Below are 72089 nucleotides of genomic sequence, written 5' to 3' on the forward strand. Positions count from 1 at the left end.
ACAAATGGGGAGACTTTTGATTCATCATAACCAAACCCACAAAAACCTTCATCAGGCAGAGAAATTGGACAGAAATGCACCCTTACCAGTAGTTAAAGTGCATTTCATGTTGCAAATATTTAGCATTTAAGAACCTCAAATTAATAGCCAAAGCTAATAAAATTATGACAATAAAAAACAAAAAAGTATTTTTTTCCAAGGAGAACTTGTAAAAATCTGCACATCAGATGTCCTAATAGAGGTTCTGGCTGCAGGTATGCAACCACTAACTTAGAGTTTAAAGCACAAGATAAAATAAACCTCCTTAAAATCAGCCATTAAAGCTTGATTATAGATTGTCGCTAATTACTAAGACAAAGTGAAACAAAGTAGAAACAAAGGCTTCTAACTTGCCCAGCCACCTCTAAGTTCATGGCAAGATAAAGCTTGCTTGACTAAACAGTGTCACTCATGTTCTAGTCGCTTCAAATTTAGGTAAGAAATTTTTTTGGATTACCTGATGGCATCTGCAATCTCAAACCTAACCATGTGGAAAAATCCATTTCATAAGGCAACAGTTTGAGTGTTTTGAAATAAATTACATTATAGAAAATGTTACACCACCAAATTATTAATCAGTGTTGTTCTATGTATATTTTGACCAATAAAATTTTCAAAAAAACATACAATAAACATATGAAAAAAACAAACACTTGTAAAAATGTTTTTTTTTTTTTTTTTTTTAAGTAGTCTTTCAAAAAGTAAAAAAAAAAAAACCCCAGAAATCATAAGGCTAACATAACATACATGTCACAAGTTGTATGCAAACGTCATCGGTACAAAAAGCAATACACAAGAAAGCCAGTCCATTACCCCTCTATCTCACTTTCCTGTTTTTTATCTACCTCCACGGCATGATCTTTCCTCTTGTGCTTCTTTCTGAGTTAGTCCTTCTCAGCTCACTTTCCCACCTCCCCTCTATTCTGTACATCCTTTCCCTTTCCTCTCTTCTTCGACGCTCCCTCTCTCTCCTCTCCCTTATCCTATACCTCTGTTGCCTCACTTCAAGTGGTAAAAGTCGGGGTAGCCTGCTCAGTTTCTCCTCCCTTAAGAGCCCAAAGGCTCTTAGCGTGGTCAGATAATGTGAGGGAAGTTTTCTAAAGATTCGGCTTGCTAATCGAAGTACTAGTAAGTTTGCCAGGTCTGCCAAAACCCCAAGGGGTCGATGAACAAAGCGCTTGAGCCAAATGTAACACCCAGACTTGCTCTTGGGCTGGCAGTAGGTTGGCAGGCTCCTGGCAGGCACAGGAATTCGTGAGCGCCTGCCACCATAGTTGCGGCCTGCTTTTGGAAACATGTCAAACAAGCTTCGTTCGGCCAAACCACCTGCAAGGGACTGGCAAAGAGCAAAGAGTGGCTTTGGTAAACGAAAAAGCAAGCGCACCCAGAGGCGGGTGAACTTTCGTGGAACATTTTGCAAGAACATGCGTGCTGGTCGTACTATCAGCACCAATGTTATGTAGAGGGAGAAGAAGACTGAGGGTGAGCTGAGAAAGAAGATAGAGATAAAGGCAACCGGAATGTAATAAAGGCCCAGGCGTAGTGCAAGACATAGGTTAAAAAGGCCAGATGCCCAATGCACAAGTAATAGGAATGCTGAGAGAGAAAGAGAGCAAAATGATCGTAGAAAGAGATAGGAGAAAAAGAGAGCTAAAAAGGCCAGTTCGGCTGACAAAAGAAGAGAAGCAAGTGATGGAAAAGGAGGTGATCGACGCAGGGAGAGAAGAAAGACAGAAAGCAAAAAAAAGGTGGGAAATGACGGCTGAACAGCTGCAGACAGGGAAAGAACAAGGCTGACGGCATGGGAAAACAGAGAAGGAAGAGATGTCTGAGACACTGGGGGGCTGGGTGGAAGAAAGAGGGGAGAAGGTTCGAGTTCTTCTAGAGTGTCAGGAAAGTAGAATTCAGACAGCTCGTCTAATTCTGAAAGCTCAAGCGAAGACGCAGGGATAAGCTCTGACGGACAACCATCCGCAACGCCTCTGCCCTCTTCTCTGGTTTCTATTTCTGTGTCACTGCTTGCAATATCGTCTTCATCCCATTGCTGTATGTCTACTTGTCTCTGCTCCTTACACATCCCCTCTGACCATTCTTTGTTTTCTCCCTCTGGCATGTGGAAATTCATACTGTGCTTATCTATATTTTTCTCTTTTGCATGCTTTAGCGGCATCACTTCATCTTGAATCTCTCTTAAAGCAGCATGCTTAGCTAAAGAATGCAAACAGTTTTCTTCAACATCCTTCCCTTTACTCAAACTCTCCCATCCTTCATTTCCACTTTTAACTGACTTTTTAGTCCATACCTGCTGGGCACTTACCTGGACAGCTGGATCACACTCATAAAACACTTTAATAACCTCTTCCCTCCCCAACCCCTCTAAAACGTTCCCTGACTTTTCCCATACCAGCCCTTCATTTGAGTCCTCTAGTCTTTGCCCTTGCGTTTCAGGACCACTGCTTTCTGTGTCACACTCACTCACTCTAAGGCTCTTGGGCAGTTGGTGGACAGCACGTTTTTGTTGCAACTCTTGCTTCCACTGCCTGTTGTACTCTGTACCAAGCTGGTTGGTGAGTTTGCTCTGATGCTGACTGCGGATTAGCTCAGCTTGCATGCTCTGCACCAGGCCCAGCTGATGGAGCTCCAGTGTGGTTTCATGGTGCTGTAGAAGCATGGCACACTCCAGGTTCTTTAATGTCTGCTTTTTGTTCATGTCCTGTTAGAAAAAAAGAGTAAATGGTATAAGTGGTTACATATATCTTACACAGATAAACAAAATATTTTTTAAATATGGATACAAATTATAGTATGAATTATAATGTAAAGTTGTATAGATGAATAGGCACCACTCCAAAGCCCTAATTATGTTTTCTTTTAAAGAATTAAGAGGTAGACCTGCTCACAGTAAAAATACTACAAATATCAGTATAATGATGATTGAACAGAATTAACAAATCACAAAAACCTTTTATTGCATTTTATAAATGCCTGCTAGTGGGAACAGCAGTGGATGGAATAGAGGGGGTCATAAATAACAATTAGAGGTATTTGTTTGTAGGTAGAGCAGTGCTGCGCCCCATACACTCTCACTGTCAGTAATTAAAAATGTTAAGCCAGCAGCGAAATGTGGTTTACTCAATTTAGCTACAGTTTGCAAAATTGCATATTTAACACTTGTCTAAGTTTCATGTCCATTTGTATTGCTTGTGTACATTGCTTGTCCAATGTAACTTATATATCTCCCAGTGTCATGCTGGGATTCCACCTCACAATACATACATGAATACATAGTAATTATACAGTAAATTAGATAGTTGGTTGTGCTGTAAATCTCAACTTCAATGCAACATCAACACAGAACTAAAGCTCGACCATAAGCTTTTTGGACATCCCACATAAAACCATGGCCACTGATATGAATGACTTCCATTTGTGGCAACAAGTTATGTCTCCCCAAATGTTTCGAAAGGCTTTTCTCAAGATTTTTTGTGTCACCAGTCACAAATAATTTGGGAGGTCAATAGAGATAAGTCTGGCCCTGAAAAAATGGCCCATCTCTACTAATGCTATTATTATACAGGGTGAGTCAAAAGTCTCAGGATACTCTTTCATTTCAGAAACAAAAGGGAAAATGACATATCTGAATACCCCAGCAAGTAATGGGTGAGGGGGCCTATCTTTTAGGTTATGTCCGAAACATGGCCGCCATCTTGAAAGCCGCCATATTGGATCAAGGGCAAGTTTTTCCAGTGGGAAGGTGGTCATGTAGCATATCAAAGAAGACCAAAATTTTCTCAGAAAGTTCAAAACTTAGCAAAAGTTCAACAGCTATCAACACAGAAAGTTCAAAACTTTTGTTGTTCGTTACAGGTAACTGAAGATGGAATTGACGAAAGAAGAGAGGATTGAGGTGATTCTGATGTCCATGGAACACAGCTGTCGTATCACAGCCGCAGACTTTAACAACCGACACCCAGAAAGACCACCAATTTCACACAGCACTGTTGCATCCCTCATAGCCAAATTCCGAGAAACCGGGACTGTGGACAACAAGCCACGTAGTGGTCTTCCGAAGACCGCTACCGACGAAGAAACCTCAACAATGGTTTCGGCAGCCTTTGCGAAAAGTTCACGACGCAGCACGCGACATCTCACAGCAGAATGTGGTGTCAGCCAGTCATCCCTTGTACGGATTCTTCATAGCAATAAGTGGCACCCCTTCAAGATCCAGCTGCAGCAGAAACTCTCAGAGGATGACCCTGATAGACCTGTCGAGTTCTGCACCTGGGCGTTAGACCAACATCAACAGGATCCCGCATTTGCACAGGGCATTCTGTTCAGTGACGAGGCCAATTTTTATGTCAGTGGTGAGGTCAACCGCGAGAACGTGAGGTACTGGAGTGACGAAAACCCTCACTGGATGGCAGACACCAAAGTCGTAGGTGATGTGAAGGTTATGATGTGGAATATGGGGCACCCATGTAATCTGCACTACCTGACAATGCTACAGGAAACAGTGTTCCCATCCATTCTGACCGAAGATGGCAGTTTCCCCTGTTATTTCCAATAGGATGGGGCTCCACCACACTACGGAGCAGGTGTTTGTCAGTGGCTGGATATTCAATTCCCTGGTCATTGAATTGGCCGTCGTGGTCCTGTTGAATGGCCACCCAGATCACCCAACCTCACACCACTCGACCATCTCTGGGGTCATCTCAAACAAATTGTGTATGCTGAGGAAATCCGCGACAAACACCACCTTCAGCACCGCATCGTGGAGGCTTGTGACAGCATTTCTCCAGAGATTCTCATGCGGGTTCATAACGATTGGATCCAGCACCTTCAGCTCTGTGTTCAGCACCAGGGACAACACACTGAACACGTCAAATAGCTGTGCATCACAGGAAACAATCCCGGTTGTTGTTGCAACTTTCTGTGTTGATAACTTTTGAACCACAAGAGATATTTTGCGGCAATCGATTTCTGAGAAAATTCTGGTCTTCTTTGATATGCTACATGACCACCTTCCCATTGGAAAAACTTGCCCTTGATCTAATATGGAGGCTTTCAAGACGGCGGCCATGTTCCAGACATGCCTAAAAGATAGGTCCCCCTCACCCAGCTGGGGTATTCAGATATGTAATTTTCCCTTTTGTTTCTGAAATAAAAGAGTGTCCTGAGACTTTTGACTCACCCTGTAGAAATGTTTACTATTTTGATATACTATTTAGATCGATAGTATGTTTTTTGAAACAGCCACTAACTTCATGCAACCAATCTTAAGTGTGTAGATACTGAAGACAATTTGCACTTTGTTGTACATTTATTGTAACAAAGTTTTAATTAAATGTAAAAAGATTGCAAAGAGCAGAAAAAAAATCTCTGCTCTTTGCACTGTCTGTACTGGCGTTTCTGAGACTCTAGCAGCTTAGTAACCTCTATTTTCTGTTGAGCCAAGATGTGTTGTTGAAACATTTTTTCTTCTGCTATCTGTAAGATAATATCAGGACACTTGTTTACTCTGTAACGGTATAGAATGATGTTTATCTTAAAAAAAGAATTGTTGATGCTTAAGCAAACATTCTGCCAGATGTTTTGATAAAAGTTTATCAGGAATAGGACAAAAGGATATCCTTAACACTCAAAAATGTCAGACAGCATATCAAATACATGGAAGACATGGGTTTCATTACATCTGGTCTCTCATCACAAGTTACGGCAAAAATCTGATTATTGAGTTATTACTGCTAAGGGCGGCACAACCAATTATTATGTTTGGGGGGCAGTTACTTTTTCACAAGGGTGAGGTTTTGAATAAATATTCAAAAATGCAATGATCATTTAAACTTGGTATTTTGTGTTTATTTGTATTGTCTTATACTAAAACTAGCTGAAAGATCTACAATAGAATAGAATTATATGTAAATATTTGTATCCTTGTATCTGATAATAGCTGATAATACCTCGTGCCTTATTCCTCTGCCTAAAAACGTGCCCCAATGACTTTAGACCAATTGCGCTAGATGTGCACATAAAAAAAGACCATGGAGTAATTGCTACTCCACCTACTCAGACTACAAGTACAACACACATTAGACCCATTACAGATTGCCTATCTGGAAAAGGTGGGTGTTGAGGATGCCATCACATACCTTCTCCACAGGACTCACTCTAATCTGGACAAGGGATGCTGCGCTATAGGAATCAAATTTTTTTCTTTAACACCATACAGCCACTCTTACTCAGAGATAAGCTAACCAGAATGCAAGTGGACCCATGTCTGGTAACCTGGATTACTGACTAAATCACTAGCAGAAGCAGTATGTTAGACTGATGGACTGCACAGCAGAGACTGTTGTCAGCAGCACAGGACCACCACAGGGGACTGTACTTTCCCCTTCAAACTCTGAGACCTGACACATGCAGACGTTCTCAGACGACACTGTTATTGTGGGGTGTGTCAGGGATGGACAGGAAGAGGAGTACCGAAACCTGGTGAAAGACTTTGTTGTATGGTGCCAGATGAACCATTTGCAGCTAAATGCATTCAAGACAAAGTAGATGGTGATGGACTTTAGTAGGTTAGGGTGACCCACACAGCCAGTATCAATTGAGGAGAGTGACATGGAGGTGGTCAGGACCTACAAATTCCTCGAGGTGCATCTGGATGACAAACTAAAATGGTCACCAAATACAGACATCTTATACAAAGAAGGGTCTTTTAAATGTGCAAAAATCTCCTGCATATGTTTTATCAGTCTGTGGTCAGCAGTGTTCTTTTTTATGCTGTGCTGAGAAGGAAGCATTAAGAAGAGGGATGAAATACGTCTGAACAGACTGATCAGGCGAGCTGGGGCAGTGGTTGGCATTGAGCTGGAATCACTGGTAACTGTGGCATAAAGAAGGACTCCATCATGGACAATGAGAGTCACCCCCTGCACACAGTTATCATGAAACAGAGGAGTATGTTCACTTACAGACTGCTGTCACAGAGCTGCTCCACGGACAGACTAAAAAGGTCCTTTGTCCCCAGAGCCATTAGGCTCTATAACTCCACAGGAGCAACAGGTGGTAGCCAAGGACTGAGGGTCCTACATGTTGCCATGTGTGTATGTGTATGCACATGTATGTTTATGTATATATCATATATGGCATTACTGGCCCAATTCAATGTGCAATACTTACTTTACCAATTTACTATTTGATATTTAATCTCTAATTTTTACTATACACCTTATACTTATACTGATAACTGCACTGTGTTTGTACAACTCAGTTATCCAATATATTACTAAAATTATCCAATACATGTAAAGTATAGGCTCCTTTCAATCTCGGTTGTTATGTTTGTGCAGTTTTTCAAATTTGTACTAATGAATGTTTATAGTGAGTACCTTCATCACCGTATAATGCTACTGGGGCTTTAATTTCATTCCTACATCTATCAGCTTTCAGGTTTTTTTTTTAATTACATCAGCTCAGATAGCAGAGCATTAATGCCACATATGTGGTTAAGTAATTCAAGGATGGGCAATCTTTTTTGTACATTGTGTTGATTTAAAAAAAAAGCAAAGCATTCATTGCACCACTCAACACAAAGTTAAATAACACAAACTGTTAGCATGTACACTATATGGACAAACCTATTGGGACAACCCTTCTTATTATTGACTTTATGTGTTTCAGCCACAACAACTGCTAACAGGTGTAATTATTTATATAAAGGAAATTATATGCTTCCAGGTTTGCAGCAACAGTTTAGAGAAGGCCTTTTCCTGTTCAGTCATGAATGTGACAATGTGCACAAAGCAAGCTTGCTTTAAAGAACCACAAGTGGCCTGCACAGACCTTCTTGCTATGAGGCGACAGTGCTACCCACCGAGCCATGGTGCCCCCCCCCCCTCCCTGTTTGTTTGTTTATTAGGATTTTAATGTCTTTACACTTTGGTTACATTCATGACAGGAACAGTAGTTACTCATTACACAGGATTCATCATTTCACAAGGTTATATTGAACACAGTCATGGACAATTTTGTATCTCCAGTTCACCTCACTTGCACGTCTTTGGACTGTGGAAGGAAACCGGAGCACCCGGAGGAAACCCACGCGGACACGGTGAGAACACACAGTTCGTAAAATAAAAAAAAATAAAAAAAATAAAAAAAGTTTGCCTGTATACGTTACACATTTGCACTGACCAGAGGCTTGTGAGGTAGAGAGATGTTAGAGGTAACCAAATGCTTTCCCTCCTGCATCATGGCCATCTCGCTGCTGTTGTCCGACCCATCAGCCAGGCTGTTCAGTGAAGAGTTCTGTGAGCTGACACTAACTGACATGGAGGGCAGTGAGTGTGAGCTCTCCATGCTGTTTTCTGTGCCTGTTTGCAGCATGTAGTGCTCTACCTCCTGATGGAACAAAAAAACTATTAAGTTTAGGTTAACACCTCAGCTATATTTACCAATACCAAAAACACTACCTTCTAGTAATTTTTGGATTGATCTACAATCCCAAATGAGAAAAAGTTGGGACAGTATGGAAAATGCTAATAAAAAAATGAAGTGTTTTACATTTACTTGGACTTTTTTCATTTCAGACAGTATGAACCCAAGACATTTTTTAAGTTTTATCTGTACGTAATTTCACTTGTTAATATACATTTATTTCTGCATTTCAGACATGCAAGACATTCCAAAAAAGTTTAAACAAAGGCAAGTTGGAGCTAGTAATTAGGTTTAAATTATATTACTTCAAACAGGTGATGTCAACAGGTAATTGTAATCATGATGTGGTAGAAAAGCGGTATCCGTAAAGATAAAAAGATGAAAGATAAAAAATAAGGGCATTAATAATAGAGAATAGAGAACAATTAACACACAGTGTGAATAGAAACCTTAGCTATAGTGCTCTATTGTACATTTAAAACATTTAGCATCTTATTTGTATTACCACCCCACACACACTCACACACTGTGTCAGTGTCATTGGTTTACTGAAAATGGTTTTCAAATATGTAAAGGACAGTGGACTTTACAAGGTAAAATAAAATAATGAAAATAAAGTGATTAGCGACTTAACTCTGGAGGACTTACCTCGTCTTCCTTAGAGCCCTCAGTAGCAGGACCATTATGCCTTTCCTGGAAGAGAATCTTTTTCATTTTGCGGTACTGCATGTTGTCCAGCTCACGGACAGCATCTTTGGTGTGTGTGATCAGATTCATTATTATTGTCAGTGGATGCTGACAACTCAGAAAATGATGCTGAAAGTAAAGGAAGTAAGATGAAAATTATGCATAAAGGTAGTGCTGGACAATAATTCGATTTCGATATATCGCGATAGAAAATGTTTCAATAATGGTGATATGATTTTTAAACAAATTCGATCGATATGCATACGTTAGTGCGCTTTGCCCGTGTTACTTTTTTGCGGAAGCATTTCTGCTCGCAGGTGTTCCCACAGGGACGCAATTCAACAGCGCACCTCAAGCGAGTAGTTCTCCATCAAAACAGTGCAGTTACACACAACATAAATGTCAACCACCAACACAATTACAGAAAAAGTACTAGTACCGAGTACTAATACCAGTTATTAATATTACTTCTTATTAGTTGTGGCGCGCTACGAATAAAGGCACCAACGGGATATTCGCGTTCCACTGTTGCCAGATTGGGCTGTTTTCCTCCTAATTGGGTGTTTTTTTTCTTTCAAAAACAATTTAATAGCATTTAAATAACACTTCTATTGAAAAGAGAATATTCATTTTTTAGAAGCCCCAGCATTGTAGAAGGCTATTAAAAGTAAAGTCAATTTTCAATGCTGATTTGGCTTAATAGTGTTGGTCAGAATGTATCATATTTTTGAAAGAAAATTAAAATTAGTTTCCCATGCATTCACACTAGCATGTTCTGGGGTTCAGATGAGTCTCATCAGTACAAACAAGTTTGCAATCAAATGATCAAGTATTGCAAAGGAATATCTTTGAAATTCTGTTAAGGTTATAGGCTATATTTTAGTCTTTCACAGGGAAAATGAGAAAAAATAAAAAGCTTATTATGCTAGGCTTGGTGTAATTCTACATTGTACTTACTGCCTGTATAGGTAAACGAGTGAGTGACCAAAACACTACTAGATCAACAGCTACTAGCCACATACAAAAATAAGGTATCAGACAGTTTCTGTGCCACCCCTGTGTGAGCAATGGTCTCAGTATGGCCACCCCTATGGAAATTGTCTGGCTTTGCCACTGTCCACAGTTGAAAAAGAAGCAGACGAAATAGCTGATAAGAGATGAAGGACTAATTCAGTGGTGTATTCAGCTCTTATTTCTTGCCAGAAACCAGAAAAGAGGTTTGCAGGTACAGCCATCCAATTTTGGTGTTTTTGGCAGTTTTTCTGACATTTGTGTTATTCATAGCGATATCGGAATTATATCGTATCGACCGAAATTAGGAGTTATATCGTGATATAAATTTTAGCCATATCGTCCAGCCCTACATAAAGGCCACATTTTAGGACATCTGGCACTCAAAATCTGACCCTTTACATTTAACAAATGCTGTTGTTCCTGTCACATGTAAAAGAGGATAACAACCAGCAAAATAGGAGTGATGATGTTCTGAATAATATAGTAGCTATAAAAGTTTTTTTCACAAACAAGAATCTAGTAGTGACAGAAATGCATAAAAACTAGGGCCCTACTAAATTCCTTTAACGGATATGTAAATACATGTCCGTGGTTTGACAAACCCCTCTCTGCATCCACAGAATCGGTTGGGAGTTTTCCAAACTCAGTTTTGTCTAACTGATTGCTAATGTAACCAAGTGTCTTTAGAGTTTGCTGAGTTTATACAAAAGAAATAAATTGTACATAGACGAATTATCAGGTAACAAAATACTTTAATGGCTTGTTCTTTTGAGCACAGACTACATGATGATTACGTGTGTAGAGAAGCACACTTTTTTTATTGACTATTTAATCCTCAAAGGGACAAAATGCACTCAATATGTAAACACATACATCAAACATTGTCAGCACACTACACCACAGAAAAGTCTGTTATACTAATGTAATTGCCGTATGATTGCTAGGACCACCTCATATTACATATTGAGCCTCATATTTCATACGCTACGCAAATAAAAAAAAGGTACATCACTAAACACAAACCTTAAATTTTACATTTCACAGCAAATTGCAAATTTCACGGGTAATGGCTCATTTCAGGTGTAGTGGCCCATTTCACAGGAAACGGCTCGTTTCACGATCCGTCAAATCTTCTATTACTGTGTTTTGGCGCCCCCATAATGGGTTGTGGCTGTTAAAATCACCAAGTAGCACGTACAGGGGGAGGCATGGTGGAGTTCGGTGGTACCTAAATGGTTTATATTGTGGTAGAGTGACAATATTTGACATGTGGACCACTTTTGCTTAAGGTGCTTGCATGACGAGTAGGATTCGATTATATTGGGTGCTATTTTAAAAGGACAGATGTTCTGGCAGATGGCCTACACACATGCTGGCCCATAGTTGTGATAGGTGGTAAAGCCCTTCAATAATATGGTGATTTGGTGTCAGCTGAGTTTTCTGGAGAAAAATAACTATTGGATAAGGGGTTTTTGTTAATTGTAGAAGTTCAATGAAAATGACTAGTAGACCTGGACAGTTATGCTGTATGATCGTAATCTCCTCATTTGGTTCAAGACTGGTTACTTCTTCCTCTAGGGAAGTCACTTCGGTTTCGAGGTGGTCCATACTCTTTTATCTTAATGTCTTGCACAGAGTCTGTACTTCTGGCATTTGTAGCACCTTATAGGGTTAAGGATGTAAAGTTTCACATCTCTCTGGTATCCGATCAAGCATTTGGCCAGGGGGTGGCTTTGTTAAGTCATATTGTATGTGTTAGTCTACAGCGGGGAAAATAAGTATTGAAGCATTAACATTTTTCTCAGTAAGTATATTTATGGGGCTATTGACATGACATTTTTACCAGATGTTGGTAACAACCCAAGTAATCCACACATACAAATAAATCAAAACAAATAAGTCCATAAATTCAGTTATGTGTAATAAAGTGGAATGACACAGGGAAAAAGTGTTGAACACGCTTACTGAAATTTATTTAATACTTAGTAGAAAAGCCTTTGTTGGTAATGACAGCTTCAAGACGCCTTCTGTATGGAGAAATGAGTCACATGCATTGTTCAGGTGTGATTTTGGCCCATTCTTCCACACAAATCTTGAAGGTTCCGGGGGCCTCTTCTATGAACTCTTTATGAACTCTCCCTTGTTTCATTTTCAGCATCCTGGTAGATGGCAGCAGATTCATCCTTTCCTCAATTATATGAAGTCTGCCAGTACCATATGCTGAGAAACAGCCCCACACCCTGATGTTCCCACCTCCAAGGTTCACTTTTGGTATGGTGCTTTTGGGGTGATGTGCCGTGTCATTTCTCCTCCAAACATGGTGTGTGCTATGAGATCTAAAGAGTTAAATTTTGGTCTCATCTGACCAGACTATATTCTCCCAGGATTTCATAGGCTTGTCCAAATGTTGTGCAGCAAACTTTAAACGAGCTTCAACATGCGTTTTCTTCAGGAATGGAGTCTTGTGCAGTGAGCGTTCATAGAGGCCATGACGGTTGAGTGCATTACTTAGTGTTTTCTTAGAAACAACAGTACCTGCTAATTCCTCTCTTGGACAACTTTTCTGATTATTCTTTTGACTCCTCTGTCAGAAATCTTGCGAGACGCACCTGGTCGTGGCCGGTTTATGGTGAAATGATGTTCTTTCCACTTTCGGATAATGGCCCTAATGGTGCTCACCGGAACATTCAGAAGTATAGAAATATGCCTGTTACCAATACCATCAGTATGTTTTGCAACAATAAGGTTGCAAAGGTCTTGAGAGAGCTCTTTGCTTTTGCCCATCACGAGATGCTTCTTGTGTGACACCTTGGTAATGAGAAACCTTTTTATAGGCCATCAATTGAGACTAAACCAGCTGATATTAATTTGCACTAATAGGGGCAGGATTGCATTCTGAATACTGACAGATGGTTTTTTGGATTTCCGTGCCTTTTGCACCTCCTTTTCTTCATGTGTTCAATACTTTTTCCCTGTGTCATTCCACTTTACTACACATAACTGAATTTATGGACTTACTTGTTTTGATTTCTTTGTATGTGTGGATTACTTGTATGTGTGGGTTGTTACTAACATCTGGTGAACATTTCATGTCAATAGCCCCATCAGAAATATATTTACTGAGAAAAATGTTGATGCGTTCAATACTTATTTTCCCAGCTGTATATAAGTTTGTCTGGTCTCTTGATTGTTATTTGTTTGACGTCTTTATACAGGTTTAAAAGGTTGTCTGCTTGGACCTTTTTGAGACTCTCCACCACCTTCTAGGGATCTCTTTGTATGTGTGGATTACTTGTATGTGTGGGTTGTTACTAACTGGTGAAGATTTCATGTCAATAGCCCCATCAGAAATTATTTACTGTTGATGCGTTCAATACTTTTATAGCTGCTGAAAAAGGTAAGGTACTCACTTTAAGAAGCATGTCAGAGGTAGGTCTGTTAGGGGCAGTCTTTTGCAGACAGGAATTCACAAAATTTCGAAAATAATCTGACCTAAAAACATTGAGAAAAAGGCTTAAAAGAAACTTGGATATGGATTTATAATTCAGGTGTAAAAACAGTATGTTTAAAAGCAGTAAAATTTAAATGACAAGAGAATAAATATATGATGGCTATATAACCAAATGTCTTACCAGTGATTAGACTGTAGCACTGGGCTTTCATTCTGGGCAATGTGGTATAAGGCACTCATTGCATTCATGTTATACAAGGGAGGTTTTCTTTCCGCTGTGTAAGAAAGTAAATTACAATTGTTGAGCAGCAATAAACATAAAAAAAATCCTAATTTCAAAAAAGTTAAGACATTACATGAAAAGTAAATAAAAACTTGTAAAAACCACTTGTAAACGCAAGGTAAATTATTGCTATTAAATAAATATCAGAAATTATTATTATATAATTATATATAATAATATTATATAGTAATTATTTTAATTATTATACAATGTGGAATCTAAGCCCATTTCTAATGGACAATGGCCTTAAGTCCACTAATATTCTTGAGTTTGTGTGCTGCAACTGTTTTCATTGTTATGCCATATTTTATTTACTTGGCTTTTGCTGTAAGATGCAACTAAGTGAACATCATAAAACTACTAGAACAGCTAAACTTGGTTACTAAACTAGGTTAATTAAAGAGTTACTGGTTATTTCTAAACACAGTCACATCCCAAATTATAAAAGGGGATATCCATGTTGATTAAAGTTCAACTTAGCTCACACCAAAGTCTCACAAGTATGCATTGGTCATCTAGTGACAGTGGAGACTGACTAAAATCGACGCGAGATAAGCCAGAGGTGGAGTCAAAGACATGACTATAAAGTTGGTGATCTAGGATGGGCTGTCTGCTGCTCAACTCACAGAAAGTTGTCCACATGTATATTCCAAGGTGAAGAGGAGTTCTAAATGAAATTCCAACAACCCCCACCCTTTTCACACTTCTTCCACAAAACATCTGGAGGTAATATTGAGAAATGCTTCTAATATTATAAATATGACATGGTGTACACACATAAAACCAGTTATGAGATTCTAAGCATGCATTTTAGACCAAACATGACATACATATTGTAGTTCTTAAAATTTTAGTAAAACAGAAAAATTTAACAAACAATGAAATATGTAACGATAAAAATTACATAAACCACAATGTCTCATGAACACTAAAGTTCTTAGATTCATATGCATAAAGGAACGTGCATTTAGCATGATAATCTTTTTAACACATTGTCATTGTCTTTTCCATTGAGATTCAGATGCTTAACTAGTTCTGGAATATAGAAATCCTAATTTTTATTGCATGACACAATAAAGTAGAGATTATCGTATTACTTAGGGCATATGGATAAGTAAATCAGGCTGAGTGCATTTTCGTGTTCACCCACAGTTCCTACACCCACCATATATGCTCAAATGCATCAGTCAAAATTTACCCCCATCTACATATTGGGCAATAATTATGAAGTTGAAGAGAACCAGTGGCATGATGTTTTTTTTAATCAAGACTAATGGTTTTTAGCAAAAATATGCTCTCAGTCTCTCTCTTACTATGTAGATGTATGTTTTCAATAAATCTTTATCTTTAACAAACAAAATCATTTAAACGGATTTGTATTTACTTGTCTCTATCTGTAAAATTACAAGGACAATCTGAAACATTTAGTGTTACAAAAAATAATGAAGAAATTGGGTTAAATCAGGCGTTTGCATTAAAATCTAATGTACATATAGTTTCCTAAATAATTATTCACAAAAGGCTCTACACATGCACTGCTTTTGAAGTATCTTTTAAAAAAATTATTGGCAGTGTATTTTTTTTTGAAGGGATAACTGTATGTAATCCCAATCCTCCATACGATTGAGTATTAGGTATCGATCATTTTAAAGAATGACTTAAAGTATGCTTTATCAGTACATACTTTGTAGTGCGTTGAATATGGTTTGGAACACAGTGAATTCATTTTAGCCACATCCCCAGATTATGAAAACAGCATGGCATGTGATTTGTGTTTAAAATCAACTAAATATTATGGAAAGATAAAGTTAGAAGAGCACATATCCAGATCTATGTCTATGCCTCCAAGTCATTTAATTCTCATATGGATATGATATGGATATAACAGTGGTGCACTCAGAATAATAGAAACACTAATATACAAATGTGGACCACATCTTCACTTGTTGTGGGTGACAAATGGTCTACATGCCAACAGTTAAGAAACACCACCATACACATTTTTGTTGTGTAGTCATAATCAGTTTGCATAAATTTATGTCTGTGCACTTTTGTTCTTATTTGCCCACACTAATAAATATATTCTATTTGACCAGAGACAGCAACATAAGTAGATAATTAACACCTGTTTAATATATGGATGTGGGTTTAACTGTGTAAAAAAAATCACTTTAGTTAGCCACAATATTAAGGCAGGACTGTTTTGTTTAAAGTGTCAACTTACTCACCCAGTTCTATACATGTTATCCCAAGTGACCAAACGTCTACTTTTACATCATACTGACCCTCATCCATGGCCAGGATCACCTCTGGAGCCATCCTACAGCAAACACAATCCTTTCCATAAATAAAAAGGATTCTCTGCCATTAGGTGCAGAAATATTTACAAATACAACATACCTTTCAAAAACACTTTCAAGGATTAATCCAATATTTAGTGTCACAGGTACAGTATGTGTATATAATTGTTTAGGTTGATGACTCACCAGTAAGGTGTGCCTACAAAAGAGTTGGCAGGGGCCACAATGGAAGCAGAGCCAAAGTCTCCCAGTTTGACCTGGCCTGTCTCTGTTAGCAGGACATTTCCAGCCTTTACGTCTCTGTAAGGAGACCAAGAAAATATATATAAATTGAGAGTATTCATATACTTTCACTCTGTTTGCACATTAACAATAGAAAAAAACCTACCTGTGAATCATATTGCGTGAGTGAAGGTACACCAAGCCGAGTAAAGCACCATGGATAATCACTGCAATCTCAACTTCCTGCAATGGCTTTTTGTGTACTAAAATTGAAAAGACAGCAACGAAGTGCATACAGTATTTGTTTTTTAGAAGTTACACAAGTTTGATAAACCTTATGTGCTCCTCAATTATCCCAGGTATGCAAAAGTATGGATATACAGTAGAAGAATTAGGTCTGAGGCCACTACTGAAAATGCTTTTATTAAGCATTTTTCATAATTTTATTATAATGGGTTTTTTTTATTTACTAAAAATCACAAATCTCTAAGCTTTACAACAACCCTTTGAATCTCAGTGAAGATTAAGGAGGGCTGAGTCATGGACTTCCCTCCACAGTAACCTGACCTAAACCCTATTTATGGAGGTTATACCAAAATGAGTTGCTATACTAACCAGTAATTAAACGTAATTATCAGGCGCTTTACTCACTTACCTTCTATCAGGTCAGAGGCCGAGATCAAACAATGTTCCATCACCACCTGGAAAAAAGAGAGACAGTTAGGTAAGTTAGATTACATACTAGAACATAATTAGTTAAAAATAATTGAAAACACTCCTTTATTTACGGCTTTTTGGTGGTAGGTTATTGGTTAGTTTGTAATGGCAGGCCTCCACTGGGATCAATATTTATGGCAGGAAGGTGGTTATATGTAAATAACAAAGAATAAAAAGAAACAAATCTTAGCTGTGCTATCAATCGGCAGGACTAAATAGACATGATTGGCTATGTCTGTTGAAGGGATGGTCAAACAGATTCCACATCGCTGCTGCAACTGTGATTCCTGCTGGCTGGCCAAAGGCGTCTGCAAAGATTGTGAATAATGTAGAGCAGTGCAAGGCTCTCTGTGTGCACAGAACAGCACACACTACACCAGGGGTCACCAACACGGTCGCCCGCAGGGACCACGTGAGTCACCCACAGGGCATGTTGGTCTGTGGTATTAAGACAACCAGCGACAAAGAAAACAATCAGGAAGTGGTCACCAGAGGCAGAGGAGGCTCTGCAGGTCTGCTTTGAGACCACGGACTGGGGAGTCATGTGTGAATCAGCTGGCAAAGATATTAACAAAATGACAGAATGCATCACTGATTACATAAACTTCTGCAGACACCATTGTTCCTGTTAGACGGGTGCGTTGTTTTCCCAACAACAAACCATGGATCACCAAGGACCTGAAGGAATTGTTGAATAAAAAAAAGCAGGCATTCAGACTAAAGGACAAAGAGCTGCTAAAGGAGTGTGCAGAAGGAACTGAAGGTGAAACTGAGGGAGAATAAGGAGGCCTACAAAAGAAAACTCGGGGCTCTAGAGTGCGACCAATTTAGTCGCACATGCGACCTAATTTTTCAATGGTGTAACTAAAAAAAATCTGAGGTCGCACCGGTGCGACCAGCCGTTCGAGGGGAAAAAAAACGGTCTCCGCGACTCTGAAAAGTCTCAGGTTCAACAACAGACACACATCAGGCCAATATCATGGTCAAAACCAATCAGAGATAGTGAGGGGCGGGACAATATTGTAGCGGCGATATGTGAGCGACATTCAGCTCAGCCAATCAGAATGCAGCAGCAGGTTTATACATGTGCGTTCGGACGTTCTGCAGTTAGTTTTGTATATGAGACTCGTCGGATGGTCCTAGAACTGAAGTTCGGGTGCTGGAGCTAGGCAGTCTAAACGCTCACTGAAGTCCTGACTAAACAGTTAAAGTGACTCTTCCTTGTCGTGTGCCTTTATTCCCACACATCCACCACCACACGCAGCAAAAGACCCGTAACATCCCGAACAGTGACTAGGTGAGCCGACCCTGTAGTAGCAAGTGGCTAATGCTAAGGGTAAAGTGCCGCGATAGCAAAAGTAAAAACTAGGGCTGTCGTTAATCAAGATTAAAATTTTTAATCTAACTATTATTATTTGGCTGTTTGTGCCACATACATGTGTGTCTCTGTGGTAATTAACTGTATTTCAGATGAATTAGGATGTAAAGCGCATGAACTGTCCGATGATAAACTACTTTTAGCGGTTTTCACTTTTTTTACGTGTTGATGAAAAGATGAATGAAATCACGCAAGCTTTGTAACGAGTATTTCCATTGGCTGCTAGAGCTGTCAATCAAAACCGCGTAGCTCCGCCTCCTCCCCCTCCGGTAAAAAGTTAAACTGCGTGATGTTTCATCTCTACAGTTTATTCAGCTTATTCTATCACATGGTTATACATAATTTATATTTGTGATGTTTGTAGTTTTCTAAAAACACATTCGTATCTGATATTTATATGGACTAAGCGTTTACATGGACTGTTTTAATTAACACTTTTTTTATATAGCTACAGTCAATTACTGTTAATATGTCTGCTAACTTGACTGTTTCAGGTATTTATAGATGTTTAAATGGTAATGTAGAACAGTATTTCCCAGTATTCTTTCTGCACAAACACAGTATTAAAGGGTTTTCTTAATAGATCTATGAAATAATCATATCTGTGTTTTGATGCTTTATTGATGCCTTATATTAGATCAAAACATTATGGTTGGTGCACCTGTTTTCAGTGTCAGGGTCATGAACAGGAAAAGATCCTCACTTGTGTCAGATAATGTGCTTTCTACAATGAATTTTATTTTTAATAATTTTATCATATTTTATGAATGTTTTATTGGTAAACACGTTCTTGCAATAACAATGTGCATAACTGTTCAAATTTTGCTTCATTATTAGTTTGCAGTTAATTGAGATGAATACATATATAAGGGCTGTCACACTATTAAAAATTTTAATCGAGATTAATCTTGATTAATTTTGTTCTTTAATCGCGATTAATCTCGATTAAATTTTTTAATCGTGTGACAGCCCTAGTAAAAACACGACAATATTTCAGTTAAGAAGGCTTTTTCGAAGAATTTCGAATTGAAAGGCTGAAAAAGCATCTATAAAACACATTACATGCCACGATAAATGCACTGCCCGAATGTCCCATCTCCCCACTGCCTTTCAGCGGCAGGCAGCAGCAAACAGATCATCAGACAAGGCCATGTTGACCAGATTGTTAGTTAATCATTTACAAGTCAATATTGCCTATATGGACAGCGATAAAAAAAAAGTAAACCTGTGTTGAATGTGATGCGGTCGAAAATTTGGGTGCACCTAACTTTTGTGCTGGTGCACCTAAGAAAAAAAGTTAGGCGCACCAGTGCAACCAGTGCAAAAAGTTAGTCTAGAGCCCTGAAACTGGAGGGGAAACTACAACAATATAATACAAAAGAAGTCTGGACTGGAATGAAACAGATTACTGGCCTAAAGATGAAGCAACAAACTGCAGGGGGTAGTTTGGACACAGCAAATGAGCTGAATGTATTCTTTAACAGGTTCAGCACAACACCATCCTCCTCAATCAATGGCAGCAACCCCCACACTCCCTCACAGCCTCCACTTCTTATGCACAACGACTCACACCTCGTCACCCCACAGCCTTGTTCTTGTGACGATGATCCATTGCAAGATGAACCACAGACTGACGACAGCCATTCACCCCACCTCACTACACAGACTTCTTCTGACGACCCATCGCTGGAGGACCCACAGACTGACGACAGCCATTCACCCCACCTCACTACACATACTTCTTCTGACGACCCATCGCTGAAGGACCCACAGTCTGACGACAGCCGTTCACCCCACCTTACTCTACAACCTTCTTCTGACGACCCATTACAGGAGGACCCACATTCCCCCCTGGAGGTGACAACGAGCCAGGTGAGGAGACAGCTGGAGAGACTGAAACTGGGCAAAGCTGCCGGACCGGATGGAATCAGCACGAGAGTACTGAGGGTCTGCGCCACTCAACTATGTGGAATTCTCCAGCATCTCTTCAACCTAAGCCTCAAACAAAAACGGGTACCAGTGATGTGGAAAACATCTTGCCTGGTTCCTGTTCCTAAGAAGTCACATACTTCCTTACTAAATGACTTCAGACCAGTGACCCTCACATCCCATGTCATGAAGGTCCTGGAAAGACTAGTGCTGGAACACCTAAGACCTCAGGTCAGCACCTTCCTAGACCCTCTGCAGTTTGCTGATCAACAGCAGGTAGGTGTGGATGATGCTGTAATCTACTTACTTACTGGGAGATGGTTCCCATCTGGACCAGAACAACACCACAGTGAGAATCACCTTCTTTGAGTTCTCCAGTGCATTCAATACAATCCAACCTTACATGCTGGGGGAGAAGATGGAGAACATGCGGGTGGACAAGGACATGATCGACTGGGTCTTGGACTACCTGTCTGGAAGACCCCAGTATGTGCAACTTGGGACCTACCAGTCTGATCGCCTGGTCAGTAACATCGGAGCACCACAGGGAACTGTGCTCTCCCCCTTCCTCTTCACCCTGTACACCACCGACTTCCAGTACAGGTCAGACCTCTGCCACCTTCAGAAATTTTCTGATGATTGTGTGGTGGTCGGATGTATCAGGGATAGACAGGAATGTGAATACAGGTACCTTGTGGACGGCTTTGGCAAGTGGTGCGTGAGGAACCATCTGCTCCTGAATGTCTCCAAAACTAAGGAGATGTCCGTGGACTTCAGGAGGAAGAGGACTGTGATCACCCCTGTTACCATCATGGGTCAGCATGTTGAACAGGTGGACACGTACAAGTACTTGGGTGTCTGGCTTGACAACAGACTGGACTGGAAGGCCAACACAGAGGCTGTGTACAGGAAGGGGATGAGCAGACTCTACTTTCTGAGAAAGCTCAGATCCTTTAATGTGTGCAACAAGATGCTGACCATTTTCTACCAGTCTGTTGTTGCGGGGGCTGTGTTTTTTGCAGCAGTGTGCTGAGGAGGCAGCATCAGAGCAGGAGAAAACTTAATAAACTGATTAAGAAGGCTGGCTCAGTCTTGGGCTGCTCACTGGATGGCTTCGAGTTGGTGGTCGAAAAGAGGTCTGTAAACAAACTCATTTCCATACTGGACAATCCATCACATCCCCTCCATGACCTCCTAATCAGACAGCGGAGCACCTTCAGTAACAGACTCATTCAGCTCCGCTGTTAGAAGGAACGATACAGGAAATCGTTTGTACCAACAGCGATCTCACTGTATAACTCATCCCCACTGTGCCGGGACATCATTACTCATTGAGTTAATACCAGGACTATCAGGACAGACTCATGGAACATGATCGGTCACTGTTTATTTCATTACACATCTGGACATTTAATGACAAGACACTTATGTAATTTTTCTATTATATTACATATTGCATACATACTGTATTTATTTCTACCAACATTGTACTGCAATGCTTACATATTATTTCTTATGCACCTTAAGCCTACTTAATTAATAGTTTTAACTGAGTCTTTTATTTACTTAATACTTTTTGCTATTGTACCTTGAGCTGTTGTAATACTTGACTTTCCCTCTGGGATTAATAAAGTGATCTATCTATCTATCTATCTATCTATCTATCTATCTATCTATCTATCTATCTATCTATCTATGTTCTAAAAATAGCACCGTCAAAAAATAATATTTCTGATGACAATACTGAATATAAAATTTTGAAAACAAAAATGTTTTATGTATAAATGAACTCTGATCTTATCTGTTCAATATTGTGCGCAAAACAAATATCCACCTCACTCTTTGCTGAGACAAGCAAACGCGCACAGCTACTTTAAGAATAAGAAAGCCTTTTTGGGGTAAGTCCTAAAAGAAGTAATTATGATAATAGTAAACACTGTTTTCAAAGAAGAGAAGAACACTCCCGATGTCATCTCCACTCTCTCTTAGATGAGTGGGGGCAAGTACGAGGATTAGAAGAATGTTGGCTATGTTCGGGATCTCAACAGAGCAGCTGGACTGGGATCTGGTTATGTGCAGTTAGTTTAGCATCCAATGCGTTTGTGGGCAGCAGCAGTACATTGCAGCTGTTTTTTTTTTTTTTTTTTTAATCTTACATAATTGATAATGTGCACAAAAATGAGATAGAGTTCATGATTTGTTCAAAAATTTTACAAAGGTAGTGATAAGTACAAACGAGACGATTTGAAGACATGACAGTTAATGATTTCCTAAGTTACAAGTGTGATTTTAAACAAAATGTGCTCATTCATACAAAATTGTCAGGGATGTGATAACTCAAAATTTTAAATATTGAAACAGACTTAGATTAACATAAATAAATAATGTTACATATTTAAAATATATCTGTTTATATCCTTGTTTTCTACCCTGGTAAATCATTGCTAATAAATATTTTGAGGAATCATTAACATGTGATCAGACAGTCTCTTCACATATATAAATATTTATTCTTATTATTAATAACAATCATCATATCATTAAAGATGAACCTTGCAACTTTGTTATTCTGGAACTTTGCAATCAAACAAGTAGCCCTTCATTCTGCTCAGTTCCTTTGAAGTAGCTCTCAGTTTCAAAAAGGTTGGTGACCCCTGCACTACGTACACACTATACAAAGCATCCTCGAAAAAAAGAATCTTTAGAGGGCACACAAACTTGCCTTCAGGTGCTAAATATTATTTAGAGAATAATGGCTGGTTTAGCAAGACTACAAACTTAAATGCCAACTTTACTTAATTATTTGATACCAACATTTAAGCCAGGGGTATCAAACTCATTTTCCACATCTGGGCCACATCTGCATTATGGTGGCCCTCAAAGGGCCGATTGTAACGTATCCTGATGATTGAAGTCTTGGACAATTTGTTGTTTTTCTTGGAGGCTAAATTCTGTGTTTGGTGTCAAAATGTCAAATTTATACTGTATATTTATAATGTACAGTATATCTACATTTATTTTGTACTCCTTTACCACAGACATGGCCTCAACACAAGAGACGTACCAGTTTTTCTTCCTGAAGCACAAACTTGTATTCACTTTCCCATCTTTCATTAAATTATCTTTCTTCTGCTTCAATGTTCTCTTCTGGTACATATTGGGATTATTTGTAAATATTTCTCAACCACTTGTTGGAAAAACCGCTTAGGTAAACACTGATGTGGAAACACTGACATCTAGTGGCAGGATGCAGTAACTTTGCAGGTCACAAAATCAGCATGCATTGTGGGAGATGCAGTTTATTGTATGATTTTATAGTGTATTTTAAGACAATTACACGTCTTTTAAGCTCTCGCGGGCCACATAAAATTAAGTTCAAACATCACTTTAAGAGAGCTTTTCCAGCAAAATAAAGTGGGTTTAGGTTTGAAAGAGAGCACACAATGTAATCAATTTTTTTGAAAAATATACAGTCTGGCCAAAAAAAAGGTCACCACCTGGATTTAACTAAGCAAATAGGTAAGAGCCTCCCACTGGATAATTACTGCATGGATGATTATGTTTCAACTGGCAACAAGTTATTTAACCCTAACTGATGCAGTGAGTAGCTTCTCATTTGTTAAACAACCATGTCGAAAGACACATTCTGTGGTCGTGGAAAAGATGTTACTCTGTTTCAGAAGGGTCCAAATATTGGCATGCATCAAGCAGAGAAAACATCTAAGAAGTTTGCTAAAACTACTAAAATCGGGTTAAGAACTGTCCAACGCATTATTAAAAAGTGGAAGGAGAGTAGGGAAACATCATCTTCGAGGAAGGAATGTGGTCGGAAAAAAATCTTGAATAATCGTGATCAGCGATCACTTAAACGGTTGGTGAAATCAAATCGTAGAAAAACTACAGTAGAACTCAGGGATATGTTTAACAGTGAAAGTAAGAGCATTTCCACATGCACAATGCGAAGGTAACTAAACAGCTGTGTAGCCTTAAGAAAACCACTTGTCAGTGAGGCTAACCAGCAAAAACGGCTTCAATTTGCTAGGAAGCATAAAGATTGGACTCTGGAGCAATGGAAGAAGGTCATGTGGTCTGATGAGTCCAGATTTATCCTGTTCCAGAGTGATGGGCGCATCAGGATAAGAAGAGAGGTGGCTGAAGTGATGCACCCATCATGCCTAGTGCCTACCGTACAAGCCTGTGGGGGCAGTGCTATGATCTGGGGTTGCTGCAGTTGGTCAGGTCTAGGTTCAGCAATGTCATGTGCCCAAAGAATGAGGTCAGCTGACTACCTGAATATACTGAACGACCAGGTTATACCATCAATGGTTTTTTTCTTCCCTGGTACGAGCATATTCCAAGATCACAATGCCAGGATTTATCGGGCTCAAATTGTGAAAGAGTGGTTCAGGGAGCATGAGACATCATTTTCACACATGGACCACCACAGAGCTGAACCCCAAGACTTGAGAATCTTTGGGATGTGCTGGAGAAGACTTTGCGCAGTGGTCCAAATCTCCCATCATCAAAACAAGATCTTGAGGAAAAATTAATGCAACTCTGGACAGAAATAAATGTTGTGACATTGCAGAAGCTTGTGGAAACGATGCCGCAGCGAATATGTGCCGTAATCAAAGCTAAAGGCGGTCCAACGAAATATTAGAGTGTGTGACCTTTATTTTGGCCAGGCAGTGTATTTAAAAAATCTTATCGTCGTGAAAAAGGTTACAATTTCTAAAAGCTCCTAAACTTCACCAAACCACAATGAAAGATATTCAATTCCAGTAAAAACATAGAAAAGTGGGGAATTATTCCAGAATGCACTAGCCTAGATCAAGCATCTAAGAAACTGCAGGCCTTGCTCTCTTGCCTCAAATAATGCCAGTACTTATAAAAGAGACTGGGCATTATATTTAAGAAAGAGTACATATGTGTTTACTCAGGTTGTGTTGGTCTTAAATTTATAAAATACAGAAAATAAGGATAGGGGACAAATACTTAACCTGTTTTAAACTGTCATATTTTTTTACAGTAAACAAACTGTAATACAACAGTTGGTACTCCTGATAATACCAGATGACCTTAAAAACTTGGTGTATGCAAGTAAGGGTTTGGGGCATTTGCAAGATTTGGAAGTTTTAAATAATTAAAAATACATGTTTTAAAACTTTCCACAGGTAATTAGGTAACAGTGATGCTATCAAGACTGGGCACAAAACTTGCAGGGGTTCTGGAGTACTATATAAAACACAGTTTATAGCTGAAAATTACAAAGTTAAAACTTGACCACACAACAAAGAAATCACATCCATTAACAACAGCCAGTAATGCCTCCAACTTCTCTGAGCTCAAGTACAGCTAAGATGTACTGACGCAAAGTGGAAACGTGCTATGTTTAAGGCTCAAATTCAACATTTAAGGCTTGTGTTTAGTGATTTAACATATTTAACTTGCGTAGCATTTAAGTGCCTTATGTTTATTGTTTAATTTGCACTATAAGGCTATCCTACGACAATTGAGTTTGTCAAAATGTCCAAGATGTCAAAGTCTAAAGCAGCTAAAAACACTACTTAAGAGGACAGGGTAACTGAGTTTGGACAAAACAAAACTGTCTGTCGATCCTAACCAATTCTGTAAACGCAGAAAAACACACACAACATAGCCTACCTAAATGGTTCAATGTAAGTCTAGAACATCCAGCGACAGTACTAGGCTACATGCTCTGTCTCAAAGATAAAAATACTTGTCTATCATAGCTTCCATTCATCCCATCATATGATTTTTGAGTGTTACTTAATGATTGCTGTGAAATGTCGCATTTGTCTTTAAAAGTCTATTAAATCTGTGATTTTTTTTTAAATCAAGGCCTGTGAAATTAAGCACATTTTACGAGTCTTTAAAGAGCAAAGATTAGGAGAGGATCTCCAGTTTGTCAACAAATGTGTAAAAAACAATGTTTCTTAAAAGACTGAAAGGGATTGGCATATTCTACATCTCTACAGTGCATAATATCCTTACACAATTCAAAGATCCTGGAGGGATTTAAGTATGTAAAGGGCAAGCTCGGAGGCATCTACAATGAACCATCACACAGTAAAAAACTTATATTGTGCTCAGACAAATCAGTAATGTAAAAAAGGAAATAAAAAATGGGATAACTAATGAAAAACAAAAGCTTTGGACTGTGGTAGGACAGTAAAGCCCACATAGAAACAGGGAGAACATGCAAACTCCAGGCAAAAAGGACCCGGACCAATCTACCTGGGAATCAAACCCAGGACCTTCTTACTGTAAGGTGACAGTAAACCTCTAACAATTTGAGTTAGTAGGGTGTCTAAACCTCTGGCCCAGTAAGTAGTACTGATTAGTATTTCAATTGATGACACTTCTATGCAGATCGCGTTTTGCAAGCAACACTGCACACTAGAGTGCTGAACCATCACTCCTGTGTCGGATAAATCTTTTCTTAAATTACCTTCCTCTTATGCAAGCACTTATGTCTGAGGGATATAAGAGATATTGCACAGACCCATGAAGTGTTCATTTTAGCACATGCTTAAAAACAATGTTAGTTAAGTCAAAAACATTTTTTTTACCCCTTTTTCTCCCACTTTAGCACATCCAATTTCTACCCGTCAATCATCCTCTCACTAATGCTGGTCCCTGCTCCTAATTGGGTAGGACGAGGCTGCCCACGCCCCCTCCAAAACATGCACAGCCATCGAACATCTTATCACCTACACTTGACGAGCGCAGTGCGGTACAGCGCTGTGCACGGATGGCCACACCCCCTACCGCACTCCTTTCCCATCTCCGTGCAGGCGCCACCAACCAGCCAGCAAAGGTTGTAATCGCACTAGTCTGAGTGAGAGTCCCCATCCGGCTTTAGTCCCGCCCCTTATCTGAACAGCAGGCCAATCGTTGTTCATGTAGGCAAGGCAGAGCCGAGATACGATACAATGTATTCGAGATCTCAGCTCTGGTGAACAGCGTGTGTTTTACCGCTGCGCCACCCGAGCGGCCCAAAAACATTTTTAAAACAGATACACACATCTTTTACACACATACACACAAAAACAGATACACACATCTCCTACTATGTTGCCCACACAAACATACTTACCCATGCTGTGTGTTCTCGCAAGTAGCAGCCTTTGTAGTCCACCGTGTTTGGGTGCCGGAGTTTCTGTAGAAACTTAACCTCCTTGATTATATCCTGCCACTTCTGTAGAGAAAATAAGAGAATGCAAACGTGCTCTTGCATTAGTCATTTTTCTATCCTACACTTACAACTTCTGTTATATAGTTACTTATACGTATAACAAACATTAAACTACAAACATTAGATTTACTTAGTGTGATTGCAGTAGGCAATTCGATAGTCTTTTTTTTTTTTTGTTAATGTGATTGCAGTTATAATTATTATAATACAAATAATAAGACAATTGGACAATAAGTGTGTGATTGTTTATAGAAATCACACTATTGTCATATGATAGTCTTATTATAATGTTAGCTTGACAAAGCCAACATTTAGTTTTCTTATTATTCTGATTATTATTGTGCTTTTGGGAAAAAAGCGGACTTCGTGTTTTTCTGTATACCTTCGCAATCACTAGCCACCTAGTAACAGATTAGCAACCACCCAATACACATTAGCAACTGCTTAGCAATACCTTAACAACCACCAAGCAACATCTTAGCAACCTCTTGGCAACTAACCAGTTAGCATAGAAATTACTACCAATAACACTATTTTCACATGATAGTCTTATTATAATGTTAGCTTGACAAAGCCAACATTTAGTTCTTCTTATTTATCTGATTATTATAGTGCTTTTGGAAAAGAGCGGACTTCGTGTTTTTCTGTATACCTTCACAATCACTAGCCACCTAGTAACAGATTAGCAACCACCTTAGCAACTGCTTAGCAATACCTTAACAACCATCAAGCAACATCTTAGCAACCTCTTGGCAAGTAACCAGTTAGCATAGAAATGACTACCAACACCTTTTATCATTTAACAACAAGTTAGCAATTAACCCGCTACCATAGAAGCCACCTTAGCAGCCAAACCTTAGCAACCGTTTTTGAGTGCATTGCAGACATCACATTGAAAAGTTTATCATATTGATATATGATGTCGATCAGCAAGAACATTTTTGTCTGTTGTCTTGGATTTCAATTTCTGGAACTTTTCTTTTGTTTGAAAGACATAACTTTTTTATTTAAAAACAAAACACCAGAAAGAAAAAGAAATGTTTATTTAGGGTTTTCTAAATAAAACCCAGGTACATAGCTATTAATCCATGATTCAAGGAACTGTTCTGGTTGAATCTTTGACCACTCTTTTTGACAAAACCAAAATTGTTGGTTTATCAGTGTCTTTTTAGCTTGTGATATACAGTGAATTAAAAATCACCATTTGACGCCGTTGATAAAATGGCAGGTTTTTTTGTGATGTAAAGAAAATCAGACTAAGACAAATCATTTTAGATTTATCTCCACTTTTAATGTGATCTAATAAAACTAAGTAAAAAAAAAAACCTACTAGAACAGCTGAACTTCATATGGGGTTAAAGAGAGTCACTTTAATTGATGGCAGGTTTGTACTAAATACTAGTTTGAATATGATAGTTCTGGTTAATTCTGAACACAGCCACATCCCCAATTATAAAAGGGTGTGTACACTTACACAACCACATTATTTTCACCTGTAAACGATTTCAGTTTGTTTTTTAATTGAATTGCACATATTATGGGTCAAATCAAAGGTAGATATTATTAATCTTGTTTTGATTTTTACATTACAAAATGTGGTATTTTAACAGGGGTGTGTAGACTTTTTTATATATCCACTGTAGGTAAGAGTATTTTTCTGAGTTGTCATTAGGTGATTTTCTGGAAAAAAAAAAGCATGCAATTGCATTCAAGACTCCAAAAGTTTCCAAAAGTCTGAGTTCACCATTCCTTATTATGTAATAATTATATAAAAATTAAGATGTCTCATCTACACCTATTGTATACCATAGTGTATACCATCAATTACATAAAAATAATTTAAATGGTTCCATCTCTGAGCACAGGAGCAAGGTCTTGCTCGAACAGGAAAGGTCCTTCTCCAGAATGTTAGTTAATGTCAAAGTGAGGTCTATAAAATCTAAATCCACTGAACCATTTTTATTTAAACAAATGTAAATCTTTAAGACGACCAAATTAATAATCTAGGTCAATGTAAATATTTGAAAAAGCAGATTTTATCATATATTAAGACAACCCAAATTAAACTTTCAAACAAATTCATACTATTCAAAGGTTATTGACATTTGTTGCAATATTTTAGCTACAGAAAATGAGGTGCCAAAATAATTGCAATCCCAAATCTTCCATGATTTTCATGTCACCAAAAGGTATATGTAAACTCTTGACCTCATCACTATATGTAGCAGTGGCGGCTGCTGGTCTTTCAAAGAGGGGAAGCTCATTGTCGGCTTACATCATAAAATTTGTCAATTTAATTATATATAAATGTATAAATTCTCCCCTTTGTTAGTTTTCAAGAAAATGGCATGAAATGGGTTGCAGTTTGTCTTCCGACTTCACTCGCAAAATCCGCGATGGTACTGAAGCTCCCAGCGACAGCTGTCAATCAAAACGGGATTCAGCCTTTCGACTGATCCTCCAATCATCTTGCAGAAGCTCAGTGTCCAGACCCGCCCACAGCTCCATTCACCCCCAGAGACGCTCAGCGTCCCACCGACACGCCCATGCAGCCCCATAGAAGCAAAGAGACGCTCAGCGTCTGCGGGTAAATGCATTGACGCTCCGGGAATGTATGAGTTAAGTTAACAAAATCGAGTCGATTTGTGATAAGTAGCTGATTCTGAACGAACTCGTCTTCGAGATGAACGTGTTCTAACGCATTTGTAGTCAATGAAATGTTAACACAACTGTACATATTTGACCATTTAATTTTTGACATTTTAGGGGAAGCTGAGCTTCCCTTGCAGTCTTACAGAAATCGCCACTGATATGTAGGGTATGGATTGTAATATTTCACCTCATTTGACTGCTTGCCACTGTATGACATCTTTTTAATGGCCACCACCTCATTAGTGCGAATGTCACGAGCCTGTAAATTAAATAAAAAAACAAACAAACTAAATGCTTAGTTTCTATTTGTTAAAAAAAAGAACAAAACACTTCGTCAGAATGTCTATTAGGACTACTTACAAAGTAAACTGTTCCAAAGCTGCCATGGCCAATCTCGTGTAGGTCAGTAAAGAGTTTCTCTGGATCCTCTTTGTAGAAGAGCTCAGCCACCTCAGGGTCCTTTAAACTTCCTACCTTTACACTTGACGGCATGACCAGGGCCTTCACACACAAGTATTTATACAATATAAAATCATTTTATTTTAAAATAACTAATAATATTCTTTAGTTAACCAAAAAGAAATGCAAGGACTTGTAGTACTCCTCCCCCCAGGCCAGCAATTAAATGTAGTACTCCTAAAACCTGGAAAAGCCATTTTGTAGCATCTTTTACTTAGATACTAATATAAACGTAGTATCCTTACACAGAGGCACCACTTGGGTGTTGTCTTAAATTGCCATTGTTTAAAAAAAAATTCTAATATTTAATTATGTTTATAATCAAATGGGACACAAGTTATATACACAAAATATCTCAAGCAGATACAACATAGTAATAATTTGCCTAATGTCTGAAGGTAATTGTGACAAGTAAGAAAAACACATGATGCATACTCAGAGTTTAATAATAATAATGGCATGAATCTGAAGTTGTCCTGGGTTGACTGTCTAATGCTCATCTAACAGATTTTTGAGGGTTTTCCTTTTTTTCAGATTTATACTTCTAGGTGATGAGAAGTTTCTGTCTCCAAAAAAAAGTTAAATATGTTGATTTGTCAAGGAGTGTCCAGGGGTATTCTGGTAGAATGCCACCACCCTGACTTTGTTCTGTAGTCTAAATGCATGTTCACTCAGTTTATTAGCATCAACAAATAATAAAATCATTTTTCTAAAAAAAATTACTGTTTGTATACACCTGCACATGACAATGTAGCATTGTGTTAATGAATCTGTTAGTGAGTGTTAGTGAGTGACTGGGAAATAATTAAAATAACTGAGATGGTTGTCAGCAAAGAGTTTTATTTCATTTAATTACACATTTACCTGTGAGGTTAATAGAACAGCCCAATCTCTCTAATCACTCCTCTGTACATGGCCAAGTTATCTTAATGTTGCATCCCTGATTTGGTCTCCAAAACAAAACAAAGAAAACAGCATGCCTCACTAGTCATGGAAATTTTCATTTTACTCTGACAGATAAGCTTCTATTGCAAATCACTTGGCCACTCTATGCCACCTCGCCTGTACTCTCTTCTTCACCTCTCTACCAGTCTCCATTACTTTGTACACCCAACTCCAAGTGTTTAAACTGCAAAGTCTTTGCAACTGCACCTTTCCGCCGCCCTTCCTCTCATTCACAAACATGTGTGGTGTTTTACTCTTTCTAACATTCGTTTCACTTCTATCCAATGCATACTTTCATCTCCTTAGGCCCTCCTTAACTTGCTCCTTACTTGCTAAAAATCACAATGTCATTCGCAGACATTTGCCTAACCTTGTCCATCAGCCTGTCCATGACCATTACAACAGGAAAGTATTCAGAACCAATTCTTGCTGTCCTCAAATTCAGATCTTGCACCACTCTTACATACTTCTCTGCTAGATCTACAAACACACAATGCAACTGGCCCTTTCATCTAAAAGCAAACATTACATCAATGGTGTAGTCTGCTGGCATAAAACCATATTGCTGCTAACAAATCCTCAACTCCTCTCTTAGCCTAGATTCCACTACTCTTTCCAAGATCTTCATGCTTACAGTGTAATCTTTGTAAAGACATTTTGCAATAAAAACCAAAACATTTGCTAATTCTATTGAAAAGTAGTTTAAAGAAATTACTTTTGAAAGACTGACCAACCCATTCTATTTTGTAACTTTAAAAAGATTTGGAACAGTGGCAAAATAAAAGTGAAATGTTTACTGAATTTTCAAATTACACCTTTTAAAAACATTTCACAATAGGATGGTAAATTAGCATGGTAGAGGTTATAATGATTTGGTATAACAATGAAGGTCCATTAAAGGCTATCTTTGCAGGCAAAAATGGGTGGTGGCTCACAACTTTGAGCCAACCTTTGTGAGAGTTCACAATCAGTTCTAAAAACTTTCTCAATGCAAGTTTGCAAATAATTTAAGTATTTTGCCATATACGTACTATATATATTGTGAAAAGATTTAGGGAAGTTGTTTTTGGACAAGGTTGGAAACCACTGATTAACATGCATGACCTTGAGCCCTCAGATAGCATTAAAGGACAAATCAAATTGCTAGTGTGTTAAATATAGCCCCATGAGCTTGGAGTACCTCGGAAAACTGCTGTCACGTAACACAGTCTGACGCAACATTAAGAAATTGCAACATGAAACTCAGCAGTATCCAACCGTGTGTGACTCTCCATGGGCAATATGGATCTTCAAACGAACCTACCTCATGCAAGTGATAAGAAGTAGTCAGTAGTCAGTTACTACACACGGGTAATTGGATACAACTACATTCTGAGAAAAATTCTGAGGAACATAATTCATACATACAAGCATTTTTTATAAGTCAACATGAAATCTTGAGTTTAAATGAAAAACATTTAGTTCTCTTTAAAAAATGGTGTGGATTGGCAGTTTCTGCAAAGAAAATCTCCCCACATCACTGACCCACTGATCAATTCAGCCAAAGTTCCAGTTTTGATTCGTCACTCAATTGAACTGTGTCCTAGAACTCTGCAGACCTATACAAAAAATTTTGCTCTCTCCCACATCCAGGCAGGTTTGCTGTTGAGCCATAAGGTTGGAACTTTCGGACAATACACCCAGTGGTGGCTCTAGGAATGTTTAAGGTCTGGAAAATCTAATACCTTATACCTTCTTCTTATATCTTCTTGCCCTTTTGATGCAAAAAAATTATCTTTTCTCTCAGCTTTTGTGACAGCTTCTTAGTTTTTACCATGATTGCAACACACCTTGAACACATCCCTGAGTGGTCACAGAAATCTATTATTAGTTCCCAAGGGTTAAATCATGTTTACCCTACCCTATTTTAGGTCACATAGACTAGCAGCAGCTTGCTGTATTATTTAACTAATAAAAACTTGTATGCAAAATCTAGATCTGCAGAAAAGTTAAGGTTCATAAAACAGTATTTTCTTTGGGGGGTTAAATAATTGCAACTGTAGGCACTTTCAACAGTGGACAGGAGTTATCATGGCCACACATTTACCTCATCACCAATAATAAAATGATCTGAATTTGTACCATAGTAGCCCTTCTGTCTAGTTCTAGCTTCATAGCACTTTAATATTAATTAATTTTCCCTTTGATTAAAACTAAGTTTCACTAACCAACATTAATCATTACCAGAGCTTGTTTTAAACTAAATCAGGTTTCATACAAAACTGCAAGCTTGCCCCTCAGTGGCAACAGAAACCAGTTTTGCCACGTATTGTGGGAAAGGCTGAAATGCTCTAGTAAGTTGCAATATGTGCCCAGCCCTGCAGCCTTGCCCAACCATGTCCGATGACATTAAGTGTGTAACTATCGTTAAATAAGTAAGTAAGCAGCTTAAAACCTGTGATTTGTTAATTCTTTAGTGTAGGTAAATAAAGTAAATGTAGAACCTCTATTTAACTGACAAAAGTACAAAGAAATAACAATGTTCTCACTGACCAACTTAATTGTACTTTGTAAATATAAACAATGATAGGATGATCTTGGGATCATCTAGATCTTTTTTGACAAATGGAAGATCAGCCTTTGTGTTCTTTTCGGTCAGCAGTGGTTTGCGCCTTGCAACTCCTTTATGGATGCTGTTTTGAATAGTGTATTTCTTACTGTGGAATTGTGCACAATTACCTTAACTAAGGCAAGTGAGGACTGTCTGGGTTCTTCTGTGACCTCCTGGATGAGTCGTTGATGAGTTTTTAGTGAGGTTTGGTAGACTGGCCACTCTTGGGAAGGTCCACCACTGTTCCAAGATTCAAAGTCCCATGACTTTGTTTTGCATCTGTGTTGGAATCTCTTTAAAACATGCCATTATGTGCTTCTTGTCTAAGCCTGCCAGCAAAAAAAAGAAATAAAAAAGAATTTAAGAAAGAAATTAACCATTTACACGATTAATAGCAACCTTTGAGCAGTTTGAAACAAAAACAAAATTATATTAACCTGTGATTAATTAGACTCACCTGTCCTCATCTTGTCAGTGCTCACATGACCTATGAATGGTGGCTTGGTGTGCAAAAAGGCTTGTTTTATTCACTGGTTGTTCTTCACAATGGAAAAGAATAAAGAGCTATCTGAGCTGACTAAAAATCACCTAGCCCAAGCAGTCTAAATTATACAAGAATAGTTCCAAAAACCATGGCATCAAACAGTTCAAAATGTTATCAAAAGGTTTACTACTTTTTGAACAGTCAGGCCCTTTCAGAACATGGTGGAATAAGAAAAACTGATGATAGAACCTTATGAAAGGTGGTTTCAAAATGAGGCAAAAACATGTACAAAACCCAAAGAACTTCTTCCTGAGCTGGTGACATCTGTGGTGATGGTTTTGTCAAAATGCACACAGAAACCACAATCCTTCTATGAACAAATAAAACTAAACTAGAGCTCTTTACCAAAGTATGTTAGTGTATCTTTCTAGACAGCAAACTAAAGCCCATGAACAAAACTGCACCCTACCAACAATAAACATGGTGAAGGATCCATAATGTTTGCTGCCTCTGTGACTGGAGGTCTCTCACATGTTACAGAAACAATTAAGTCATGACCCATAGCACAGATCCAAGTCCAAGAATGGTTAAGAAGTTAAACTGCCAAACAGTGAGACCCGATCTCAATTCAAATGAAAATCTTTGGAGAGAGCTAAAATCTGCTATTTGAAAAAGGAACCTGTACCATAGTAAAAGGAGGAGAAATCATGAGTTTCCAAACACTAAAAGAACTCTTCCAATTAGAGAACCAAGACTTTTACATCAGAAATTACTTTGATCAGAAAGTCAAGAGGGGTTGTGGGGATAAGCAAATTGGCTTAGTAGAACTATTAATTAAAGCATATTCATCTAAAAATGAAGCATGTTATAAAACTTCTAAGATTTATAAAGCCCTTTTGAGTATGAATACACACTCAACAGATGTCAAAGAAAAATGAGAAAGCAAAGGAGTTAAAGACGGGGAATGGACAAATATGTGGAGATTTCAATGGAGAAAAACCAAATCTATGAAATGGAAGGAATTTGCTGGAAAAATATCATTAGATTTTTTTGTTACCCCCCAGCAGACAGCTCATATAGATGCTGATGCCCCAGTATGTTGGATCAAAAAGGCCCAACTACACTGTGTTCCAAATTATTATGCAAATTATATTTTCTCAGATTTTCCAAAATTACCTATATGAATTGCAGTCATTGTAATTTTCCAGTCATCAACTATTAGAGTACAATTGAAAGGTTTTTGAACAAACTGCCAATGATAACAGTATATTTTTAAAAAAATAAAACACTCAAAATGCACTCAAAATGCATGTTCCAAATTATTATGCACAGCAGAGTTTTCAACCTTTTTTATTTTATAAAGAACAAAAAAATGGTCATTTGTGAAATTATAAGCATTAGCAGGTTATTACAAACTGAAATCAAACAGTTTTCAAGTCAAAACTTTATTCTAGGTGATGTTACATTTGCACATAGGACCCCTTGTTCGAAAGGAGCTTCTGAACTCTCTCGTCCATTGAATTTGTCAGGTTTTGGATGGTATCTGCTTCAATTGTTTTGCATGAGGACAGAATACCCTCCCAGAGCTGTTGCTTAGATGTGAACTGCCTCCCGCCATCATAGACACTCCTTTTGATGATGCTCCAGAGGTTCTCAATGGGGTTGAGGTCAGGGGAGCATGGGGGCCACACCATAAGTTTGTCCCCTTTTATGCCCATAGCAGCCAGAGATGCAGATGTGTTCTTTGCAGCATGAGACGGTGCATTATCATGCATGAAAATGATCTTGCTGCGGAATGCACGGTTCTTCTTCTTGAACCATGGCAGGAAGTGCTGTTTGAGAAACTCCACATACATTATAGAGGTCATCTTTACCCCTTCAGGGATCCTAAAGGGGCCGACAATCTCTCTCCCCATGATTCCAGCCCAAAACATTACTCCACCTCCTCCTTGTTGGCGCCGTAGCCTTGTTTGCATGGGGTGTCCATCAACCAGCCATCCTCCACTCCATCCATCTGGACCATCGAGCGTTGCACGGCACTCATCGGTGAACAAAACAGTTTTGAAGTCAGTCTTCATGTATTGTTTGGCCCACTGGAGCCGTTTCTGCTTGTGTGCAGTGGATAGAGGAGGTCGACAGGATGGCTTACGCACAGCTGCAAACCTCTGAAGGACCCTGCATCTTGTTGTTCGGGGGACGTTGGAGGCACCAGCAGTTTCAAAAACTTGTCTGCTGCTATGACAAGGCATTTTTGCAGCTGCTCTTTTAACCTGACGTAATTGCCTGTTGGAAAGAGTCCTCAATTTTCCATTATCAGCACGCACACGTGTGTGCTCTGAATCAGCTACATACTTCTTGATTGTGCGATGATCACGATGAAGTGTCTTGGCAATATTGATTGTAGTCATGCCTTGACCTAAACACTCCACAATTTGTTGCTTCTCAGCAGCCGACACATCCTTTTTCTTTCCCATTTTGGCTGAAAATGTAGGCTGCTTAATAATGTGGGACAGCCTTCTTAAGTAGTCTTGCCTTTAATTGGACACACCTGCCAAACTAATTAGCACAGGTGTCTGCAATTGCTTTCAGTGATATAAAGAGCCCTGACACACATCACCATCAATGAGTTTAACTGACAAACAAAAAAATTCTTACCTTATCACTCCTAAACACTTTTTGCATAATAATTTGGAACACAGTGTATACAGTCAGGCCGAAAAGTCTGCACACCCCTTTCACCTTCTCCACGTTTTATTATGTTACAGACTAATTTTATAATAAATTAAGTTCTTTTTTTTGGCCTCAAACATCTACACACAATCGCCAATAAAATCGTTTTTTTAGGGGTTACATATCTGTACACTCCCTTAGCCTAATACTTGGTTGATGCACCTTTGGCAGCAATTGCAGCTTCAAGGTGTCTTGGGAAAGAAGCTACAAGCTTGTTTTGTTTGTCTGGACATTTTTGCCCATTCCTCTTCACATATCCTTGCAAGCTCCGTCAGGTTGGATGGGGAGCGTCAGTACACAGCCATTTTCAGCTCCTTCCACAGATGTTCGATTGGATTTAGGTCTGGGCTCTGGCTGGGCCACTCAAGGACATTCACATACTTTCTCCAAAGCCACTCCTTTGTTCTCCTGGCTGTGTGCTTTGGGTCATTGTCATGTTGGAAGGTAAACCTTCGTCCCAGTCCCAGTCTGAGGTCCAGAGTGCTCTGGAGCAGGTTTTCTTCAAGGATCTCAATGTACTTAGCTGCATTCATCTTTCCCTCTATCAGGACTAGTCACCCCGGTTGCGCCGCTGAAAAACATCCCCATGTCATGATGCTGCCACCGCCATGCTTCACTGTAGGGATGGCATTAGCTATGTGATGAGCGGTGCCTGGTTTCCTCCAGACATTAAGCTTGGTATTCAGGGCAAAAAGTTTTATCAGACCAGATTATTTTGATCACAATGGAATTCAAATGTATAACTGTTTATACTAGATTGTATTTATTTATTTATTCTGTTGTGCTATTGTCTAGAGTGCAATGTATTCCCTAAATGTACATAGTTGAACGTTTCGAAGAAAAAGAAAAAGTTTAAGGCGCTGTCAGAGAATATTGAGAAAGCTTTGATGTGTTCTGATTGTATTGCTTTTTTAAATTTAAATTTTTTAAAAAAGGAGAAGGGAACCATGCCAACATTCAAAAGCTTGAGAAAACTGCAGAACACACAGATTACTACAAAAACATTTTGGGGCTGTTGCCAAATGTTGTGCCCCCAAATACGGACGGAAGGGTGCCTTTCATCCTACTTAAGTCATATACTAGGTTTCTTCTTTATTTCTTTTTTTTAAATGACTGCAGTTATGTTGACAGGTCAACTTTTTTGTTAAACGTGTATGGACATGCATTAAAAATATTCTAATGATACAAAACTGGTACAATCAGTGGTGGATAAAGTACCTGAAAGCCATACTTGAGTAAAAGAACAATTATCTTACCAGAAATCTACTTTGATAGAAGTTAAAGTCACCTCTTAGAATATTACTGGAGTAAAAGTCTTAAAGTATCTAATGTTTAATGTACTTAAGTATCAAAAGTAACTTTTTTGGAATGAAATAGGCCTGAAATGCATGAATATGTGTATTAACCATTTAAATAAAGTTGACCAGACAAAACATGAAATATCTTGGGTTCATGTATGCAATGGAATAAAAGTTAATGTAAATGTAAGAAACACTGCATCTTTTTTATTAGCATTTTTATACTGTCCCAGCTTTTTTGATTTGGGTTGTACATTCAAGTCATATACAGGAGAGAGTGGGGACGGTTGCAACAAGGTACAATTGCCACATGGCTTATTTCTCGAATCAGGAAAAAGCTACCATACTGATATCCATAATCCACATGCTCAGCCACTCATTCATCCTGAAAGAAAGCATTCCTTCTGCAAGAAACACATTTCAAGGTAAAAGTATTTTACCCTGGACACCCAGGAGGGTTTTGTCTCAGCTTCAGGAAAAGAGCCTGGCAGAATACTCAAAAACTGCAGTGTAGGCCTAAGTAGCCTGTACATAAAAGTAAATGAAGAGTAGGGAGAGTGATACAGAGTGAAGTAAAAAGAAATAAAAGACTGAATCTGCTGTTTAGGTTTTCATTTTGCATTTGTTTTTCATGTTTGTCAATTTGCTTTCCAGCTGTCTATGCATTATAAGTGTAATTATTCCAAAACCTGGAATGAGAACTTCATGTCCAGCCATGATTGTTCCAACCTATCAGTTTATCAACAGCCACAAGTTTTAATAGGCACAATATTTCCTAATTGTTTACAATCTTAGCAAAGTGCTAGATAAGCACCAGTTTTATGCAAAAGATGTGTGGACCTAGGGCTGGACGATATGGCTAAAATTTATATCACGATATAACTCCTAATTTCGGTCGATACGATATAATTCTGATATCGATATGAATAAAACAAATGTCAGAAAAACTGCCAAAAACACCAAAATTGGATGGCTGTCCCTGCAAACCTCTTTTCTGGTTTCTGGCAAGAAATACAAGCTGAATACACCACTGAATTAGTCCTTCATCTCTTACCAGCTATTTCATCTGCTTCTTTTTCAACTGTAGACAGTGGCAGAGCCAGACAATTTTCATAGGGGTGGCCAAACTGAGACCATTGCTCACACAGGGGTGGCACAGAAACTGTCTGATACCTTATTTATGTATGTGGCTAGTAGCTGTTGATCTAGTAGTGTTTTGGTCACTCACTCGTTTACCTATACAGGCAGTGAGTGCCATGTAAAATTACATCAAGCCTAGCATAATAAGCTTTTTATTTTTTCTCAATTTCCCTGTGAAAAACTAAAATATAGCCTATAACCTTAACAGAATTTCAAAGATATTCCTGTGCAATACTTGATCATTTGACTGCAAACTTGTGTGTACTGATGAGACTCATTTGAATCCCAGAACATGCTAGTGTGAATGCATGGAAAACAAATTTTAATTTTCTTTCAAGAATATGATACATTCTGACCAACACTATTAAGCCAAATCAGCATTGAAAATTGACTTTACTTTTAATAGCCTTCTACAATGCTGGGGATTCTTAAAACTGAATATTCTCTTTTCAATAGAAGTGTTATTTAAATGCTATAAAAAATTTTATTTATTTTTTTAAACCGCCCAATTAGGAGGAAAACCGCCCAATCTGGCAACAGTGGAACGCGAATAGTCCGTTGGTGCCTTTACTTGTAGCGCGCCACAACTAATAAGAAGTAGTAGTAATAGCTGGTAGTAGTACTCAGTAGTAGTACTTCTTCTGTAATTGTGTTGGTGGTTGACATTTATGTTCAATGTGTTACTGCACTGTTTTGGTGGAGAACTACTTGCTTGTGGAATTGCGTTCCTGTGCAAAAATGCTTCCGCAAAAGAGTAACACCCCCCCCCCCCCCCCCTCCCGGCTCCGCCCCTGGCTGTGGATGCTCGTTCACTCACAGCTGTTGAACTCATTTAGCTGCTAATATCCACCATGTTTGTAGCGGAGTGTAATCAGAGTGGTAACGCTGAGCACTGGTACGTCATCACGCACTGACGTAATATAGATCAATCGAATTTGTTTAAAAATCATATCACCGTTATTGAAACATTTTCTATCGCGATATATATTGATATCGAATTATTGTCCAGCACTATGTGGACCATGGGCAAAACTGGGGTTACAACTGTCCAAAACCCAGGAAATACTGTTGCATGCATGCGCAAACACAGTTCAGTAAGCTACCACAAAGATATACAAATATTTTGTAGTTCATATGGATTGTAATAATTAACCAAAATAGGGTATATTTTTTCCCCTTTACTAAATTAATTTGGCTGTCTTTATACAGCCAAATTAATTTAGTAAAGACCCTATTTGTAAAGAAATCAAAAGTGTTTGCAAAATTATGTTGATTTTATTAAATTTCAATGAATGTCGCAACTGCCCCCTGTTATGGGGTCAATTGTAACATTTCACTTTGTCTATTTAAGAATAAATTTGATCAAAAGTATATATGTTACAGCTGTGTGGGTGGGTAGCTGACAAAACTGGACTTAATATATTAAAATTTAGTCTTTCCAATACAAACTGTGTCTGAGAAACTGAAGGAAATACAAAAAGTGTAGCAACCGTCCCCACTCTCCCCTATATCTCAATAACCTATAACCACTGAATTTTGGCGGAATTAATTTGATAGAGTTTAACAAATACAGAAATTACTTGAAGAAATATTTTTCACCAGGTGAGTTTTTGAAAATTATACACGTCTAAGTGTTTTGCACTAAAATAATTCCAACAAAATTAAGTGGAACATAGTGGTACATATCCACTTCTTTCTTAAGATACTGGCTTTTTATACTAAACATTGATAATTACGACCACTACTCTATACTTGGATGATGGTCAATAAATAATGGGGTACCGCAGTACGTAAGGAAAACAGCATGAGTTACAACGATGTAGCCAATTTTCGGTGTAACCATCAAACTATAGAGCTCCTTTCATTTACAGTTTATTTCCTTTAGGAATGCAAATTTTCACACCATCATTTGCTAATAACAATCTTCGAGAAACCAAATTTTCGGCTCATGAGACCAGAGAATCTTTTTACTCCTGTTGCCAGAGTTCTTGTCTCCAAGCAGGCTCTCTTATGCCTTTTACTCAAGAGTGGCCACACTTGCCACTTTGCCATTAAGCCAGACTCTTGAAGGGCAGCAGAGATGGTTGCTTGTCCACCTCCATTCTTCATTTCCAAACAGGACACCTGGAGATTTTTGGAAGATTTATAGATGTGGGAATCTTTTGCAAATTATAAAATTCAAAATCCAAAATTTTTCACATACCACAGATGTCAGTGATTTATGATTTGTTTGGAGCTCAAATTGTGCTTATTTAGTTTAGTACTATTGACACTCAGTTTCTAGTTGAATAATAAACACAATTTACTTCGTCATCAATTTGTTTATGTTAAAGTCCATATTTCACCGAATCCTCATAAAACACATCCAGGTCTTAATATATACTATATACTGCCAAAAATATTCGCTCGTCTGCCTTCACATGCATATGAACTTGAGTGACATCCCATTCTTAATCCATAGGATTTAATATGATGTTGGCCCACCCTTTGCAGCTATTACAGCTTCAACTCTTCTGGAAAGGCTTTCCACTAGGTTTAGGAGTGTGTTTATGAAGTGCATGTGTGAGGTCAGACACTGATGTTGGACGAGAAGGCCTGGCTCGCAGTCTCCGCTCTTATTCATCCCAAAGGTGTTCTATCGGGTTGAGGTAAGGACTCTGTGCAGGCCAGTCAAGTTCTTCCGCACCACCTCGCTCATCCATGTCTTTATGGACCTTGCTTTGTGCACTTGTGCGCAGTCATGTTGGAACAGGAAGGGGCCATCCCCAAACTGTTCCCACAAAGTTGGGAGCATGAAATTGTCCAAAATCTCTTAGTATGCTGAAGCATTAAGAGTTCCTTTCACTGGAACTAAGGGGCCAAGCCCAACTCCTGAAAGACAACCCCACATCATAATCCCCCCTCCACCAAACTTTACACTTGGCACAATGCAGTCAGACAAGTACCGTTCTCCTAGCAACCGCCAAACCCAGACTCGTCCATCGGATTGCCAGACGGAGAAGCATAAGAACACGTCTCCACTGCTACAAAGTCCAGCATGCTTTACACTGCATCCGACACATTGCATTGCGCTTGGTGATGTAAGGCTTGGATGCAGCTGCTCGGCCATGGAAACCCATTCCATGAAGCTCTCTATGCACTGTTCTTGAGCTAATCTGAAGGCCACATGAAGTTTGGAGGTCTGTAGCAATTGACTCTGCAGAGAGTTACCTCAACATCCGCTGACCCCGCTCTGTCATTTTATGTGGCCTACCACTTCGTGGCTGAGTTGCTGTCATTCCCAATCACTTCCACTTTGTTATAATACCACTGACAGTTGACTGCGGAATATTTAGTAGCGAGGAAATTTCATGACTGGACTTGTTGCACAGGTGGCATCCTATCACGGTACCACGTTGGAATTCACTGAGCTCCTGAGAGCGACCTATTCTTTCACAAATGTTTGTAGAAGCAGTCTGCATGCCTAGGTGCTTGGTTTTATACACCTGTGGCCATGGAAGTGATTGGAACACCTGAATTCAATGATTTGGATGAGTGAGTGAATACCTGTGGCAATATAGTGTATGTCAGCTAGTCAACATCGTTTAAAACACAGTATGAGTTAAAGAATAAAAATGAATAAACTTTGCAGCAGTAACACCTGATGTTTAACACCTGCTGCAGTTTTCAGTTTAATGGTAAAGTTCATAAATTTTTATGGTAAATATAAACATTGTTTGGTATATTCAATTCAACTGAGTAGTCTGGGTGACACAAATTTCAGTGAACTACCAAGCAGTTCAGAGACAGCTGCGTTTTAAGTTTTGTTACTGTCAGATGCAAACCTTTTTGTTTACGACAAGAGTTCACCTCTGTGCTCACAGTCGTAGTGTTTCACCCCAAGCGAGAATGCAAAGAAGGAACTATGTGAAATGTATTGAGGAGCTGTTAGCAAATAGTTTAGTGTCGGAGATTTTTTTTTTCCATTTTACTTATGCATTTTCTCCCAACTTAGCTTAGTCTTCCGCTGCTGGCGGATCCCTGATTGCAGTCAAGGTGGGTGTATTATTGCGCACGCCTCCTCCGACCCGCATACAGTCCTTGGTGGAACCCTTTTTCACCCATGCATTTTGCACAGGCGCCTTTCTATCTGCTAATCAAGGTCCTTACACAGCGTTTGAAGACCCCACCCACATAGTCTGGTCATCCTGCCCTAGCAGAAACATCTCTGCTGCATGCACTGCCAATTATGCCCACTAGACGGCACCCAGCCGACCCGAGATGTTCAGAATCTCGGCACTGGTGTGCTAGGGGAATATACCGTTGCGCCACCTGGGCGCCTGTCGTTGGCGATTTTAATCATGCAAATCCTAGGTCAGTGCTCCCTAAATTCCAATAATATGTATACTTGCTTATTCAAACATCTCCAAATGTACTAGACAAAGCCCCAGGACCACTTTAGATTCTTAGACCAAATGTCTGTAATACTGATCCCACCATAGAGTTAAGCAACAAAACCAAGGTGGAAGGACTATGTATCAATGAATGATGGTGTAAAGATGCCACAGAGCTGTTAAAATCATGCACTCCTAATCTAGAATCACTTTTCATTAACTGAAAACTGCTCTACTCTCCCAGTGTTCTTTCATTCTGGTCAGTATTTAGATTCAGCCTAAAGCTCACACAAGGGCTGCACAGAAACTGCTGGTTGATCAGAAAAGTAGAAATCTAACTAAAGAAGTACAGACAACATGCAACGAGAGAAGGGTATATCCTTGATTACTGTTACACCCTTGTTAAAAATGCCTATCGCATGCCACCACAATTGCAGCTCTCCGTCAATCTGACCACAGTCTCGATCACTTTATCATAACATACAGACATTAAAAGACAAGCTAGATACATTTTGCCAACTTCAGTTTGAAAAGGCATCAAAGAGACCAAACTACAAGGTGTTAAAAAAAACTTCTGTCCTCTCGAATAACCACCAACTTACCAACGACTTGAATGGGTTCTAATGCAGATCTGAACAGTCCTCAGCCCTTTGCCCACTCTGGCGCTCTCACCTACCCTAGATCTCCTGATCATCTTACCATTAATAAGCAAGACAATAACAGGCTTTTCAGCAAACAATGTGAGAAAAGCTCAGAGGCCAGACAGACTCTCTCCCTCCACCTTAAATCAATGCTGTGACCAACTAATTTGTTTTACCAGTATCTTCAATAAACCACTTTGCTCTGTTCCCCTGTGCTTCAAAACCTCAACCACTGTTCCAGTCTACAAGTAAACAAACATCACTGAATTAAATGACTACAGACAGGTATTTGCACGCCTGGTACTAGCCCACCCGGAGGCCATTACAAACCCTTAGCTGGATCCCCAGCAGTTCATGTACAGAGCTAACAGGTCAGTCAACAACGAAGTCAACTTGGTTTTGCACTTCATCTTGACAGCCCTGAACCTACACTAAATTCTGTTTGTGGACTTCAGATTGGCTTTCGACACCATAACGCCAGGGCTGCTACATGTCAAAGTGCCAAATCCCATCTGCCGGTGATTCATTAATTTCCTGAAAACGGAGTCAGAAGGTGCGACTTAAAAAACATGCATCAGACCCCTAGGCCCTTAGTACTGCTGTACCTCAGAGTTGCATACTTGTACCCTTTCTCTTCTGTCTATATACCAATGACCATATCTCTAATGACAGTGGAAGCTCAGTGGTTAAGGTACTGGGCTAGTGATTAGAAGGTCCTTGGTTCAAGCCACAAAATTGCAAAATTACCAAGGCCCTTAACTCTTAATTGCTTGCATTGTGCAAGTTGCAACTGTAGCAGTAGCGGTGAGCAGCACATACAATCAAGCACAACTTATCGGCATCAAAGGTCAGTATAAAGATTACATTTTAATTCTGAAAACATTCCACCGGAGATTCTTCGTTTACCAAAGCCCCATGGAGCTATCCTGCCAGCCGTTTAGAGAACACACCCTGGAACTCTGTTTGCCCTGTTACCATCTGGTAGGCGGTACAGGGCTATCCATACACACACACGAAGAGACTGAGAAACAGCTTCCTCCCAAGAGCTGTGGCCTCCATCACTCCTCATTGATTACCCCACCCCTTATACTGTCATCTTCCACACTGCGTATTAAGCACACCTACATATAACCAATTTACTCTCATTCATAAACCATTGAAATTAGACTTTTATCTTTTACAGACTGTTACCCAGCAATCAGACTATTTGCATTTTGTACACGTGCACACATTCACTTTCTATACACACACTTACTTGTAACCTTTCTTGCAATTCTTACAATAGCTTTACAGACTTTTCTCAGAGCGTACTGTATGGTTTCCACCCATGTCAATATCCTAATCTGAGCACAGTCACTTCATACACACATACCTATAAATTTTATTTATTTTTGAAATCCATACTTTAGTTGTACTGGTTCATCCATATTCAGATGTTACATAAATATATTTTCTTATTCTTTCTTTTTATCTTTTTTGGAGAGTGTCACACAAAATTTCTCTGTAACAATGCTATTTGCACAATTGGACAGATGTTAAATCTATGCATATATTCATAACATTCTCTAATATTTCCTTTACTAAACACTTCTTAATAGTCTGTTTTCTTGTCTGGTCTGTTTAGTTTGTTGTGTCATACAAATGTGCACTAACCACAACGAATTCCTTGGTTGTGTATCATACTTGGTGAAAGTAAAGTGATTCTGACTTAAAAGAACTACATCTTAACACTGAACACCAGTTCCATAGCCAGTTAAGCCCAACAGCATGTGTACTTCCTGCAGAAATTAAGAAGAGCTTAACTCCAACCCACTATTTTACAATGTTGTACAGATGGATGAAATGACGATCCTGATCAAGCCTGATCATCCCCTACTCCTTTCACAACACACTGTTTGCACACACTTGCTGCTAAAGTGACTTTTACTAGGCAGATGATGCACACATCTAAAGGGATTGTTTTAAGCATATTAAACTACTGCAACAAACTAAAAGGTAAAGAAATAAAAGAATGAGAGAACAACTGAAACAGACTGAAATGAAGTGGTAATGTAAAAATGTGAACCGGCACAACATAACAGCGACTAAAGATCTATTATGTTTTGTATATTGTAGTATGACTGTGATTGCTAATTGCATTATAGGATGTACAACAGTGTAATGACCGCTATTGTAATAACATGTATACTGTTACGGGTGTAATGGTAATTTGCGTTTGTCATGCACACACTTCTTAAGCAAGCATGCAGCCAACAGTTCAGTTAAGTTTACTGTAGTGGTGAATTAGAGCGAGCGAGCAACAAATCAAGAGACAGATACAGAGACGAGCATTAATTCAGGCTGCTATGAGCCATGTACAATTTGTACAGTTTGTAAATAGTTGGAGCACTATAGCCCTCATTTCATTGCCCTGGGTTCTTCCTCTTGACCCCTATGACCATATTACATCTGCCTTGTGGCCAATGCACACTAGTTTTACTCAACAGCAGGGGTCACGATTACAATGCACCATAGAGAAATCCTAAACAACTTAATCACTGTCTGACTATCCAGTGAACTCTACTGCAATCTCAAATATCTTACTGATAGATTCTGCAGCAGTTTTCAAAGTATGTTCATATCTATGATATATACCTTTTGTCATATCTATGACATATACCTTTTTTAAGTGTGGGTGACAGTTGACTTTAGTTGTAATAATGTTAACTTAGCAACTCTAGTTCTAAACCAGAAGACACTTTGGACTCCAAACATGAGAAGAATGATCTAGGCGTACAGCTGTGTAAATCTGATTTCTTGTCTCTTAAATATGACAATTAAGGTTTGCTGTTGTATGCAGTTTACTCCTTGCATTATGTTTGCAGTTCATATGATGTAATCAAGGCCTCTCAATTTTGGGTTTATAGGTTTTGTTTGAATTTATTACATTTATTAAAGTTTGGCTATGACTATGAAGGTAGTGGAATTGTATTGTCATAATTATAAGACTATAGTAAACCATTACAAAGACAGTTCTTCAAGATTTACTTAAGTTTCCTAATGGTTCGGTTTATATGGGCTTTTAATATTAACACTTGTAAGCACACACACACAAAACACACACATTTACTTTTCCACACTCACATTTGTGTATTTGTGTAAGGATAAGAACTTCAATATTCAAAATATCAAATTTCCTTAATGTTTAGTTAATGATTTCCTTAATGACCGCCCACGTTATCTCAGTAAATACATGATTAAAAACTTCTCACAACACAAACAAAACACATCCCAGTCTTAAATTTGTCAACCAGACTACTTAATGTGGTTTACACAGTACTTCACAGTATGACTTAATTTAAACTATAAAAATGAATAAAACTTTAATGCTGTTTAAAATGCTGGTCTGTGGCTTTCATCCAAGGTTTTGTACATGTATCAGTGAAGATAACTAAAAACTAAAATTTGGACTATAAAATGTATTGACTGATCAGTTACATATGGGGTAAATTAGATTTTTTCCTAACCTATTTTTTTTAACTATACTAAACTTAATGTTGAAGCCGTTTCACATTGTTTTAAAGTTGTATTCAAGAGTATTTTTGTTTGTAATTGTTTTTCTTATTTTATGTGTGTAAAATGTGTTTCAACTTCTCTGAGACAATAAGTCAGATTGCAACAGAAATTGTGTTTGTTATAGCAATTTAAAATTTAAAACAGAAACTGATGTCAAGACTTTCTTTTAACTTAGACAAGCAAATAATTGGAACAAGTAAACAAAATAATAAGTATCTTAAACTTGCATTGCACATAGTCACATTAACCCTTAGAGAGGAATCCAAAGCAAAACTAGACAAAGTTATAAGCTGAAGTAAATAGTAATAATTTTTACAGTGCCTTTTCAACATTTGACAGTGGAGATCCACAGACAGTTTCTTGGACTTCATGAATGGGCTTTTGTTCTAAAATGTAATGTAATCTAGTTTATCACAAAGGTGTTTGATGGGGTTGAGGTTAGGGGTATTTGTGGGCCAGTGAAAATCAATTTTAAACAATTGTAATAGGTTTAATAGTATTGTTATTAGCATCTTTAATAATTATTAGTTCAAAGTACACATTAATTTATAAAAAAAAACATTTCTTTTCCATGATTTACCTTTTTTGTTACTGCAAACGTTTGATTTTGATTTACAAAACAAACTATCCACAGAAATTCTGGGTCTAATCAATATTACAAGCACCACCGTTAATCTGCTATTTCGGTAGGATCTAAAACACCTAAAGTAAAAACAAGCTTAACTTGGCTTAATGTATCAAACCAACCTGAGAACGTCACTTCTCTCAGTTATTACTGGTCATAAGTATGTACTGCTAAAATGATAAACCTGTAGTGGTCCAAAGGTAAAGTATGTTAAGCTTTTTTCTTCCTATTAAAAAAGCTTAACGTGGCACAATAAACAAAAACAATAAGCTAGGAATACCAGGTCATTAAAGAGTATGTAGAAACTGTTCAAAAATTTTGGTTTAATTTAAAGCTGTAGATAATAATTGAGTAAAGATTGTAAACATTGAGTTACTGCGTCTTTTAACAAGACTTTCCTAATGTAGTTAGACTACGACACCCCTAAAAGTGGTGTAGTTGTTGACCTGGATATTTTAAAAGGTCTGCTAAAGCAGTGTTGGCTACATAAAATGTGAAAAGTATCACTAAGGACAACAACATTTAAAGCACCTTTAAAATATGCCAGCACACAAATCAGACCTGATCAAAATGCTATCAATATATGTACTGATTTAACATCTGTGCAGCTGTAGATTTAACATCTGTGCAATTGTGCAAATAGAACTATGTTACACAGAAGTTGCTGTAACACATTGGAGGTTTGGTGGTTTATTTAAAGGTAAAAAGCTATCCAAATCGCATCCACAGGAAATAGATTGTTCTGTTTCTGGGCGCATAAAATACAAATGTAAAACAACATATTGCAGTTAGGTCTTACCGTAGTAGAGGTTCCGCTGTAGCTAGCCAAATCTAAATAAGTTGACCAGGCTAAGTATATTTTTTTTCTTCGACGCAATGCAAAAACATTCGAACACGAATCAATGTATCTGTTGCTTAAACAGAACCATATTTACATTCGCTATAACGCATGAGCTCACGTTAGATATCTGTTGACTTTTAAAAAACGTCTCAACGGCTATAGAACTGACCATGTTATACCAGTATTCTTTTCTTTTTAAGTATTTAGTCGTTACATGTATTGGTTGCCGTGTGATTCACGCGGTAAGACCAGCGTTTTCATTTTTACTTAATATTCTTATTTAGTCCATCTTTTTCAGAAGTGGATAATGGCGGCATGAAAACCGGACTAAAGAGTTAAACGTGTTTCTTCTACGGCTTTTGGTCAAGCACTGTATACAAACGCAGCCGTCGCCTCCTATAGGCCAGTGCTGCATCACCGGACCACATTACGTGGCATGCAACATTTCATTAGAATTTTATTAGATAAATAATTCTTAGCTGCATTCTCTCTTTAAGCAATAGAACACGAGAGGGAGTGTGTTATCGCGAATAACCGAAGCCGAATAAGCCGAAGGCGAGTGCCGTAGATCATCACAGCCCTGATGTTATTCGCGATAACACACGACAACACATTCTCTCTTTAAGGTTGAGTGGTCTTAAGAGAAACTAAGAACAGAAAGTAGTAAGCAAATATCTGATGTAAGTAAAGCTTTATTAGTTGTGCAAGTTTGAAGGAGGACAAATTATCGTGCCTTGAAGGTTGCAGTGCTTTTAGCCTCATACAGCTATAATGACTGAATTTATGAACAGCATTATAGGTCTTATAATGACTTGAGCCAGTCAGGCATCACCTCACAAGCACAAAACAGATTTGTGTGCCACCGTCAACCCCCTTGATGTCTTTATCTTCATATAAATGAGATATTAATGTTCATCTCTGCAGGCTAAATGGTATATACATAGTTAAAAACTTCTCATGTCTGGCTACACACTTACTGTATATGTTGTTTGAAATCTATGGGGTTGGTAAGCTATCGATTTGGGTAGTGTGAAGTGGTGAAGCGTGTCACCACAAGTGTAAGAGTACGTTGAACGGCACCTGATGATGTTGCCCAAGTCCACCTCAATGACCCAAGTACACCGCAAGTTGTTGTCATAAGGGAACGGGTAACCAGGGGACAGAATACGCCCAGATGATTCCCCTTTAAAACGTCCCCCGCATTCAGCTAGAAAAAGACATAAGAAAAGGACGAGAAAAAGAGAAGCAAGGTGTTCACAAATGCAAGCAGAAAAAAAGAAAAGGCGAGAAAATGAAGAAATCAAGACAGACTAAATCATCTCCCTTAAAGAAATTCTTGTGTTTGTTGTTGTTTGAATTTAAAATGGTGCCCCTACTATGCCATTATTAATAACTTCAGTCTATTTATAGAATCTATGCTGGGAAAATTCACATTTACATTTTCAGCATTTAGCAGACGCTTTTATCCAAAGCGACTTACACCATGAGCTGAACATGATGAGCAATTGAGGGTTAAGGGCCTTGCTCAAGGACCCAACAGTGGCAACTTGGTGGTTGCGGTGCTTGAACCGGCAACCTTCTGTTTACTAGTCCAGTACCTTAACCACTGAGCTATCACTTCAAATCTAGTCGATTGCCGAGTTAGAGCCAAGAGCTCAGGTTATTGGTTACTGCCTGTTTGGCCTACAACACTTGATTCTGTCCAGTCACAGTTTCTGTGTGGAATAAAAAAAAGCTCAGGGCTCCCACATAATTGTACAATAGAAGTTTAATCTCAATATTCCTTGTTTATTAACCTGTATGTGATGGTAACTTATATCCTTTAAGATACATTTTAACTAAAGACCCCTCAGTATGAAAGTCTTCTCTGTTGTGGCATTCAGGGGGTGAAATTAACTTCCCTGGCTTGGGCATCAAAAGATGACTTAAGTAAGCACTATCCTTGCACTAATACAGTGGTACCTTTAAACTCGACGTCAGTTGGTTCTGGAAGTGGCATTGAGTTTAAAAGTTGTCGAGTTTCAAGGTATTTTTTCCATAAGGATGTATGGGAAACCTGTTAATGTGCTCCATGGTCCCTTAGAACTGCATATACTTTAGACTATATGTAAAATAATGGGGTTATTTTTTACACTTATAACTGAAAAAAAAAAAAAAAAAATCGATAAAAAAATACAATAAAACCTGCACTTTATCTTTACTTCATTATTGTTTTCTTAAGCTTCTTAATCATGGAGATGCTTGATCTTGGAATACCATTATTCCTTAGTTCAGTAAGGGCACATTCACATTACAAGTGGCAAAACAACTTTTGCGCTGGCTATGCTGTTATTTCCTATGGAGTGTGCGGTGCACAAAGCTTAACGTGACTTATTGTACTAAAACGAGCGAGGAATTTAATTAGTGGAGAGAACTGTGTCATTCTTTTAATGACATAGCTATAACACAAGTTTAAAAGTGAAACAGGAGAAAACTCCAGCTGAACACAGATCCATGTGGATGCTTTTAGAGTGGATTTGACAGTTATTCCACACAAATGCAGATTCGTCTCATAGTCACACTTTGTGAGCCAAGTGCTAAGCAAAGCGGCGGCTGCACACACATCGGGTTTAGGGTAAGCATCGAGGTTAAGGGTACAAATCTTTCAACAAAGGGCAACCAATTTTAAAGATTTTGAGTTTAGGAGATGAGTTACAAGGTACCACTGTATAGCATTTTAATATAGCATATTTTTTGGATTTTACCACTGTACCTACATTGATTGCAAAATTATTAACTGCAGTAAATTCCAATTCACTAGTAATTTTTCCTGCCAAAACATCAAACGTCAAAAGCTTGACTAAATATGGCTACAGCTTGACATTACTGCTGAGCTTTCACAAGCCGCAAAGGAGTTGAAAACTTAAATTGTTTACTCTTTCCAGTACCACCTGTTCCTCTTCCTCCTGCATTTACTTTTGTCTTCATAATGCATGGTTCTAGTTGAATGCCCTAGAGGAGGAGGGCACCATTTGCTAATGAAGACCACATCAGCAGTTTCTTTCAAGAAGCCTCATTTGCATAAGCCATCTACATGACAAACAATGGTCGCACAGTTCAATGAAGCCTGAATAACAGTTCAGATTGGGACTTGATTAATCTGAATATTACAGAACTTTTTAGACAAGCAGGCTAGATGAGCTGTCCCTGAATAACACTGGACCTTGCTGTTTAATCACACATCTGTGGTCACTCTATGATGCTGGAAAATCTAGGCACTGAGCTGGAGCTCAGTCTGAAGCAATGAAAATCCTAGGCTTTACCCAGATCAATTATCACAGCAAGACTCTGTAAGGTTTGTGCTGTGTAAGACTATCAATGCTAAGAGGCTCCGTGCCAGTAAAGCTAGTATGATCTCTGTGCTTATCTTTTTAATGTCTCAGCATGTAACATTCCCATTTTAAGCAGTCTTAAATTATTATCCTTTTTTTTGTTTTACCTGATAAACCTTTAGTTCCAGTATGTACACAAATGTTACACAAACACTTGTAAACAATTATATTAAATTCAATGATAAACTATTTGGGGACTATACACATCAAAAGTGTCATGCAAATCCTTAGCTAAACAACTGCACTACACATTTTCAGTAAGAGACAGGTCTAAAGTGCAGACAGGTCAGTCGAATACATGTAATTAATTTGTAGATGGCTTATCCAAGCCATTGCAGCACTTACAGTATAGGCATAGATCACATCAAGGTTATAAAACAATCTTGAAGGTTTGAGTGTTCTAAGGACCCTGGTGGCCTCAATTACTGTGAAATAAAAGAGGCTTTGCACAACAGTTTACTATCCATAAGTTGGCTGTCTGGTTAAATTTGTCTTTCACGCAAGAGAGGGCTTGGTCAAGGAGGTAAGAAGGAACCCAAATGGTCACTGTAAAAGATCTCTAGAACTCCTGTGCAGATGTGGAAATACCTGTTGGACAGATCATCTGTGTAGCACTCCAGAAATCAGGCCTTTATGGCAAAGTGGCAGGACATAGGTAAAAAGCTTATGAGAGCCCACTTAGAAACTGCTAAACATGACAGAACCCCTGGCAGTATTTGAACGTTTTGAGCAGAACAGCTGTTAATCTGGGAAAATTAGGCACTGCACAACTCCTGGCTAATCACTGTGATAAAACATGTTGGTTTCAGGTTCTTCTCAACTACAGGGATAGGGAGGCTTGTAATACTTCATAGACAGACACAAGCAGTCACATACAGGAACATCTAACATCCAAGAAAATCTCCTTCAGACATGCAGACAGTGATTCAAAGCACAAAATCAAAATAACACTGGAGTGGCTTTGGGTAGAAGTCTGAAGGTCCTTAAAAAAGCCCAGAAATGCCCCAAAATGAAACCCTATCAATTATTTGTGGAGAAGCCTGAAAGTGAGGATTAAAAATGGAATGGGGAGGAATATTATTATTATAATGGCAGGCTAGTGGGTAGAGCTTTGGGCTATCAACAGAAAGGTTGAAAGTCCAAATCCTGGCTCTGCCATGCAGCCACTGTTGGGTACTTGAGCAAGGACCTTAACCCTGTCTGCTCCAGGGGCGCCGTACAATGGCCGACCCTGCGTTCTGATCCCAGTCTCCAAACAAGCTGGAATATGTTGAAAAAGAATTTCATTGTACTGTACACATGTTTATGTATATAAGGGAAATAAAGCATTCTATTTTATTCTAATATAAAACAGGATATACTATATGCTAGGAGGAGCACTACTATAGTGGGCAGGAGCCCACTATATGCTAATAATACAGTAGAATATGCTAATAAAACTTATATCAAAAATCATGAGGACTGCTCTGTGGGGTGCACTAAAATCACTTTTAAAGATTACCTCATGACACTTCACATTAAATACTTAAAAAATTTCTGTTTTTGCATTTTTGCTTTTAGTTAATTCCCCAAATTTTTCTCATAAACCCCAAACTGTATGCACAGCATTCTGAGCCATGATGTATTTTTTCTTATTTGTTAATTACTCCAAATACCCTCATGCATTAACTTATTTTTAAGTACCCATTTTTAATTATAGGATTTTTGTAATCATTGAGCTTGTGGGGCATAAATCTTATGCCAGGTAATGCCATGCCCACTCTAAGATATGGTGGTGGTAGCATGCTAAGATTACTTTCAGAATCAGGAACAAGTCTGTTTAGGATAAAAAAAAAAATATTATGCACAGCACAAAGACATTAAACAGTACAGAACTTTTAGAGGCCTAAATTACATCATTCTCCATCTGTATGCTGCTGTTGAATGAAATAAAAACTTATCCAAAGATTTAAGTACACAGACAAAAGACATGCTGCAACACTCTTGATCTTGAAGCAATTATGAAAAGCTCTCTTCTCTCTCTAACTCATCAGGAACCTCAGGAGAACAAAGTTATTGTGCCTTATTACTTTTTACTAAATTAATTGTAGTTTTTTTTTTTCAAAGTATTGAATCCTCCTGCGAGAGAACGTGTGATTCAGAGCTGTATTCATTGGATCATCCACACCTCATATCAGTGAGCACACAAGGGATTCAATATTTTATCTGCAATAAAATGAGAGTAATGGGGTGGAATAAAGATAGGTTACCCTACTGGAAATAAAACAGACCTTACATTATTAAGCATCTATTATTAATGCTGGTGAGTCAGAAAAATATTAGTCTGAAAACTTCAAGGTTGGCAAGAATACGGTCCACCATTAACATGAGCGGGAACAAACATTACCCCTGGCTCACTTTAACAAGAACTCATGAACATGACCCCAGAGTGTATGTGCTATCATAGACTACATTTACACATGACCTAGGGAAGCAATTCTTATGAAAGATGTGCGACTAATTGTTCCTCATTAAAACCAAATCCACCACTGAGCAAACCTGATTTTGGGTCAGTGGGCATACCAATATCCGGCTCTTCGGAGGCCAATTCCATTTAATTACCATCCATCAGGAGAATGAAGAAATTAATAGCTGTGCATAACCCCACCTCAACCCCTGCGTGCCTGAACACTGGTGTATAAAAAAATCTATTGCTGACTTGAGGCTTAAATATTAGCTCCAACACTGTGCACAGAGTGATTAACAGTCCAAAATTGTCAACATAAAAAGGGTTTAACACATCCACATGAGTGGCCCCATGATTGCTAATTAGACAGACCATAGCCATTTATCTTTACATTAAGGGAAGAAAGAACTCTAATTTATGCCTTACGGCAAAGGGGTCAAGTTCATTTAATTTTTTATAAGTTTGAAATTTACTCCTGAGTATTTTTTCAGTTTTTCTTTTTTTTTCTTTTACAATGCATAGTTTATAGGTTTTTTATGACAAACTTATTGTAGATGAGGACCTCTGTATACCTGTTATTTAACCTGAGATTACAAAAGCATACAAGCATTCTGATTAAATAATATAAAATATTTTTAAAGCTTCATCTTCATGGATTTTTATAGCTCAGTTCAACAGGTCTCAAAACTGAAGGCAGAGTTTAAAATTAAACATCATGATTAATTAGGTAAGAAAATAAAAAGTTTTCTGCAAATAAATCCAGTACTGACAAGTATTGCTTTGCTTTATACACTATATAGCCAAAAGTATATAGACACCTAACCATGAGCTTATTAAACATCCCATTCTTAAAATATTACAGTAATATGCTGAAAATACTTGACATAATATTAATTAAAAAAGTGACTTTTAGGCATCTGCTTGACTTGCCTGGTAAAGTTTAGAAGGTAGACTACTTATACCTATGTTCATATATTTAACAGTTTATCATTGTTGTGAATTAATGGAGAACATTTATCAACATGCACTGTAAACTTGATATCTTACCTATACATGATGGCAGAGGGTTATCCCATGCACGTCTTTCCCCGGTCATACATTTGAGCACACTGCTGCCATGCAGGGTGTAGCCAGGATCACACTTGTAGGTGATGGTGCTGCCAGAGAAGTGGCCCTGGTCATTCACCTTGAAGCCAAACTGGGGGACTCCAGGATCCTCACAGTGATCCTCACAGACTCAAAGCCTGAAAAGACAATGCAAGCCAAAGAAAAAAAGTTACTTTAAGGTCAAATATACTATGCTCCTGGTGCATGTATATTTTTACGCTTATGTATTACTTGGTCTAACACAGCTCCTTTCACAGCAGGTCTAAGTGAAATGAAAGCTATTATTTATAAAGGATGATCTACACAGATTACTCAACAATTCTTGGGGTTATTATAGTAATAATAATATGAACTTGTCTGTAGTATCTGTACTCCTGGGTGACGTCAGAGCTCTAGAGGTTTGTCATTATAGTATTCATTATAAGCGACAATTTGCATTAAGATCTTGCTGTGCCGTGCAGGCAGGACCAATCGCTCACTAAGCAGGCAGAACAATTAAGATTAAGAGCTTGTTTAAGCAATAGAACACGAGAGGGAGTGTGTTATCGCGAATAACCGAAGCCGAATAACCCGAAGGCGAGTGCCGTAGATCATCACAGCCCTGATGTTATTCGTGTGTTCTATTGCTTTTATACAACAGTTTTTACAAAATAAAGAAAGAAAATAAATCAAAGAAGCCCTGAATTTCATACTGAATATGCTTTAATATTGACAATACCTTCTGCCAAAAAGTAGTTCCACAACAAATGAGTTGCTGCTATGCAGCGGTAAAAATTCCCTACCCTGCCTTAACACAGTAGGCTAAAAAAAAAGGCATATAGTTTAACACTACAAGCTAATGCTAGTTTGGAATACAAATAATAACCGAATATGAATAAGCGAAGATGAAGGGAAAAGGAGAAAAAGCTAAAAATGAAATTAATTAAGAATTAAAAGATAGAATTTAGTTATTTATTAGAGTTATTGCATTATTTGTATAAGTTAATCTGCACACTTCCGTTCATTGTGCAGTTGGAAAAAAAAAGGCTGCTCTGTAGGATGTGCATCGGCATCAAACAGTCCGGCTCGCTTCGCTGGTGGCCTCTGTACTGTGTCTTCTGGGTCATGTTCTGCACTGAGGACTGCACTCCACCTTTTTCTGTCAGCTAGTGTGTGTCTCCAATAGCTTTTTAACGAGCCCAAAACAACCGGCGGCTTGCGTGCATGAAGCTTGTTGTTACTGGCAACGCGTCAGCGGAGTAATACAGTTGTGGTGTGAAAAGGCCGTGCTGATATTTGTGATAACGCTTTTTTTATTTTTTATTATTTCTTATTTGTTAGAACGCTTCTCAACCAATCAGATTGTAAGGTCGGAAATAACTGTTGTATAATACACGCTTTCAAATCCTCTTGCATGCACAACCAAACTTACTTACACACTGTCAATCTCTTACATATGCATGATCAACCCTCTTGCATGCACTATCAAACTCTCTCACATAATATCATACTCACTCTCACACAATATCATACTCCCTCTCACACACTATCATACTCGCTCTAACACAATATCATACTCTCTCTCACACAGTATCATTCTCCCTCTTACACAGTATCATACTCTTTCACACACACTGTCATACTCTCTCACACACAATATCATGCTCTCTCTTACACAGTATCATACAATTCAATTCATACTCTCTCTTACAAACTATCATACTCTCTCTCACACACTATCATACTCTCTCTCACAGTATTATTCTCCCTCTCACACAATATCATACTCTTTCACACACTATCATACTTCATCAGTCTTCAGGAAAAAGTCGCATCACACCACACCTGTGAGCATTCAGGGTTTGGACATTGAGATGGTGAAGGAGTACAAATACCTGGGTGTTCACCTCAGTAATAAACTGGACTGGTCTAGCAACTCGGATGCCCTATATAGAAAGGGCCAAAGTCGCCTCCACCTTCTGAGGAGACTGAGGTCTTTTGGAGTGTGCCGTCCACTGCTTAGATCCTTTTATGACACTGTGGTAGCATCAGCCATCTTCTACGGAGTGGTGTGCTGGGGTGGTGCAATATCAGAGAGAGACAGAAAAAGATTGAACAAGCTGATCAAGAAAGCGAGCTCTGTCTTGAACTGTCCTCTCGAACCTGTAGAGGAGGTGGGAGAAAGGAGGATGATAGCCAAGCTGTCATCCATCCTGGACATCACCACACATCCACTACATGAGTCTGTAGGAGACCTAACAAGCTCCTTCAGTACCAGACTCCTCCACCCCGTGTAAGAAGGAGCGCTACCGCAGGTCCTTTATTCCCGCAGTCATCAGAGCTTACAACAATAATAATATATAATAATATCACTCATTCCTTATCTTTCATGTTGGGTGTAATAACAAGTGCAATATGTAACCTATTCACAATAAGTGCAATAACTTAATATATTTTGCATATTTTTTATTTACTGTATATATTATTTTTTTGATATTTTATAGAGTAAATAACTACACACTATGTGTGCAATATGTTTTGACTTAGTTGTATTTCTTGTATTCTTGTCTTCATTCTGCTGTAACAAGTTAATTTCCCTAAGGGGATCAATAAAGTCTTATCTTATCTCTTATCTTATCTTATACTCTCTCTCACACAATATCATACTCCCTCTCACACAGTATCATACACTCTCTCACACACTATCATTCTCCCTCTCACACAATATCAGTGTGATCAAACAGGAAGGAAGACAGGAAGACAGTTCCCATTACCTGATTGGCCTACAGCCGTAAGAACAGAGCCTGCACATAAATTGGAGCTACAAAAACATTTAAATCTGGCAGCAGAGCTTTTAACAATGACTTTACACCTTTGTTGAGCTTTGGTGAGCTAGCCATAATATTTCTACTAATTTACCTCCTTTCACAAGGTCACTTTGGTTTGTGGAAATAAATAGTAATGAGGACATGTTTTACAGTTTTTTTCTTTCTCATTATTACAATGAGTTGCATTCTGAACATTGAAAGGAAAACTGACAGCATGGGACATCACAGCATGATTTTGGAAATATTATTTTGTGAGCTTAATGGATAAACACTGACAATTTTTTACTTTCTTTTAATTAGCCAGCAGTTAGAAGGATGTGACAGTCAAGGAAGTTTGGGTGCACTGGAGGCACTTTATGCATGTCTTTGTTCTCTAAAAAATTAATATGAAAACTCAAGATCGGTGGAAATTAGACATAGGGATTTACTCCAAGAGTACCTCCAACTAGGGGTGGGCGATATAATATCGTTCACGATAATACCGGTATAGTTGTAAACTCGATATGATTTTTGCCATATCGCGATATTGTTAGCAAACGTGCATCACTCACTCTCAAGCGTGTAACAGTGAAATAATGGCACCCAATGCGGAGAGTAGTACCAGAGTTAGCACTGCGGATGAACTAGTCCCCACAAGGGGAGCTACATCACCAGTGTGGAAGGTTTTCAGATACAGAAGGTCAGACTCCAAACAAACGACTGTAATTTGCAAAACATGCAAAAATACTGATGACAAACGGTGGCAACATCACATTTATTTCAGCACCTAAAGCAAAAGCACCCGAGTGAGTACGAGGAGTGTCGGTCACTGCGTGAGTCCGAGAATGATGTGAGGCCAAAAACTGTGTCAGTGAACGAACAGAATACACAGGTTACATCTGAGAATGTTTAAAACACAAAAGCACTAAGTGGAACGCTTTACTTCACATATGAGCATGGAAACTGAATCACTGAGTCAATGAGTCAGAAATGACTCTCTTCAGATGAATTATTCATTGGAATCGAATCAGAAAACTGTGCTCTTATCTGTGGTAAAGATTCATTCGTGTTGCTGACTCTGTGGGCAAACAACTCCAATTCAAGAGATTCAGATGTATGAACCAATCAGAGCTTCGAATTTAGACTTTGGGCGGAATTTCAAGCTCTCTCTTCATTGGTTGTTGTATAATTGACAGACACGCTTTCATTATGCAATGATAGCAAAGCATGATCAAATATTAATATATGTTTTCTGGATTTTTTGAATGTTGTCAATATGAATACAAATACAGCCTTATGATAATACAAAATATAAACACTGTAATTAGTCAGAATTGATCAGGACTACAATGTTTTGTGTTTTTAAGAGAACTTATAAACAATATAAGGTAAAATACGGGCGGTGGCCTGCCATTGTACTTTAAGTTTACATTATATCGTATCGTATATCACCTCTTCTCAAAAGCATATGGAGATATGAGTTTTTTTAGCCATATCGCCCAGCCCTACTGGAAGTGATGCTAAATTTAATGTACATTTAGTAACATTTGTTCCTTAGATTTCCTGAGTGTCTGCAAAACAAAGGTGTTTTTAAAATAAACTTTTTAAAAAAGTGTTCTTAAATATCGCGAGAAAATATCATTATTGCAAAAATATCCCAAAATATCATGATATTATTTAAAGGCCATATCGCCCACCCCTACCTCCAACAATCAGAACTGGTCATCCTGGTCGCCCTCAGTACAATATACTACATAAACAAATTACCTTCTGTTTGTCTCTTGAAATGAGTTGCCAAAGAATAGCTGTATGCTTTGGAATCAGCAGGAGGACATTGTACAGGCACAGGTAACAACTTCAAATTGGTTAACTGACGTATACAGCAATGTCTGATGCGACTTTGGCTGACATTGTTAGCAGGTTTCTCAAACCACCCCAAATGCAGATGAAAGGTACGTGCTAGGAGGACTACGGTCTTGCAACATTATAATACAGCGCTGGCATGTGAGACGTTGCCTGCAACTGCTTGACCCAATTGGACATGCCTTCCGTCAAGAGCGTGCAATTGGCCGAAGAATTTACAGTGTTCAAACTCCCAATTAGTTATAGTTATTAGAGTTATTTGTGATAGTAAAAGTAAAAGTACATCTATTAAATGGAACAATGCAGTCATGTGAAAAAATTAGGACACCCCATATTTATAATATTTAGTTTTTTATTACCAGGTTACGGACAGGTCATACAGTGTATCACAAAAGTGAGTACACCCCTCACATTTCTGCAGATATTTAAGTATATCTTTTCATGGGACAACACTGACAAAATGACACTTTGACACAATGAAAAGTAGTCTGTGTGCAGCTTATATAACAGTGTAAATTTATTCTTCCCTCAAAATAACTCAATATACAGCCATTAATGTCTAAACCACCGGCAACAAAAGTGAGTACACCCCTTAGTGAAAGTTCCTGAAGTGTCAATATTTTGTGTGGCCATCATTATTTCCCAGAACTGCCTTAACTCTCCTGGGCATGGAGTTTACCAGAGCTTCACAGGTTGCCACTGGAATGCTTTTCCACTCCTCCATGACGACATCACGGAGCTGGCGGATATTCGAGACTTTGCGCTCCTCCACCTTCCGCTTGAGGATTCCCCAAATATGTTCTATTGGGTTTAGGTCTGGAGACATGCTTGGCCAGTCCATCACCTTTACCCTCAGCCTCTTCAATAAAGCAGTGGTCGTCTTAGAGGTGTGTTTGGGGTCATTATCATGCTGGAACACTGCCCTGCGACCCAGTTTCCGGAGGGAGGGGATCATGCTCTGCTTCAGTATTTCACAGTACATATTGGAGTTCATGTGTCCCTCAATGAAATGTAACTCACCAACACCTGCTGCACTCATGCAGCCCCAGACCATGGCATTCCCACCACCATGCTTGACTGTAGGCATGACACACTTATCTTTGTACTCCTCACCTGATTGCCACCACACATGCTAGAGACCATCTGAACCAAAGAAATTAATCTTGGTCTCATCAGACCATAGGACATGGTTCCAGTAATCCATGTCCTTTGTTGACATGTCTTCAGCAAACTGTTTGCGGGCTTTCTTGTGTAGAGACTTCAGAAGAGGCTTCCTTCTGGGGTGACAGCCATGCAGACCAATTTGATGTAGTGTGCGGCGTATGGTCTGAGCACTGACAGGCTGACCCCCCACCTTTTCAATCTCTGCAGCAATGCTGACAGCACTCCTGCGCCTATCTTTCAAAGACAGCAGTTGGATGTGACGCTGATCACGTGCACTCAGCTTCTTTGGACGACCAACGCGAGGTCTGTTCTGAGTGGACCCTGCTCTTTTAAAACACTGGATGATCTTGGCCACTGTGCTGCAGCCTAGTTTCAGGGTGTTGGCAATCTTCTTGTAGCCTTGGCCATCTTCATGTAGCGCAACAATTCGTCTTTTAGGATCCTCAGAGAGTTCTTTGCCATGAGGTGCCATGTTGGAACTTTCAGTGACCAGTATGAGAGAGTGTGAGAGCTGTACTACTAAATTGAACACACCTGCTCCCTATGCACACCTAAGACCTAGTAACACTAACAAATCACATAACATTTTGGAGGGAAAATGACAAGCAGTGCTCAATTTGGACATTTAGGGGTATAGTCTCTTAGGGGTGTACTCACTTTTGTTGCCGGTGGTTTAGACATTAATGGCTGTATATTGAGTTATTTTGAGGGAAGAATAAATTTACACTGTTATATAAGCTGCACACAGACTACTTTTCATTGTGTCAAAGTGTCATTTTGTCAGTGTTGTCCCATGAAAAGATATACTTAAATATCTGCAGAAATGTGAGGGGTGTACTCACTTTTGTGATACACTGTATATATATATTAGACTGGTTAACAAAGATCTTGCCCCAGGCAAACAAATGTTTCTTATATATTGTTGCATGCAGAAACCAAATATTTCAGAACAGTCTTAACAGAAAATAATCTGTCACTCAGGTGGATTTAGGTATCCCTAGCCCTTGTAGTTATACAATGACTGGTGTGACTGCCAGCGGTATAGTTCTGTGGTCACTAGATGCTGTTGTAGTGTCAACCTCCACACAACTGTCCTCTAAATCTGTGGTGTCAAACTAAAAACAAACAAAACAAACACACACACAAAATGCATTGGGGTTGTTGGGGTTTAGCCCATTGCCAAACCATGAAAACTATATGCTACAATTGCAGTATAAACATACTGCTTACATTATTTTTAAATAACTTACCAGAAATGCATGTGGTGCAACTACAGCCATCAAAACGAGAAAGTAATTTTGTGAATTTATTGTTCTTTAAGAAAGCTTCCAAAACAGAGTTTCTTTTAAATTTGCTTTATGATAACTCACTTACTTAGTTTGGCATTACTAGAATGTTTAATGAATTGTTTAATCACATTCAGTGAACTCACCTCTTCCTTGACTTTGAAAACCATCCACCGAAATATTGTTGAGTCTGTTGAGTCTGCATTCACTGTCATTTTGTTTCTTAAACATGATTATTTGCATTTATGTACACTATTTATTACGCTTACCACTGCTATTATTTTGTTTTGAATATAATAATATTCTCTCTTTACATACAGTATTATGTTCCTTTACATAGACTACCAAACTTACATACATTTACTATTATTCTCTGTTACACAGATTATCATGGAAGCACATAATGTGTGTTTAAGTAGCTATAGTTATCTGTGCAAGAGAGAATAGTGCTGTGTGTATGAGAGTATGATAATAAATAAAAGAAAGTGTGATTATAGTTGTAAGAGGGCATAGTAGTATATGTGAAAGAGTATAGTAATTCATATATGAGAGTATGATAGTGCTTGTGTGAAGGTCACCTATAGTAGTGTTTGTGTAAGAGTATAGTGGTGTAAGTGTGAGCAAGAATGAATTATCTCTCAATTGGCCTCTCATAAGGAACTGCTGCAGTTCAAGCATATTATTTTCGCTCAAAGTTTATTAAAGTAATCAGTGGTCTGTATGCAATGTCAGGATAGTCTTATTTCTGTTTTTGTGTTTTTACAAGCTTTTAAGAGCTGCAGTAATTTTAGCCTCACAAAAGTGTGAAAGCTAGTCATCATGGAAATACAGACATATTTAAATATAATTTTGGGTTTGTGATTCTGCGAATGACGAATCCAGTGACGTCATTCGAGATATCTTAAAAAGACATTTGTCTTGTCAAAATGCATGTTCTTAGTAGTAATTGTAACTGCATTTACTAATAGTAACTGTAATGTACGTAGATATCTTGAATTGTCATTCTGATTAGTCAAAATGTAGTTGTTACTTGTCAAAATTCATTTGTAGATATCTGATATTCAATTATGAATAATGAGACGAAAGGCATTTCATGTTAAAACAGCTTGCCATAGGTTTTCTGGTGGCACCACAGCTACCCTCATCAGCATGAAGTGGTTACTAAAAAATTACAAAGCCCTTATGAATAAAGTCCCAGACTAACCGGACATTACATTTCTTCCTGGTATTTAATAGTAAAACTACAAAAATGTATTATAGAAGTACTTTATACAAAACTTTAGTAATACTCCAGAAAATAACTATACAGTAATATGGTAACAGTATAGTAAACTACAGAAATACTACAAATATTTTTTTATTATTATTAATTACATTAATAGTTTTTTAGCAGACAACAACAATATTACAGAATATAGCGACTGTGATGTTGGTGGGGATAAAGGGGGTTGTGGTCATGCCAACCGGAATGTTACTAAGCATACTTGGGGAAATATGAAAATACTTTATCATTTACATATTATCCTGGAGGCCCCACTTTTACCACCTTGTACTGTTTGTGACTACTTTTGTGACAGATTTATTTAGATTTGATTTGAATAGTTTTATAGTCCTAGGCACTATTTTCAAATGTGGGTCAAAAGAACAGACTTATACAAGGTAGTAATTCAGATAATTCCTAATCAATATGATCAATTCAGAGGCTGATAGGTAACACAGTCTGTGATATTTTATAAATGACATTGTTGGTTATTTTGACACAAAGGAAATAAACCTCAATGTTAAATCTTTCAATAGAATTGTAAACATAAGTTATACAGAGCAGAACATTTAAATTTGTGCCTAATTTGTTGTTGCCTATTGTTGGTAAAATAGATACTGATATGTTTAATAACAGTCAGGCCTGAAACAATCAAGTCATAATTGGATACTAATTTAATTCATACAAATTTCTGGTTATAACCTTTATCAGCTAAGGAGAATTGGGTTAATATTAGCAGACAATTGACAAAAACATAATTTTTTTAATTTAGTGGATATGTTTTGGTCACTTAGTATGTTCCCTGTTTATTCTTTTTTTATTTAGATTTTTTACAATATATATATATATATATATATATATATATATATTAGGGCTGTCGAAGTTAACGCGATAATAACGCATTAACGCAATCTCAATTTAACGCGATTAAGATAAATAGTGCCATTAACGCAAATTCTAGTTCATGTTGAGACTTGACTGGTAGAACAAACGTTTTAATGTCGGACATGTCACCGTTTTTCATTTGCGGTTTGTTAACAAAATGTAAAAGAGCGTCGTAGCATCTGCACTTGCATAATAAAGAAATAAATACTCGCTATATTCACAAGTTGTCGGGAGCAGAACACTTTATTAACTTATTCTGTTACGGTAAAGAATACCGGACAGCTGAGTCAAGCACGTTGTCCATGAACTATGGAAGCCCCAAAGGGTCAAAACACACTCACTTCGTGTAGAAACGTCCATCAAACCATTGGATAGTATTACTGCCTAGTATGTGAGTGAATAAAACTCCCTTACAGTTTTCTCTTGTCCCAGCAGTTTTTAACATCAGTACATTTAGCATAAAATGTGTTCACCATTTTAATTGTAACATTTCACTTAAAAATCCTTGTTTTCTATAACATTTACACAGATTTTTTTTTTAATGCGATTAATCGCGATTAACTATATGAAATTCTGAGATTAATCGCGATTAAAAATTTTAATCGTTTGACAGCCCTAATATATATATATATATATATATATATATATATATATATATATATATATATATATATATATATTAGGGCTGTCGAAGTTAACGCGATAATAACGCATTAACGCGGTCTCAATTTAACGCGTTAAAAAATATAGTGCCGTTACTGCAAATTCTATACAGGAAAGATTTACCTATACAGGCAGTGAGTGCCATGTACGTAGAATTACATCACGAAGACCCGCATTGTTATGTTTTGTACTTAACCACGAAATACAAATGACACTAGTTATGTGGAGAACGTGTTGTCTTTATTGCTTAATCCATAACTTGGAGCATCACACTTAAACATAACACGCCGTTACCCGCTGGTCACCTGATACACATATCAGCTCAGTGACGTACAGTGGTAACGTGATACGCAGATCACGTAAATGATACACAGTATATCACACGCATGATAATAATAAGCTTTTTTCTCTCTTAATTGTCCCTGACAAGTGAAAAACTAAAATATAGCAACCTTAACATTATGAGGAAGAATTTCAAAGATATTCCTTTGCAATACTTTATCATTTCAAGAATATGATACAGACACTAAGCCAAAAAAGCATTGAAAATTGACTTTACTTTTAATAGCCTTCTATAATGCTGGTGCTTCTTAAAACTGAATATTTTCTTTTAAACATAAGTGTTATTTAAATGCTATTAAATTGTTTTCCAACAAAATCCGCCCAATTTGGCGGATAACCGCCCAATCTGGCAACACTGGAACGCGTTGTTGTTATTATTATCGCGTTAACTTCGACAGCCCTAATAAAAACGTATTCTGATATCCAGTTAGCAGCGTAGGGTTTATATAGCAGCAGGTAGAATAAGGTGAGAATAAGGTGCAAAAACAATGCAATATTGTGCAAAGATGCAAGTAATACAGTCACTAGTATGAGTTGTCAGAACCCAGGGAACAAGACTGTGTTGATTGTGAATGAGTTTTTGTGTATGTTAGTGTATGTACACCGATCAGCCATAACATTAAAACCACCTCCTTAAAAAAAATATATATATATATAAAAAAGCGATTAATCGCGATTAACCATATGAAATTCTGGGATTAATCGTGATAAAAATTTTTAATCGTTTGACAGCCCTAATATATATATATATATATATATATATATATATATATATATATATATATATATATATATACACACACACTGTATATATATATATATATACAGTGTATCACAAAAGTGAGTACACCCCTCACATTTCTGCAAATATTTCATTATATCTTTTCATGGGACAACACTATAGACATGAAACTTGGATATAAGTTAGAGTAGTCAGTGTACAGCTTGTATAGCAGTGTAGATTTACTGTCTTCTGAAAATAACTCAACACACAGCCATTAATGTCTAAATGGCTGGCAACATAAGTGAGTACACCCCACAGTGAACATGTCCAAATTGTGCCCAAATGTGTCGTTGTCCCTCCCTGGTGTCATGTGTCAAGGTCCCAGGTGTAAATGGGGAGCAGGGCTGTTAAATTTGGTGTTTTGGGTACAATTCTCTCATACTGGCCACTGGATATTCAACATGGCACCTCATGGCAAAGAACTCTCTGAGGATGTGAGAAATAGAATTGTTGCTCTCCACAAAGATGGCCTGGGCTATAAGAAGATTGCTAACACCCTGAAACTGAGCTACAGCATGGTGGCCAAGGTCATACAGCGGTTTTCCAGGACAGGTTCCACTCGGAACAGGCTTCGCCAGGGTCGACCAAAGAAGTTGAGTCCACGTGTTCGGCGTCATATCCAGAGGTTGGCTTTAAAAAATAGACACATGAGTGCTGCCAGCATTGCTGCAGAGGTTGAAGACGTGGGAGGTCAGCCTGTCAGTGCTCAGACCATACGCCGCACACTGCATCAACTCGGTCTGCATGGTCGTCATCCCAGAAGGAAGCTGACGCACAAGAAAGCCAGCAAACAGTTTGCTGAAGACAAGCAGTCCAAGAACATGGATTACTGGAATGCCCTGTGGTCTGACGAGACCAAGATAAACTTGTTTGGCTCAGATGGTGTCCAGCATGTGTGGCGGCGCCCTGGTGAGAAGTACCAAGACAACTGTATCTTGCCTACAGTCAAGCATGGTGGTGGTAGCATCATGGTCTTGGGCTGCATGAGTGTTGCTGGCACTGGGGAGCTGCAGTTCATTGAGGGAAACATGAATTCCAACATGTACTGTGACATTCTGAAACAGAGCATGATCCCCTCCCTTCGAAAACTGGGCCTCATGGCAGTTTTCCAACAGGATAACGACCCCAAACACAACCTCCAAGATGACAACTGCCTTGCTGAGGAAGCTGAAGGTAAAGGTGATGGACTAAACCCAATTGAGCACCTGTGGCGCATCCTCAAGTGGAAGGTGGAGGAGTTCAAGGTGTCTAACATCCAACAGCTCCGTGATGTCATCATGGAGGAGTGGAAGAGGATTCCAGTAGCAACCTGTGCAGCTCTGGTGAATTCCATGCCCAGGAGGGTTAAGGCAGTGCTGGATAATAATGGTGGTCACACAAAATATTGACACTTTGGGCACAATTTGGACATGTTCACTGTGGGGTGTACTCACTTATGTTGCCAGCCATTTAGACATTAATGGCTGTGTGTTGAGTTATTTTCAGAAGACAGTAAATCTACACTGCTATACAAGCTGTACACTGACTACTCTAAGTTATATCCAAGTTTCATGTCTATAGTGTTGTCCCATGAAAAGATATAATAAAATATTTGCAGAAATGTGAGGGGTGTACTCACTTTTGTGATACACTGTATATATATATATATATATATATATATATATATATAATTAACGCGATTAACGCGTTAGAATTTTAATCGCGATTAAAAAAATTAATCGAGATTAAAAATTTTAATCAAACTATTTTTATTGGGCTGTTTGGGCCATGTAAATATGTGTCTCTGTGATAATTTGCGTTCCTTTCAAGTGCATGAAGCAGGGGGGTATTCCAGAAAGCGGGTTTAACAAATTTCAAACTTAACCCTGAACTCCGAGTTGACTTATCTCACCGTGTCATAGCCGGAGTTTTCTGTTCCAGAAAAGCGGTTCAGGGTTAGATTACTCAACTCTGAGTATATTGAATCCAGCAGAAGCGCGTTCACGGTTAACTCTAAACAGGCATTCTCAATGGAGTGGCGATAAATGGATTCATCATGGATGTGAATGAAAGAAAAAGTAGTCCGTAATATTTTACACCAATAGAACTGTTTATTTTAATGTTTGCATGTGCAGATCATGAAAATGTTTTAAATGTAAAAGTAATACAGCATCGTCCGTAAAAAAAGATGTCGCAAATGGCAAAAAAAAGTTAGTTAAATGTGAGTTAATGCGTGAGTTTAAATTCAATAAAAAAAACTTGACACATAATTCAACATTTAGCAGAAGGATAGGGCAAAATGTTTAATATGTCAGTTTGACACGATTTTACACGTTTTTTCCCTTTCATTTACTCAATCTAGGTGTAATCCAAGTGGAATCAGATGCACATAGCAGCAGATAAAAATAAAATACAAAAACTGTATGTTCAAGGCATGTTTGTTTATTACATGTAAATCATTAGTTTGTAGTGCATAAACTGTTGAATATTAAGAACTGCATTGGTACCGTCTGAACACTTTTTATTGCCATCTCTCCAGTGATTGGTGGTGTGGTTTTGAACCTCCTGCAATTGTTAGTGATCTAAATGTCACTAGATCCTGATGAGTATAAATAATGTTATTTAATCAAAAAAAAAAAAAACACTGTTGAAGGATGATAGAGAAACCATCTCCTCTGCCTCAAGGTGGGATGATACTGGGAGGCCTACAGAGGTACAGGATATGTTGAACATAGAGCATGGCATTTCATTTGATCTACCATGGTAATGTGTATGACTGTCCTCTAACAGAATGTGATGGGCAGTCCCGAATCAGATGAGGGATCATCCACATCCAAAGCTCAGCTTAGAACAGTAAAAATGTCTTACCAAATATCTGAAATATTGAGAACACAAAAAGCTATGTTTGATCATAACATGCTATTTTTGCCTTTTTCTTTCAAGTTGGGTGTAAATGATCTATACAAGGTCCATCTGCACTGTAAGCCCGGATAAGTTCAATCTACTTAAAAAATTTGAGGAAACCGGTTGCCTTAAAAAAGTTAAGTAATGTATAATGAAAACTTGAGTTAGCATAACTTAAAACATTAAGTTATTACACCTAAAGGCAAGTTGATTAAACTTTCTTTTTTTTGTTATACCAACTGCTTTTCCCAATAATTCTACTTATTATCTTGAGCTCAATGGAAAAAACTATTGATTTCTTCTTAGTTTTCATGTTAATCACGTTTTAAATATGAATTACAAATGTTTATAGAAAAACAGACACAATTATAAAATTATTTTTCTTTATTTCACTTCAGAAGTATTTACTTATAATACAATATGTCAAGAAAACATCTTTAAAACTGTACAAACTGTATATAAAGTTCTGATGAAACACAAACAGCTCCTCACAGTAACCATGAACCTGTAAAACAACAAAAAGAAATAAGAAACAGAACAACATTAATAGCATTAATTTAAGGATTAAAATAAAGCAAGCCAGCACACTCTTTGCTTCGTATGAAGGCTAGCATGCTAACATGCTAGCATGTAGCCTAAATACGGCAAATAAAGCAGCACTGTTTGATTATTTATTTAGTGTCAACATTAAGATCATTTATTTTAAACAAAATTGTTAAGTAAAGTACAACACTTACCAAAATTAGACGGAAGATGAAAAAGCCCCATCAGACTGGTGTACATGCTACTCAAAAATAGCATAATGAGGAAGAAAATGTTTGTCCATTTAGTTTAATAAAGGTTCCACTTCACAAAAGACATTTCAGGAAGACAAGTTTACTTTTGCAAAAAGCCTTAAATGAAAAGTAAAAAGTAATTTGCAACAACAGGTTACAAAAGTTAAAACAAATGGCTGCCTGATTCACCAACAGCAAGCTGAAAAAAGACGGACTTACATGTAAATGGTGGCGTTTTTCTGTTTTATTACCTTAACTTAACTTTTTTAAGTTAATCTGATAGAAAAGTAATTTTTTTTGTTTAGTAAACAAATCTTTTAGCACATTTAAATGTGTACTCAAATTAGTACAATGTACTCTGCATTTTATAGTAGAGCATAAAAACTTAAATAATTTATGTATGTTGTACTAAAAATGTTTGATTAAATATAAAGTCCGGGCTAACAGTGTGGAGAAACAAA

At 38.1% G+C, this 72089-nt stretch overlaps 1 protein-coding gene across 3 annotated transcripts; it reads right to left on the bottom strand.

The window, feature by feature from the left end:
* Positions 1 to 653: 653 nt before the first annotated feature.
* On the bottom strand, positions 654 to 56907 carry taok2b (TAO kinase 2b). 3 transcript variants are annotated; one of them, XM_063002832.1, is made up of 15 exons: positions 56876 to 56907; positions 51092 to 51218; positions 34453 to 34653; positions 30691 to 30831; positions 30518 to 30589; positions 27580 to 27681; positions 17091 to 17136; positions 16602 to 16698; positions 16400 to 16513; positions 16142 to 16233; positions 13812 to 13905; positions 13590 to 13671; positions 9127 to 9294; positions 8236 to 8442; positions 654 to 2752 (listed from the first exon to the last, which is right to left on the bottom strand). In XM_063002832.1, the coding sequence occupies exons 4-15, from the start codon at positions 30820 to 30822 to the stop codon at positions 881 to 883; spliced, it is 3078 nt and encodes a 1025-aa protein (XP_062858902.1). In that variant the 5' UTR covers positions 30823 to 30831; positions 34453 to 34653; positions 51092 to 51218; positions 56876 to 56907; the 3' UTR covers positions 654 to 880. The 3 variants fall into 3 exon arrangements, with proteins under 3 accessions (XP_062858902.1, XP_062858901.1, XP_062858900.1); XM_063002831.1 differs by lacking the exons at positions 51092 to 51218; positions 56876 to 56907 and adding exons at positions 34782 to 34863; positions 49970 to 50171; XM_063002830.1 differs by lacking the exons at positions 51092 to 51218; positions 56876 to 56907 and adding an exon at positions 49970 to 50171.
* Between the last annotated feature and the right edge of the window lie 15182 nt (positions 56908 to 72089).

This window comes from Trichomycterus rosablanca, chromosome 10 (genome assembly GCF_030014385.1).
Source record: "Trichomycterus rosablanca isolate fTriRos1 chromosome 10, fTriRos1.hap1, whole genome shotgun sequence".
NCBI classification, from domain to species: Eukaryota; Metazoa; Chordata; class Actinopteri; order Siluriformes; family Trichomycteridae; genus Trichomycterus; species Trichomycterus rosablanca.

Excerpts from the sequence above, each read along its gene's own strand:
- taok2b (XM_063002832.1), bottom strand. The coding sequence starts at position 30,822 with ATGCCGTCAAGTGTAAAGGTAGGAAGTTTAAAGGACCCTGAGGTGGCT. Across the intron at positions 13,906-16,141 it reads GATAACATGTATAGAACTGG|CGGAAAGAAAACCTCCCTTG; the intron begins GTGAGTAAGTTG and ends TTTCTTACACAG. Across the intron at positions 9,295-13,589 it reads CCTCTGACATGCTTCTTAAA|CATCATTTTCTGAGTTGTCA; the intron begins GTGAGTACCTTA and ends CTTTACTTTCAG.